This window comes from Haliotis cracherodii, unplaced genomic scaffold (genome assembly GCF_022045235.1).
Source record: "Haliotis cracherodii isolate W230 unplaced genomic scaffold, xgHalCrac1.p SCAF_10, whole genome shotgun sequence".
NCBI classification, from domain to species: Eukaryota; Metazoa; Mollusca; class Gastropoda; order Lepetellida; family Haliotidae; genus Haliotis; species Haliotis cracherodii.
Genome location: NW_027266265.1, coordinates 29,759,345 through 29,831,433, shown reverse-complemented (window position 1 = coordinate 29,831,433; position 72,089 = coordinate 29,759,345). Strand labels below are relative to the sequence as shown.

At 39.9% G+C, this 72,089-nt stretch overlaps 3 protein-coding genes and 2 pseudogenes across 3 annotated transcripts; 2 read left to right on the top strand and 3 right to left on the bottom strand.

Moving 5' to 3' along the window:
• Positions 1–6,295: 6,295 nt before the first annotated feature.
• Positions 6,296–13,937, bottom strand: LOC139448780 (fucolectin-7-like). Its single transcript, XM_071230318.1, has 4 exons — positions 13,862–13,937; positions 9,424–9,633; positions 8,907–9,125; positions 6,296–6,522 (listed from the first exon to the last, which is right to left on the bottom strand). Exons 1-4 carry the CDS (start codon positions 13,935–13,937, stop codon positions 6,296–6,298), a joined length of 732 nt encoding a protein of 243 aa, XP_071086419.1.
• A 15,916-nt stretch (positions 13,938–29,853) lies between these two features.
• Positions 29,854–33,426, bottom strand: LOC139453702 (fucolectin-1-like). The gene is made up of 4 exons (XM_071235177.1): positions 33,348–33,426; positions 31,730–31,939; positions 30,615–30,845; positions 29,854–30,080 (listed from the first exon to the last, which is right to left on the bottom strand). Exons 1-4 carry the CDS (start codon positions 33,424–33,426, stop codon positions 29,854–29,856), a joined length of 747 nt encoding a protein of 248 aa, XP_071091278.1.
• Positions 33,427–39,424: 5,998 nt separating this feature from the next.
• Positions 39,425–52,843, bottom strand: LOC139448770 (fucolectin-like). The gene is made up of 4 exons (XM_071230310.1): positions 52,783–52,843; positions 43,394–43,603; positions 39,974–40,204; positions 39,425–39,657 (listed from the first exon to the last, which is right to left on the bottom strand). The coding sequence occupies exons 1-4, from the start codon at positions 52,841–52,843 to the stop codon at positions 39,425–39,427; spliced, it is 735 nt and encodes a 244-aa protein (XP_071086411.1).
• LOC139444298 (uncharacterized) lies at positions 44,955–45,439 on the top strand (annotated as a pseudogene).
• LOC139444288 (uncharacterized) lies at positions 46,397–48,274 on the top strand (annotated as a pseudogene).
• Positions 52,844–72,089: the final 19,246 nt, after the last annotated feature.

Genomic DNA, 72,089 nt, shown 5'->3' with positions numbered 1-72,089 from the left:
GTCACTACCGCTGACAGACTTTTACAAAATAGCGTGTTCACTGACAACAGTACGCGGGATTCCAAGGGGAGGATTTTCGTTGATTGAGGGATCGTATATACATGAATGTGCCATGTAAGTAATCAGAAACTTTATGACAATCTGTGTACTGTTATTTGTTTTATGTTTTCCAATGTAATCAAGAGACTTAGTCAGAAATGCAGATAATGCCATCGTCGTTGTGCACTTACATATGATTGCAACATGTACAATAATGTACCTCTATACCAAACGACATTTTCTTTAACATAAAGCTTACCTTTTCTGCATGTTGTCAGGAATCTGTGAAAACGACGTTAAAAATCGATCTGATTTATTTAAGCGTGAAGGAATCTATAATATTGTACCAAAAGTCCAATTTATTGATGTGAAATTCCAATACTTCACATTGATTTCCAGTTTTCTATATTTATAATGTTTCTTTGCCTCTGTTTTAGCAGATAATCGAGGCTGATTTTTTTCTGACGTTGACGTTTTTAGAAATTTTACTTGAAATGGGTAGGCCTTTCAACGGTCTGACTGAAATGCCCGAGTTTCATCATCAGCATTAATCAGTTTTGCTGAGTGAACAACAAAAGCCGTGTTTGTGTCGAGATATTAAAACGCTCGCCCACTATGTGGCAAAACGAAATGATCATTTATGTTTTTCTTTACTTATAAGTAGAAGCTCTCCTGCACTTGTAGGCCGCAGCCGTAATTCAAAACTATCATATCGTTTTAGTTTCACCAATATCAGTAAATGCGCTATAGTGTCAATTGATTGTCTGCTTCGTCACTTGATTGTCTGGTCAAGACGCGATTGTTAACGGGTTGCCATCGTATGACAGGCGTATACTGTGTGGCGTCAGGCATCCAACAGACACCTACTCTTTAATAAGCGCGGCAACCAATGCGTACACTTTTCGCGAATACCTGGTGTCACCGCTTATTTCCAGTGACCCATTCATATCATTTTCACTGCGATTTGACTTTTTACGCCCAAATATTTTATGGTAGACATTAGGAGGATATTTCCATTATAGTGATTTGATCATCCTACATCAAAGGACAAACATATCTCTATATGTTAACAGCTAAATGGGACAATAAACAGGATAAGTGATTATTGTTTGATGAGTTCATAGTAGGCGGATGGGATGAAATAGCCTTTATCTCAACAGCCATCAATCAAGGGATCAAGGCTATTTCATCGAAACGTCGCTTTTCACAGTATTAAAGAAGTTGTTATCAATAAAATTGTGTCTATCTTGTCATCCGTCAACTTCCAAGTAATGCCTATCAAACAATCCATTGACTTGAAGGTGACATAATGTCCTGACCTCCATGTGCTGATGTTAGTCTCCGTGCGGGACAGAAGCTATTGTCACCGTTGGGACCACAATCATTGAATCCTGGTCATCAGAAAGAACGAAAAACAATGGATAAGCAAGCTTTAATTATATTATTATATGTTGCATCAGTTATTCCCCTTACTTAGAGTACATAAAACAATCCTGATAAACCAGGTTTTGTTTTACAGGAACCATCTAGTAGAACCAGAATGTTTGTACAAACTTAGGGGGCAGAAGTGAAGGCTCGCGCTTGTGGCCGTTATAATTTTCCTTTACAGTAATCTATGTTTATAACGAACACGCGTATAACGAGCTGACGGATATAACGTACTGTATTTTGGTCCCGGGCATTTGCTGTGTATCCTGTATGTATGCTTATAACGAACTACAGTTATAACGAACTAAAATTATTGGCCCCTTTGAGTTCGTTATAACCGTAGTTCGTTATAACCGTACTGTACTCGAAATGAGAATTTGAAGACAAAAACTGTTTGAGCATATACATGTACACGAATATTAATTTCAAGAATGTGCCTCTCTATTTGATATTTTATTATAACGACTACATGAACATGAAAAAAAACAAGTTACGAGTACCCAAGGCCAGTTGGAACACCAGAACATCAGTTGTTTTGAGGACAACCCTTATTATATTTTACGAGAATTGTCAGACTGAAAACTGAGATTGTGTAATCAACTCCTGTAAACACTAATTACTTGAAAAGACCCGTGAAGATCCGGGGTAGAATACTTATGACGTCAATCTCTGGATTGTCTGGTCCAGACTCGTGTATTTACAGACCGCCGTCATATACCTGGAATATTGCGGCGTTAAACAACAAACAAAACAAATCATCAGCCTCTCAGAAAGATTTTTACACAAGGTACATCTGAACAACCATCTGAGCCAGCATCTGAGCAAGATGTTGAGACAATTCACCTCAGTGAATATTGCTGAATGCGGCGTTAAACAACAAACCAAATAAAACAAAAAAGAACATAAACACCTTATGAGTCATAAACATCGTTATCATATGCAGCTACATTAACAACCTTAATATCTGAAAAATTGAAGTCACATAAGATAAACTCGTTCTTGTTCCCATAGCAAATTTAGAGTAGGAGCATCCTGAGCCTTAGGCTTTGTTTCCCCCGCCACGATATGTCTGAAATAATGCTAAAAGCGCGTGAACAAATCTTACATCAGATATAATGGAAGTTTTGATGCCACCGCCTACATTGAGCGATATCTCAAAATTAATATTAAGACGTGACTGGTTTTACACTACCTGTTACAAATGTCAGAGAGGAAGAGTATGCAAGACTGCTAAGGTCGGTTTATTAGTACGAGGACAGATTAAACTAGATCTCCGTCGATTAAATCGTGTGCTAACTAGTGATTTGGCCTCAAGGGAATTCTCTGTACAAACGTCTTATCTCAATTAGTCATATACGTTCAAATCGGATATGGAATTATAAGAATATATCAATGGCGAATATGGATTTTCTATTTAATTTTTTTTAATACTCCTCTGAAATGTCATTTCGTAAAGAGAACAGACAGTTAATGCGTCACATTTAGTGTGTGAAAATATACCCAGAGATGTTCTTGCACATTTAAGAGCTTCGGGGATAAATCCTTCACATTCAAACAAGGGCAGGGCGATTCGTGAACTTCAACGTAGAAGTATTTTTAAAACATCTTGCAACAACGCATTTTTTGTGCCAGACAATTTATCTTTTTCAAATGCCCGAAGCATAATGATATTTCTTAATGCATTTCCTGAGACAACACCTCCAACAACACAATTAACAATGTCGTGTGAGAACACTGTGTGCGTGAACACACACATTGATCGGTGACATTGAAGATATTTGATGATCCACCGACCTTGTATGTCCTAAGCTGTCAGGAAGATACATGCTCACACTGTGTGGGTACAAACAAGAAGTATCATGTTGGAAAAAGTGGCGCCTGGTGCTTGCAGAGCCAAGTTCTCATCACGACAATGCACGCCTGTAAAGTTGCCTAACATAAAAATATGGATTATAATTATTTCTACGCGATCTTGCCTAGAGAACTTTCTTGTCGTAAGAGGCGACTAACGGGATCGGGGGGTCAGACTTGGTGGATGCATGTCATCGATCTCAATTGGGTGGATTGATGCTCATAATATCTATCACTCTTTTGTTTGGTGCAGACTCGATTATCTACAGACCACCGTCATATAGCTGGAATATTGCTGTGTGCGGCGTTAAACAACAAACAAACTAACATTCCTACCAGTGGAATCTTGTGATGTATTCGGCCATGTCATTTGTGAGAGATAGGATAGTGGACGTGTATTTGTGTTAGACTGACTCTGTGCACAATGTGTCCTTGGCTAATCGAACTGTGATCGGAATACGTTTGTGACTAGGTTCGGATTTATGGAGTTTCGGTATCACGTTGAGTATTGTTAGTTTGCCAGATTGTATTCGTGGTTGTATAAGTATTGAATAATTGTAGGTTTCGGTAAGAATTAAACATTGTTTATAGTGAAACTGATTTGAGTCCTTCCTTTTGCCACCTGAGACACTTTGGCACTCGTAACACTGGCCTAAACTCTTTGTCTCTATCAATATCAATATCTCTACCGATGTCGCGCAAATGACGGTTTATAGCTGATGTCACATTTTTGAGCGATTTTTGTGGTACTCGGCAGCTTGATTGGGTGTCATTTTCCAGATCTTTAGGGAATGTTCTTTGTCCTGTACTTTAGCATTAAACTGCCTTAATTGCATGCATAGGTTTTCAGGCGTAATTTCTTTCATGTTGATGTGACCACCGCCAACTTCACCCGCCCAGTCTGGAAATAATACAAATTATATTTAAGCGTGTGAATTATGACTTGCTAAAACTATTTATTTGTGATATTTCGTCCGTAAACAAAACTGTACACAATTTACACAAACCTAACACGATGTCGTTTGAACTGGGCCATTGATCAGGTGAGTGAAAAATATCTTGGAGTTATCTCCCTTGGATCACAGAACGTTTCGTTGAATGTCATCGAATGAGAGCTAGGCCCAGCCGAAAAGGAGGTCTAGATAATGAGTTACATTTTCATATATCCTTTTGGTATACAAACGAACTAATTTTGAATTTGCAAGTTGACTTTTCCCTTTATATTAGCCACAGGGAAATTTAGCAAATTGACCAAGCGTTACCTTGGAACATTGTAACACCCTAATAGTGTTTTTTTGTTGCTGCATTGCCGACAGTCCTCTAAATCATTTTCTCGGATTGGGGTTGTAGTTTTGGTGGTTCATATTCGACTTCGAAGGCTCTGGTAAGCTTGAGGATTGCTTCTGTCCTAAATGTGCTAGACGCCTCGGCACCGACCAATGTCTTCACATAGAAATCTTGAAGAAACATCCATATTTCCTAAACTCACAATATCATTTAAGACATCGGAATTCATGTCGAAAACAGTCTCAATGTTTCCTAAATAAAAATCGCCGTACATGCTACTTGCATCGGCCGTTACTCAGCTGTAGCAGACGACAGACACTGTACTCGGTAAAATATGTTTAGTTGTGAAAAATGCAGTTAGCTCTTTTGTGTTTATTTTGTTTGTTTGTTGTTTAACGTCGCATTCAACAACATTCCAGCGATATGACGGTGGTCTGTAAATAATCGAGTCTGGACCAGACAGTCCAGTGAGTGACATCATGAACATTGATCTTCGCAATTGGAATTCGGTGACATGCATCAATAAAGTCAGCGAGCCTGATCACCCGATCCCGTTAGTCGCCTATATATATGCCTCTTACGACAACCTGGGATCTTCACCCCCTTCTGTGTAAATCATATATTAGACGATCGAATGATTATGCTTGTGATATAAACAAATAAGTAAAAAAATCAATTAAAGTTTTAATTCATCGATTTTAATTGTACTGGAGGCTATGCATATCACGGGATGAAGAACTGGGAATGAAGTCTTTGACCCAAGCTTTGGAGTTGGGGAAACACACAGACTAGTCACAGACTTGCTGATGCAATAACTCAATAACTTGACAGGAAAATGTTCTTTATTAACATGTCTTTTTCCCCTATATTTATTTTTCCTATTTCTAGTGAGTTAAAATGAGCCCTGTCGTCCTTTGAAAAAGATCTCGTTAGTCGCCTCTTACGGCAAGAATGGGTTGCCGAAGACCTACTGTACCCCGGATATTCAAACATTATGTAGGATACCAGCAATTCTATGTTATTATCTACACTGACTAAAGACAGATAGTGACAGTGTATTCGCTGTTGGTTCTTAACAAAATGTATATTAATACAATCCGGTTTTCTCAAGGGAATTAGCTCTTGGTTAGAATGAAAGACAACATTTAACACATAGCCTTTAAACACTACATCGGTAAATACATCAATCAGTGGAGTTCGCAGCAGATATGAAACATACAGTTCATCCAAGAGAGTTTGCTCCGTGCGGCACATCCTAACACAAAGAAATTGGAATACATGACTACATGAGTGAGTGAGTTTGATTTTACGCCGCTTTAAGCAATATCCAGCAATACCACGGCGGGGGACACCAGAAATGGGCTTCACACGTTGTACCCGTGTCGGGAATCGAACCCGGGTCTTCGGCGTGACGAGCGAACGCTTTAACCACTAGGCTACCCGACCACCCCCATGACTACATGAAGTTACATATGCTATACAGTTAAACTTAAAGAGGTAGACATGACAATTAGCTGGCACAGATAAAGAAGGATAATGGATGAGGTTTAAGAAGACAAATAGGGCGATTGACAAGAAAGTTTGAAGTTTAAAACTGACGACCTAAATTACAGAATACATAACACATAAATTAAACCAAGGGAATATCTAAACACAGACGTGAACGTGCTCTAACATGAAAGCTGTATTGTCATTCAGCCAAATGATAGTATTTCCAATTGTTATCAGTGACGGTATTCCCATTTTGACCAACGAGAAGTTGACACGTCACATTGGTTGCCGACGTCAGTGTTTGGAAGGCGTCGCAGTCAATTTCCTCTCGACAGTGTATTGCACACATGGTTGTAGAATCCACAACTAGCTGACGCAAGGCAGTGTCCAGTCTTCGGATGCCAAGGTTCAATGTAAACTGCAAACCTGGAAGAGAGCGAGTGAGCGAATTTGATTCAACAGTCTGTGCGTTCGATTATTTAACTTCAAGTGCCCTGAGTCAACCAGGTTACCACATTTCTGGTTAGCCATTTGTATTCAAGAATAAAACACATAACATGCAACCTTAGATATAAATACAAAGCCATGTGAATATCCATAACACACAACTAAACAAGTGTTTCTTGGTCTTACAAATCCTGATTGTCCCTTTTCTATTCAATGCATGTAAAACGACACGAAAGTTCATATTAACACAAAATCATCATTGAACTTGCATTATTGTTTCGAAAGTATTTAGATTTATCATAGAAAGCTTAATTTTCCTTACGCATAGCAGAATAGTATACACTCTTCAGAAACGCAGGTAGTATGTAGTTCATTGAACCTGACGCCCAAAGAAATCCGGTATATAAATTGGATATATGTTATTGGAAAATGTTGGTGGCCTTATACTGGACAAAAGGTGCGTCAAAACACAGCAATTGTCGATTTGCAATGTCTTAAACGGCATTGTTTTCACACTTGTTCAAAAATGTCATGGAGGAAAACAGTAAAGCAACATGCACTTGCAAGTTATGGCATTCGTAACTCGTGGTTGTGGCTATAAAAAGGCAAGCATAAGCCAATAATTTGTCATTCAATTGTCAAGTTAGAAAATGCTGAGCCTCAGCGCTGCCCATGGGAACATCGCCATAGGACGTATCCAAAGAGGATGCGTTGGTGCCACATCTTACAACCTTGGAATTTGAGAAAACTGGAGACGAGTGTGGTTTAGCGATGAATCACGATTTCTTCTTCACCGGCGAGATGGAAGACAACGTGTATATCGTCGTCGAAATGAACGTTTTGCCCCATATTGTGTACATCGACAAATTCGGTGGAGGTAGTGTCATGGTGTGGGGAGCCATATCCTACACCACGAGATCTGACTTGGTTGTGGTTCAGGGAAATTTGACCGCCAATCGCTACATGAATCAAATTCTTCAACCCCCAATCATTGACTGCCAGAGGGAGCTGTTTCAACAGGACAACGCTCCACCCCACACAGCTCGTGTCACGGTAGACTACCTTCATAATGCCAACACTAACGTCAACACAATGTCAACGTCAGAACACGCCACCGACACTCTCACAAATGGCCAACGCGTTACAAGCAGAATGGCGCAGAATTCCACAGGACAGAATTCGTACACTTATTCAGTCAGTGCCGAGGGAGATGCAGAGCCGAGATTGCTGCCGGGCGGTCACACTGAATTCAGCGCAACCTTGTGGCCTTATGCGACATGACAATGAACAGTTTTCAATGCCTTTGTACAACGACAACAAGTGACTATGAAGCTCCAATATTTCATATTTGTATCTAAGATATTAAATTCAATTTATCGACTTTATTAGGTATAATACGTTTTTTTAAAAACTACCTGTGCGTTTCTTTTTTTGAAGAGTGTATTCTCTCAATACGATCATTAAAATGATTTTATTCAGCATGGAATCAATAAAAGAAGAAAATTCCACTCTAACGAAGACGTCACTTCAAGTCTACTAACCTGACTAACCAAGAGTAGGTATGGGCATTTTAGGGTGGTTCAGGGTTTTTACATTCAACATAAAACTGCTTTGAACAGTATTTTAGTGAGCATTTCAGTTTGATGTGAGAGGAAAGCCCGAAATGATGCATGTCGTTGATGTCAACTACTTCAGTTAAAGTCAGGTCTGGTGTTAAGATATCAAGGATCATATTCAGGGTGGAGCTGGCACTCGAACATATCAGAGGATTCTAGTAGCACAACACCTAATGATTGCGGTGCATTGGGCAAGAATATCATCCGTCGTCTAGTGGATAGAGTGTCGGTGAGCGGAAGGTTCTTACTTCGACCTCTTGGCCACCCGATACCACGTGAAGTTAAAAGATGACACGTGTTGTTACCCTGCCTGGCGTTCGGCATTAATGTGATCATACTGGACTGGTTGTAGTCACTGTAATGTGTCTGGGTGTGGCATTGCATCTCAGTTGGCTAGCACTATAAAAGCAGCCAAAGTCCGGACTAGTACAATAAGCCATACACTCAAGGGCTAGCACTGTATATGAAGTAGCCACACACACACACACTCACGTGCCTGCACGTCGCTATGTATGAGCGATAATGTTAAACGCGTCGTTAAACCCCGTTTCAGCATGACGAGCGAACACTTCAACCAAATGGCTAACCCCCCACCCCCCCTCAACCCCCCAACCCCATCCCCCGATACCATCCTATTTAGAAGTGAAAGTAAATGACACTTTTCTTATTTTTTTAGGTTTAAATTCTTGGGAATATTTTGGTTATTAATTGAATTGATGTAATGAAAAAATAGATATACGTCCTAACCTCCACATGCAGGCAGGGCCTTGATGGAAACCTCACTGAAGTCAAGATGACCCTTCTTAGTGACCCTGACCTTTTGTGCGGTCAGCAGGTCATCACAAGCAATGACCTCAGTGACATACTTTCCAATGCTCCCTGGGTAGAAGTGACACAGTCGGGTGGTCGGGCTGGCCGACAGGTGGTCAGAAATTAGGTCAATTGTAAAGTTCCTAAGTCGAGTATCTGGAATGAATTGAAGACCAATGGTATTTTTGGTCTTTATTATCTTGAATGTATAAATTCTAGATGTTCAAACTCGTTTCCAACAAATTGTTATAAATCCCTAGATATATACAATGGCAAAATGAACTGTTATCATAAAAGTTAAAAATTGAATTTCATTGATGGTGTTGATGAGATTCACTGAAGAAAAGAGAGAATTTGAGTTACAAGTATGTGCTTCTGAGATCTACCAAGATGATAGCATGCAGTCACTTCTTGTGTTTGAAAGAGTCTGTTGTAGGGTTCCAAAGCTACTCACCACAGCATCCTCGGTTTGTGATACTGACGCTGACGATGTAGTAGGTGCGGAGGAGGTCCACCTCCCACCAACTGATAGGAGCCAATGGCCCACTGGGTAGATGGATGAACGTTGTGTTGTCCCCATCCACTGCTGCCGATGGTGGGTTTCCCTCTCGATATGCGTTCATTGACGCTGGCTTGCCTAAAGCTACGTTCTTGAAGCCATCTACTGTGAATGTAAACACAAGTTATGGTGGCTTGGTCTCCGTCTTGAAGGGGGTTGTATAACACCTTTGACGTCTGCCTATAAATGGTCACCCCCCACCCCAAAGTGTTGCATGGGATATGGTAACGGAGTTCGTCCGGTCGCTTCTCAATGGGGACACATTTTGGAGAAATGAAATTCTACACAATCTTGTTACTGGTCATGATCTCAAATTAGTTCGAAAGTTGGTGTCATAAATTCAATTTTTGACAGAGATCTGGTCCTTGCACCATGCTTTTCAACTCCGCGCACACTGCGTGACAATGGGACATGGTTTCTAAAAAAAATATTTGAAACTAAACTCCTGAGTAGACAACTGAAAACATCTTCTAATGTTGTTAGTTATAACATATAAGTCGACATAAGTTGTGGACACGGTAATCAAACGAATGAGCAGACAGAAAACGGCCCATAAGGGCATTAACAAATCAGAGGCGGTAGCAGTACGCCTGCCCGATTGTTGAAATTTTTAGCACGTCAAACACCGGGCACACGTTTGAACTCCGGTGTCATTTTTTATCGACTCCTGTGCGCTATTTTCGTTTTGGAATAAAATATCAAAATCCGTAAAAAGCTATGTTGAGTTTACGAAACGTATTCAACCGACTATGAAAGCGAACGGAGGGCATGCTGGTTGTGTGATCATGCGTGTGAGTTTGGGGGATATCTCATCCAACAGTGACTATATGTGGAGCCTCAATGTATAAAGTCTCCGCCTCGGCTGTATTTTCGTTTCAGTCTTTGAAATCGATAGGGAGGACTAAGGTGCAAATTAATGTAGCTCTCGATGTTTTAAAGGTATTTACAGAATCGATGTTACGATCTATCCAGTTCTGCAAAGTTGTATCTAAAACAAGAGACTTGAGCTTTAACCTCTAAGGTAAGATGACGGATGTATGGTATGCATGTGTGTGAGTGAGTGAGTTGGGTTTAACGCCGCTTATAATAGTACTACAGTTATATCGCGGCGTGTCAGCTTAATGTTGGAGGAAAGCCCGAAGCGATGCTTGTCTCAGACGTTTACCACTTCGGTGAAACCCACGAGCACGGGTATGGTGCTGACAAACCTAGAAACATTATAGGGGGGAATCCACATTCGAATCCACAATCATAGGTTTCTGGCGTGTCCAAGTGACGCAACTCTGCAAAGCGAATCGCGGCGCGTTAGACGACTGGGCCATCCGTGCCTCTGTACACACATGTACTGAATAGCATTAATATTAAACGCCAAACTAACGTATTGTTATGTTTCAGAGACACAATAAACAAAATAATGCGGTGTGGCATGTCGAAACAACTAACAATCAATCATCTGAAGGTAATGATGCTCCCCTAATAAGAAATAAATATGCATAGTTAAATAATGGAGACTTGATTTATGGATAAACTTTCTGAATCCTCTGCTCCCTGTAACAGATATTAGAAAGATGCATTGCCGCGTTACTCATCAGGGCTATCATGGCATTGTGAGCGCCTGATCGAACTATCGATGCCTTGTAGCTACTCATGGACCAATGGGCAATATATCTTTGATGTGCTCAATACCACTAATTGACGTCTGTACAACGCTAGACAATCAGTAGTCTCGATAGGTAAAATCAAATGGTAGAATACTGATAATCTCAACACCTCCACGAATCAATTTTTATATAATCATTGTGTGAAGAGACATATTGGCATCCACACAGAACAGTTTGTAACTTTATTTCACGCTATTATCGTAGCTAGTGGTGGTGGTTGTTGTCTTAGCTAGGCTGAGGGTAAGACCAGAGACATATTGGCATCCACACAGGACAGTTTGTATCTTCATTTCACGCTATTATCGTTGCTAGTGGTGGTGGTTGTTGTCTTGGTGCCACGGGGTACCTCGCCTAACCCTAGCTAGGCTGAGGATAAGGCCAGAGACATATTCGCATCCACACAGAACAGTTTGTAACTTCATTTCTCGCTATTATCGTAGCTAGAGGTAGTGGCTGTTGTCTTTGTGCCCCGGAGTACCTCTCCTAACCATAGCTAGGCTGAAGGTAAGACCTTCTCCTGTTTCGTCGCTGGACCAAGGCTTTGCTATCCAAGGTCATGTGACATCGATTAAGTCATAAATATATAGAACAATACATAATAAGTCACATAGTACACAGCTCGTTCAGGATGGCTGACAATCACTGTACAATACAATCGGGATTAATAATTGGGATTTACATCTTATAAGTAATGGCAATTAAGATTCTAGACATATATATTTTATAGCTACAGGGACGTTAACGCTTTTTCATTCAGACAAAGGTTGTCCCAAATCGGTCGCTATGACAGTAATGACACCACGTGGGATGTTAGGTATTGGCACAACGTTGAATGTTTGGTATTGACACCATGTTGAAGAAACTATATACAGTAAGAGTACACTTTTTTGCACATAGAGCTGTCGGTGGTATAGAACATTAAACTGAACGTGCAGTCAGAAAGATACATCAGCGTAAAAAGGAATAATACTTTCGAATTTATTACAAATTTATAATACAAACCACTGGTGACTCACGTTCAGTGGGCGAGTTCATATTAATATCAACGTCCTATAGTTAGTTTCGGATTCCACCTTAATGCTGCTACATTAGGAGCTCTTTATAAATTCAGGAAGTGTACAAAAGTATCTTGGGTCACGCAGATTTCCTTCACTCTTGAAGTTAAAATTAGTCATTTTGAGAATTAATTTTACTCACATTTTAGATGGTGGCCATCTTGTAAGCCGAAAACGTTTACTAGATGTTCATAATTTCGAAGTATCTAATAAGTGCCTTATCAATACTTCATCTTTCATTCACATAAAGAACATATGTCATACGTAAATCGCACCTTCTGTAATGAACCGCCTCCGTGGTCTAGTGGTAGAGGATCCGCCCGGAGAGCGGAAGGTCCGGGGTTCGATCCGCGGCCGCGTCATACCAAAAGACGTTTAAAGATAGTCTTGTTGTTACCCTGTCTGGCGCTCGGCATTAAGGGCTAAAGCAAGGACTGGTCGGCTCGGAGTCAGTGTACTGTGTCTGAGTGGGGTATTCATGTTAAACTGCGACATGGTATCTCAGTGGGCTAGCACTATAAATCGGCATCAGTCCAGACTAATACAAGCAGCCACACACACACACACACACACGTGCATGCACGTTGCTATATAAGTTCAATAATCTTGGACGCGACGGAAAACCCAATTTCACCTCAACTCCTGATGTTCGTTATTTCGAAGTTTCAAATATTTCCGTATCTAATAAGTGCCTTATCCACACTTCATCTTTCATTCCCATAAAGAACATATGTCATACGTAAAATGCACCTCCTGTAATGATAAGGACATACGTTTGGCAGAAACTTACGTTACATAATCATGATGGAACTATGTTACAACGTATTGCTGAGAATTACTACAACATGTCTTCAAACAGACATAGACTTCGTCTCCAAATATCTTCAAGTAATATTTGAAAGTTGAAGTGCCAATGAAGACAGAATTTGTCTCGCTTGATAAAAATACCATCATCTGTCAAGTCTGTATTGATATCTATCCTAAATTCGTATTAAAAGATTATTCCATGTAGGATGGAACGCTATATTATCGTGGTAGTTAATTTATAATGGATGTAATGGCGAATGTTTACTAACACATTAACTTTGTCATACGCAAAATGTTTCCTGATCTTTATTCAACTTTCATGATACAACAATTATGATTGATGGATGCTGATTTTCTTTACCGAGCTCGGTAAACAAATACCACTCATTTGCGACTCAAGGGCGGGCAACTCTATATTATCGCAGTGTGGCTATTTTGTGGTGCGATACGTGTCGATTACGTGGTTACGTCACTTCCTGTTTTGGAATATACATGATCAGTGTACATACGACTTAGGTTGGGTCAAGGGGCTTCGTCTAAATAAATATCTTTTTTTTCTAATCAGTATCGAATGGAGGTAGGGGTAATTCTAATTCAGAATCATTCCAGAAACTATCATAAAAAAGTTAACTAGTATACTTACGAGAAGCCGTGAAATACCGCAACGAGTCGTGTATTCGACCACGCAATCAAATATCGTGCTTAGATTTGCATATGTAAACAGTCGACAGGGGATTTGGATTACGCGATTTACCAATACCGCGATAATATTGAGTCATACTTTATATATGATATCGAACCTTCACTTACCAGTTCTTAGCATTCCTAGAAAAGTCATTACGAGAAAGACACATTTCCTCAGTGGCTCCATGTCCTGTGAACCCATTGCATTGGTGACGTCGGGTAGAGAGCAGGTCTTTAAGATATAAATACACTCGCTTAGCAGTGAATACTAAATGATGGTTTATAGTCTGTTTCAAAAGTGAAAATAAAATCATTATCGAACAGTAAATCTGCAGATAATACAAATAGAGTTAATATTTCCGTGGGGCTGTTCGCATGCTTAACATACTTGTTATGCCGTAAAACTACTAGCCATTGATAAGACTGCGAGTCTTTGAGTTAAGTGTTTTTGTTCACAACATTTACATGGGCTTCGAATCAAGATGTACAATTACGCACCGTCCATCCCAGAAATATATTTTTAAATTATATACGTAACTGTTTGAAATGTTTGTCATGTTTGAAAAAAAAAAGATTTTTAAAAATCCATCAGCAATTGGTTGTCTTGCTATTAGCAAGTTCGTGATTCAGCCAAGTTCCACGCCTCTCGTAAGAACTAGTCCAAATGGTTGCCAGGAATACTGAGTCAAGATTCGAGTATTTATAGACCACTTGCTAGATCAGGATATCTTGATAGGTTTCGATTGAATTTCAGCAAATACTGTTCTATCACTACACATATGAAATACCTGGTTGAAACGTCTTGGCCTTTTCATTCGTCTCTCTTAAGATACTATATTTGATATCAAACGGCTATCATAACCGCTGGGTATTTCATAAGGAAGCTCAATCAGGTTGTCTGCTAAATGTACTCAATGAGAAGCAAAGAAAAGCAAATCAATACCATAACGTCTGTCTTTGGTGTCATTGAAAATGTGGCCAACGATAGGAAACAAAGGAAATTTCTGACTTTCAACGTAGGGTATTATTGGTAACACCAAAGCGGCTTATTTACCACTGAAATATTCCATTTAAATCAAGTTGATGACAAATGAAAGTAACACGTCAACATGTTTTATTGCATTTAGTGTTGTTTTTACATTATATAGAGTACCAGCGAGGGTTTGATATACAACCAAAGGCATTCTGATTTATTGCCAATGCACTGCTAAGTGGTTTTAAGAACTATCTTGCCAAAGGGATTTTCAAGAATTGTACATGTAGAATAGATCAGTGTGAATATTCAAAGGACCAAGCTTTGATGGTCCCATCTCAATCCTAAACATTTACTCATGAAGAAGTTTTACTTTTCATCTCTTTACACTACATGTCCCAATGGAAATTTGAAATACATTCCACACTTACATGCACAAACTTCTTGTGAGTAATTTACATCCTTATCATAAAATTATACAGCTACATTAACAATCTTAATGTATCTCGTTCTTATTCCCATAGTAGGGTAGGAGCTTAGACTTTAGACCTTAGACTTAGTCTCCTGCCATGATATGTCTGAACTAATGCTTATAGCCCGTCAAACAAAACCTACTTCAGATATCAAAATAGATTATGACTAGCGTTGCAATCACAGCCTTTATTTACTGGGATATCTCAATATTGATTGAGATGTGACGTGGGTATTATGTGGCGTTTATTGCACAACCTGTAAAAGATGTCAGAAAGGACAAGTATGTGAGACTTCAAGGAGCGAATGATAAGTACCAAGAAACATTAAATTGGATCTCTGTCGATAAAGCTGTATGCTGAGTAAATAGCTGTCACATGTTTTGACAAGGGGCAGCTCTGTGCGAACATCTTGTCTCAAATTCTTTACAGAATGATAAAAAATAACGTGTTATTAAAAACGAGATCGATCACCAGAAAGAAGAACAAGCTATCATAAGACTTGATATAGATGCTATGAATAATAGAGTAGAAGACATAGAGAGTTATTTAGACGGTATCAGTGAATTGGAGTCTAGAGTCGAAAATCAAGAGAGACAAAGTAGAAGGAATAATATTATCCTCTACGACGTCCCCGAGAGTGGGGATGAGTCCTACAGTACTTGCAGAGTCAAAGCAGTAGATGTAATTAACAGGGCTAAAGCAAAGGACGAGAAAGCGCCACTACAACATAGAGACATTGAACGGGCCCACAGAATCTCTTCAAAAAGTGACCATAAACCACGCCCACTGATTGTAAAAATGTGTCATTGGGAGGACAAGATGCACACTATCCGATTAAGAGAAACCCTTAGAGACATGGGATATGGCGTAGCAAATGACTTGACATATAATCAAACTCAATAAGTTACGAACTGAAAATCCGACTAGGATTGCAACAAGGAGGCAAAATCGTAGAGGATATTAGACGCCAAAAAGGAAATGACAACACACAGCAGAGTCAAGGTAGAGACATAAGCATTAGACAAGGTGACAGGAGAGACACACGGACAACACAGGATGACTCTGGGAGCGGGGAGCAAAGGAGACGTTATCTTAGGTCAACCTCTCGCTCCCAGACCCCTGGTCGGAAGGCTGTGAGATAGGGGTGTGGCCAGGGCCATGACAATTTACGGGTGCTTCAAACAAGTGTACCCCACAGAACTATCAACAAGGATGTACAATTTTTATTTTGGAATGTATCAGGGCTTATGGCTAAATTACAGGATCGTGACTTTGTAAGCTTTATATGTAAATGCGACATCATTGGATTGACAGAATCCTGGTCCAAAGAGATTGACTTACTATCCATATTTCCAGATTTTAAGGTTATAACAAAACATGGAGAAAAAATATCTGACTTCGGCCGCCTTTCAGGTGGAATAGTACTTCTTATAAGAAAAAAGTTTGAGAATTTTGTGAAATGGACAAAAATCCGTAAAAGTGGAATATTTGTGTTATTAGACAAAACCATGTTTAATATAGATAAGGATGTAGTATACTCATGTGTGTATATTCACCCAGAATCGTTATCACCTGATTGTAGTAACGGTGTGCTATTGTTGCAGGAGGAGCTACTAGATGTTCTTTCTCACTGCGGCAACTATTATATTATGTTAGGTGGAGATTTCAATGCACGCACAGGTACTGAGCCGGATTTTGTTGAAGATGATATTCTTGAATATTTAGAAAATGATAATTCTTCCGTGTATAGTTTTCTACTCGACCATTTTAACATGGTACTAGCGTCAGCAGATAATGTGTTAAACAACTTTGGAAAAAGTTTGATAAATTTATGCAGTATCTTAAATATACATATCATGAATGGAAGATGTGGGTCAGACTCAGAAGTTGGAGACTATACGTTTACTGGCCATCAAGGTGCTAGCGTCATAGATTACATAATCTGTTCATCTGGGTTGTTTGACGTATGCTGTAATTTCACCATTGTATCACGCACGGAATCCTGTCATCTTCCTGTCATGGCGAGCTTATATACTTCTGTGCAGACTAAACCCGTGCAAGCTCATGGTAATAAGAAGGCTTCAAAATTCGTTTGGGTCAATGATAAAGCTGACCAATTTATGTATAACTTGTTGAGCAGTGAATGCTACTCTTTATTAGAAAAGGCTGTTGACGAAGTGTTACACAATATAGACGAAAGTGTTAGATACATGTCAGAGGCCTTGTGCACGGCAGCAAGCGACATGAAAAGAGTGTGTACTTCTAACACATCTAGTCAACAGTGGTTTGACCGTGAATGTGAGCTACTCAAAAAGGAAAGATGTAAATATTTAAACAATTTTAGGAGAAAAAGGATAATAACTCATTATATGAGTATAATTATATTAGAAACAATTATAATAGTGTATGCAGGGAAAAGAAAACGAATTTTTTCAAAGAGAAACAGGAAAAACTTGAACATTGTATGCGCGATTCTAAACAATTTTGGGCCACTCTTCAAGGGCTAAACACTAATCGTTATACACAAAACAATATTCCAATTGATGATTGGTTTATCTATTTCAGGGGTCTGTTTTCAACTTCTACAGAGAACGAGGAAAGATGTTTTGATATCGACGAATGGAATGTATTTGATAACTCTTTTTGTCAGTTAACTTCAGATATTCTTGATTCACCTATAACAAGAAATGAAATTTCAGAAAGCATCGCAAACTTAAAAAGCAATAAAGCAGCTGGTGAAGATAATTTGATTCCTGAATTTTTTAAATATTCGTCCGATATTCTCCTCCCCTACCTTGAAATTCTTTTTAACGTTATGCTTGAAAAGACTTATTTTCCAGAACAGTGGACTCTGGGGATAGTAATTCCTTTGCACAAACAGGGATCAACTAATGTCACCAATAACTATAGGGGTATAACTCTTTTGACTGTTTTCAGTAAGATTTTTACCAGTATTATACACAAACGTTTAGTATTTTGGACAGATTCCTTTAATAAGATAGATGAAGCACAAGCCGGTTTCAGGCATGGATACTCTACAATTGATAATGTATTTGTATTCCAGACACTTGTACAGAGATATTTAGCACGAAAAGGAGAAAAAATGTATGCTATATTTGTTGATTTTGCTAAGGCGTTTGACTCAATTAACAGAAACATGTTGTGGTCCCTTTGCAAATCTCAAGGTATCAATACTAAAATTTGTAAATTACTATGTTGTATATATCACAATGTGAAGGTCTGTGTTCGAAACAATAACACCTTATTTGATTCCTTCTACTGTAATATTGGGGTTAGACAAGGATGTATTCTAAGTCCATTCCTGATTTCATTTTTCATAAATGAACTTTCGATACAAATATCTGAAAATTGTAACGAGGGTATCCAACTCCATCCAGAAACTATTAAACTTTTCCTACTCCTTTTTGCTGATGATATAGTTATGTTCTCGAGCACAGTACCTGGACTTCAAAAGTTAATAAATGAACTTGAGTATTATTGTAACAAATGGAAATTGAAGGTCAATATCGATAAGACAAAGGTTGTAATTTTCAAAAATGGAGGGAAATTATCAAAACGAGAAAAATGGCTATACAAAGGTGAAAATCTTGAGGTTGTAAGAAGTTACAAATATTTGGGGGTACATTTTACAAATCGACTTACTTGGTCACTGCATTGCAACAAAGCCGCACTACAAGCCAAAAAGATTTTAATTGGCATTTTACAAAACCTAAAACCCCTTGGAAATATTAGCTTTGAAACATTCTCTAAGATTTTCGACACTAAGATCAGTCCTATTTTACTCTATGGTGCTGAAGTCTGGGGCCTAGAGAACTATGATACTATAGAGAAGGTATATCTATTTGCGTATAAAATATTTTTAGGAGTAAATTCCAACACTCCAAATGTTACAGTTTACGGGGAATGTGGGAGATACCCAATTTATATATTCAGTTACATAAAAGTAATAAAATATTGGATAAAATTGCTTAAAATGCCAAATACCAGATTCCCAAAGAAATGCTATAACATGATGATTCTTTACGACAGCAGAGGTAAAAATAACTGGGCCTCGGGTGTTAAAAAGATACTCCAATCTTGCGGGTATGAGTACATTTGGAGAGAGCAACATGTAACAGTACCAGATCGTTTCATATATAATTTAAGACAAAGGCTAAAAGATATGTATTTTCAAAAGTGGTACTCTCCACTAAACTTACATAATAAGTTAAAGCATTACACCTGTTTTAAATCATTCATTCTGACCGAAAAATATCTTTTGGATATAAATGTTAGGAAATTCCGAACAGCACTATCCCGTTTCAGATGTAGTTCTCATGACCTTCTAATAGAAAAAGGTAGACATTTAGCGATACCAAGGGAAAACAGATTGTGTAAATATTGTACTTGCCAAGAGATAGAAGATGAATACCATTTTTTGCTAGTCTGTCCATTGTATGCAAATATCAGAGAAGAATACATACATAAATAGTTTTATCTGAATCCTAGAATAGACAAATTTTATATCCTCATGTCATCCCAAAATGAAACAGTCACAAAATATCTTTCAATGTATATATATCATGCAATGAACATCAGATCCTCTTCATTATAGATGTGATATTTTGTTACGATATATGTAATTCCTATTGCACCCATTGCTACTGTATGTATATATGTACTATAGGCCTATGGCCTTTTCAGTACTTGAAATAAAGATTGATTGATATGATAAAAAATATATATCACTGCAGAATATGTGCTTTCCCTTTTTAATTATAGAAAAAACTCCTCTGAACATTTAGCGTGTGAAAATAAACCCAGAATGGAGATGTCCTTGCACTTTAAAGAGCCTCGGTGATTAATCCTTCACATTCAAACTACAGCCGGAACATTCATGTGGAACTTCAATGTGGCGTGTATGACGTTTACATTGTTTACCTGCAGTTCGAAACAAATTTAGGAACCGAGCATTGACATTAAATTAAAACTGTTAGCCCATTTATTTTGTGAAACATCTTGCAACAATATATTATGTTGAGCCAGACAAATTGTTTTCAAATGCCAGAAGCATAATTATAATTTTAAAGAATTACCTGGGACAGTTAATTTTTTCGAAAACCCCAACAACTGGGTTAACAATGTCAATATCATATGTGACATTCGTTATTTAACCTTAGATTCACTCGTGACATATTTTCTGTAAATATTCGTACCTCGATGGTTAGTTATTTAATATATGCAACGTCACGGATTCAAACGATACCTCCCCGTGAGTGCCCGGTGTAGAATGTGTCCTCAGCACCCCATTGTTTGTCTTAATAGGCGACAAAATTGGGCAAGCCGTTTGCCTTGGGTTGCGCCCATGTGTCGGTGGCGGTGGGGAGTATGGTACTTCAAGGCCCTGGGTCCTGGAACTGTGCTCCTTTGTCCAACACACTACTTTGACCGTAACTTCACCTACACGGTTGGTAGAATGGGCCCGGTTCTATCAATTGGCTGGTCATGTCAAGCCCTGGACTTGCAACATGTTTCTTTATTTTCCTTGGTGATATTCTTTTTAGGCTTTGAATGTTAAGATTATTTTGACGATGTTTGCCTAAAGTCTTAAGCCAATCTGGTGATTTCAATCGCTGAATTCTGTATGTCCCCAATTTCTTGTTATGGGCCGAGCCATCCTGACATTTTATTTGGTAGACAAATATAGCTTTTTATGTTGTATTTGCTGGAGTGTAACACCCCCGTAGCCCTGGTATTGCAGGTTGGATGGCTCGGCAACACCGTCCTTGTTGACACTCGATGGCGGGTGGGGATCAGGGGTGGCGAATTTAATTATCACGCCATGTCTCAAAATCAAGCTTCTGGTTCATTGAAAACGTCGTCATGTGGACTCTTTTGTCATCTGATGTTAATGTCTCTCCAGATGTTGCTAATTCTAGGCCAAGGTTCATAGTTATATCATCAACTGATAGAAACCCTCTCAAACTTAATCATTATGCTGTCTCCAAGGGCATTCAGAGTGAAAAATGTAACCCGTCTCCAAAATGGTTCACTATATATCGAATGTGCACGGAGACAACAATTTGTCAATCTGCTAAATCTCCAGAAGTTTGTTACCACTCAGGTTGTTGTTTCAATGCACAAATCGCAGAACCCCTGTAGAGGAATTGTTCAAAACCGAGAAAAGTGTCTGTCTGACATGACAGAAGAAGAAATTACAGCAGCATTAAAAACTTATGGAGTTACTTCTGTGAAACGTTTCAATAGAAAACAACACAACAATAGCATCAAAATATATACATACCTGTTTACCATTAGACTTTCTAATTTCCCCCAAATCAGTTAAAGCTGGCTACTTTAATATCGGCGTGGAATTATATATACCAAACCCACTTTGATGTTTTAAATGCCGCCAGTTTTGTCATGGTGGTAAGACCTTCACTCACGATAGTGTATGCATTCGTTGCAGTGGGGCTCATGAGAGGCCTGAGTGCACATGTGAGATCAAGTGTGCCAACTGTGATGGACAACATTTCCTGCCCAAAATTTGAACATCAATAAAAAATCCTCAAAATTAAAAACGCAAACACTATATCTTTTTCTGATCCAGAAAAATAGTCCCCATTCATTCTCAAAATCTTACTGTCACAAACTCTGCTGCAATTACTTCTGTTCCTCTTCATGTTCTCTTGGACCAACTGCTCTCAAGGGTTACAAAACAACCAATTTAATTTCAAACAGTCATATCTTGGGTAACAGATACACAGGTCACACTTGATGACACACATTTGCCACCACCTTGACAAGTTCATCAGCCTCCCGATCCAGGTTAGAATGGATCTTCAGCAACCCATGTTTGCCGTAAAAGGTGGCTATGCTTGTCGTAAACTAGAGGCGGCTAACAGGAACGTGTGGTCAGGCTCGCTGACCTGGTTGACGATGCATGTCATCGTATCCCAATCGCGTGGGTCGATGATCATGATGTCAATCACTGGATTGTCTGGTCCAGACTCGAGTATTTACAGACCGCCGTCATATAGAAGGAATATTGCGACGTTAAACAACAAACAAACAACCAAAATCATCAGAAGACAGAATTCTACACAAGGTTCATCTGAACCACCATCTGAGCCAGTATCTGAGCAAGAAGTTGAGACAGTTTACCTCACGAAAAAAAGGAAAAATAAACAGTGGAGAAAAAAGGCCAGGACACTCCAGCATTTGGATGGTCCTCCTTCTTTGGAAACTTCTGTAACGGTATACAATCCATTTGAACCACTTGATATGGACGTCACTCCATCTGACCCTGTACATTGGAGTGCATTCCACAGTTGAGCCTCTATGAGTGGCTCCCTAAATTTCATTCAGTGGAATTGCAGAAGACTCAGGAAAAATGTTCATGAGATACAATTGTTGTACCATATTTTAAACCACCAGCACTATGTCTCCAAGAGAAATATCTTATGTATACTGATAAATTTATTTTAAGGCAGTAGAACTGTCATCATTCCATTTCTCCACCAAGGGGTAAAACTTTTGGAGGATCTTCTATTTTTGTGAGGCAAGGCGTCATTCACAGCCCTGTTCCTCTTATACAAATCTGAATGCTGTTGCTGCTCATTTAACTTTGCACGTAGTATTTACTCTGTGCTCATTGTACATTTCTCCGTTCTCTTCACTTCGACAATCTAATCTTCAAAATCTATTTGATCAGCTCCCTAAACCATGCATAATCATGGGTGATCCGAATGGGCACAACCCTCTATGGAGAAGTGTGAACACCAACAATAAAGGAAAGGTACTTGAGGAATTCATTTCTGACAATAATTGATGAATTTACGATTTGAATTTAACCACCTATTTACATCCTGCCACTCGAACGTATTCATCACTTGATTTATCTCTCACAAACCTATTTGACGAAGTTGAATGGTCTGTCCATGATGACCTGTGGAAGCGATTAGGGCCAGCATAATAGAATGAATAATAGATTAGTTTGGTATCTGGGAACCAATAATCTAATTACATATATTCAATGTGGTTGCCGAAAAAATCGAAGTACTATCGGTCATTTAGTACGATTAGAATCCTTTGTTTATGCCATTGAAAACAAACAACATGTAAAGAAAGTATTTTTCGATCTTGAGAAAGTATATGATACTACTTGGAAGCATGGTATTCTAAATGTTTTACATGATTTTGGTTTAAGGGGCCGTTTGCCTAATTTTATATCACAGTTTTTATCAGACGGGCAATTTATAGTCCGAGTGAGTTCAACCCTGTCTGACCATTATAATCAGGTTCAGGGTATCCCACAAGGCAGTATTTTGTCTGTTACCCTATTTAGTACCAAGATATCAGTATCTCAAAGGTTTTGAATGATTCAGTTGATGGAGTTTGTGGACGATTTTAACTTTTCTTGTCGCAGTAAAAACATGCACACTATTGAGAGACAACTGGAATTGTGTCTCAATAAAATCCACAAATGGTTGCTTGCCAACGGCTTCAAATTTTCTAAAACAACAACTATACTATACACTTCTGCAGAAAATATAGACAGCACAAAGACCCAGAACTATTTCGATCTGACCCACCCATCAAAGTTGTTGAGGAGACCAAGTTCTAGGGGTTAGTTATCGGACGCCACCTGACACTCTTGCCACATATCAACTATCTCAACATCATCCGTTCGAAATTGGACTACGGTTCCAACATTTATGGTGGAGCCTGTAAAAGTAACTTACAGAAACTAGATTCCATTCATCATCAGGGCTTGAGGCTCTCCCTTGGAACTTTCGGGCCTCCCGTTGATATTCTGTATGTAGAGGCTGATAGGCCTCGGTCATTTAAAACTTGCATTACAATATATCACAACATTAAAATCAAACCAGTCAAATCCAGCATATGATTGCATTTTTAATCCTCCCTATTATTCCAAACTAAACCATAGCTGGTTCCACCTCTGCGTATTGAATAACAACCACATTTTACAGCAGCTTATCTTGACCTTGATATTTAATTGCACCCTACTGCTTACTATCTATGCATCCTTGTCAGTTAGTCAAACCAGAAATAGACTTGCTAATTTAAAAACAAATGTGAGACAAACCAGCTAGTCGTTTAGCAAGAATATGTCCAGTTACGCTCTAAATACAATTCTCACCGCTCAATCTTCACAGATGGTTCTAACGATGGAGGCAAATTTGCCAGTGCTACCATCATTGATTCAAAAACTATTTCTTCTAGATTACCGGATAACAGCTCAATATTTACTGCTGAAGTTGAGGCTATTCAAACAGCCTTGACATATATTCAGAAACAATCTGCTTGTTTTCACTTCATCCTTTTCTCCGACTCTTTATCATACCTGCAGGCATTTCAACTTGACAAGACTGACAACTTGAATCATCCGTTATTTCTTGATATGTTAGAACTTTACAATAATCTTTCTACTGGCTTATACGATATCGTTCTTTGTTGGTTGCCTAGTCATGTTCGTATCGCTGGTAACACACGAGTTGAAGCAGCTCTTGATAAATCAATGTCTCATCTTTCCATTCCCTACAATGAATTTTAACAATTCATCAAGGAATATATTCGTAGTTTGATGCTGAAAAGATGGGACACCCAAGTAGGTAAAAAACACTTCATAAATTTATACCCAAACTAGGTTACATCTCCTTGGGTTGCCAGTCCAGATATGAAGAAGTTCCTCTGTGACGATGTCGCATTTACCACAGTCGCGGGGCGGTCGGGTAGCCTAGTGGTTAAAGCGTTCGCTCGTCACGCTGAAGACCCGGGTTCGATTCCCGACATGGGTACAATGTGTGAAGCCCATTTCTGGTGTCCCCCGCCGTGATATTGCTGGAATATTGCTAAAAGCGGCGTAAAACCAAACTCACTCACTACCACAGTCGCTACACCCATGAATATTTATTGAAAAAGGATGATTCTCCGTTTTGTGTCCCTTGAGATGAGAGAATTACAATCAAGTATATTTTGCTTGACTGTATAGACTTTTCTCTCACAAGGGATACCCATTACGATCTTTCAACTTATTTAAAGGATCTTTTGTCAATGATAATTTAATTCTCGATTTTTTAAAAGAAATAGAATTATTTGATAAGTTTTGAATTTTGAAGCTTTTAAATTAGTGTGATGTTACCAAGAACTAAGATTATTGAAGGCTGTGCCACTCAGGGGGTTAAAGTAGTGTAAAATTATTGTCCCTCTGACAGTGGCTCTTGAGTTCATCTATATGGAATGTATAATATCAACTAGAGTTTTAATGTATTGATTGTGCTTCTATTTTTTTAACATTGGTTGGCATTACATACAACGTCTGTTGACCAAAGTGATGGTATAAATCCTTACCTTACTGTTTTACGGTCGGCAGGTCTTTCATAACTTTTAACTTACCCACTCACAGCTTTTCCACCCATGTCTCCGGGGAACGTAACCAAAACAAATGCCCATATGTTTATTGTCAATATATGGTGATCGTGAAATCAACTCAGTTTTTCCACTCTGGATGATTATGCATGAAAAGTCCGTTGTCATGTGCAACAAAATGCCAACAAGCAACACAAGACCAAGAATCAGTCCCATCACCAGTCAAAAATGAGAGTATCTGGCCAAATCTGAAACGTCAAAAATCGCGAAAACAAATTCATTGTCCAAAGAAACAGTATCGCATAAGTAATACGATCACAGCCTGGCGCTGTGCTCTCATGCTCCCAATACGTGTCTGGATGGTTGCCAAGGGAAGATTGTAAGAGCATTGCCGAGTTCCTGTAGAGTTGCCGTGAAGGACGGGGCGTCGTGAGAGGGAGATCTACAGCTTGTTCCACATGTTGTCGATAGGGTTGAGGTCAGGTGACCTGCTGGCCACTCCATGCAAACAATGGTCGCTCCATGCGGACAATGGTCTCCTGCTCTAATTAGACATCAACGACCCTGGCACAATGAAGTTGTGCGTAATCGTCCATGGAGATGAAGTCCGATCTGACTTCAGCAACATACGGCCTCACAATCACATCATGTGTGTCATCCCTGTATCGTACACCTGTCTTCGTGCCCCCTGTAGGACATTTAGACCGGCTCTTAAAGCTCTACTGATCCGAACCCAAATCATGATTGAGCTCCATCAAAAGCGGTCAGGTTCGGCTTCGTTGGATACCTGAAATGTTTGTCTACATCACACTGGGACACGGCGGTCTGTGAAGTCTAGACAGTATCTCGATTCATCAGTGAACAGTACTGGAGCCTCGTCCTGATCTGTCCAATTGACGTGATCTTCAGCCCAATCCAAACGTGCCTCCCTGTGATGTCGGCTCAGTGGGGTGCGAATGCATGCACTTCGTGGCTGGAGACCAGTCTCGCAGATGCTTTTCACCTCTTCAACTTGGGAGAGACTCCTCCTAGAGTAGAGTCAGCAGTAAGTTTTTATAGATAGGCGCGGACGTCATAGTGGACACTATCAAGGAATCTTTCATCCAAAGCGGCTATTAATTGTGTTTGCTAACAGACTTTAATCCGCTGCGTAGTGTTTAAACTAACATCAATAATAATATCACCATGATGTGGTGCCGAGTTTATATATACAATATAGGTGGTTATTTTGTTACCGCCTAAAAGATAACTAAAAGCCCAAGGGAATTAATCTTTTGGCATACATAATTCATAACAATACACTGGGATAGTCCCTCAACATCATTGTAAACGTCTAAGACCTGCATCACTTCAGGCTTTCCCCCCACAGCAAGTTAACACGCGACGATATCACTGAAATACTGTTCAAAGCCAAAATTCTCAGCTCAAAGTTTCCTTTTAGGAGTAGAGTGGCTTTGCATACAAATTTTCATCTCAGCCGACGGGTATGTGAGGCCGTCGATTACATAGATTAAGTACCTAAGTAATATTTTTGTGTCTTTCTTATTATTAACGCGATTTTTGCTTTCAGACCAGGACTGTATCTTGAAGTCTGGTCTACTTCATACGGAGCATACACACAACATACACCCAACATATGTGCATGGTATTAATTTTTGTTAGTTGAAGAAAGATACAAAAATGACAGGATATGATTTGAATGCTCTGTTGATTTGAAACAACTCTCGATTACGTGAGTCATAATATATTAGGTAACAATACGTTTTTGATCCGTGAAGATCTGGATCAGAATTGGTCTCAAGAAACCCATGCTTGTCGTAAGAGGCGACAACCGGGATCGGGTGGTCAGGGTCGCCCACTTGGTTGATGCATTTCATCGTATCCAAATTGCGTTGATGGAGGCTCATGATCTGAATCAATGCATTTTCTGGTCCAGACTCGAATTTTTTAAAGAACGCTGTCATCTAGCTGGCATATTGCTGTGTGTGGCGTGAAACAACAAACACATACAAACAAACAATACGTTTTCACAAGCAGATCAAAGAAAACGATGTCTTAAGTCACAAATTGTTTCTATTACGAATTGACAAATAAACATTACCTCCTACTAAATCAACAAGCACTGAAATAAGCCCCCACGACATGTCCAATAAATCGTTTTGGTAGTACTATTTGGATGGTAATCCTAGCCCAGACCATGACAACCGTTCTATGACTAATGGAGCAGGCGAGAGGATATTCTGTTTCTCATTACACAGGCAATATTGTACATCAATAAATATACTGAACGTTGAAGCTCATATTGATTAACTACCAATGAACAGTGTTAAAGGTTTTCTAATCATAACACATGCAGTATCATTACACTTACCATAAAGAAAGGAAAGTGTGAAATTACCATGCGCAGACGGACTGAAGTCCAACCTCTTTTGCTCTGGGGATATGAGGGGTATGTTTCAGAAAACTTGGCGCCTGTCATAAGAAACAAGATATCAATTGTAAACAGTCCAGGTTGCGACTTCGTCTTCACAAGTATACGAGGCAAAGGGAAATGTAACAGCGATCATAGTTTTGATAAGAAGTAAGAAGTAAACATAAACGCTCTTGTGTGAGACTTGGTCTTCACAAATATACACAGATGCAAATGTAACAGCGATGTGAAGTGTAAATGATCAAAACTTTCTGAAAATGAATAGAATGGACGAAACTGAAATCCTTTTCTTTGAGGCTGAAGACCCTTTATGTGACAACTTACACGATCAAACAACAAATTGAATGTTCAGCCATCAAATTTATATTTCAATCATTTTTACGTTCACCTGTCAATTCATTTCTTTGACCTATTTGTCTAGAAAAGATTTTTTTCCTTTGCAATCATCTGCCACGTTATTATATAACTGCTTGTTTAAAATACTGATCATAAACACTCCGGAGTTAGTTCCTGTTGGAAGACGAAGCGTGTACCCTCGACATGAAATGAAATATGTACATCAGCTTTTTCGATAAAACACGTTAGACTGTCATGGATAAAATCGAAAGTATTTTATTTGCATTGGGGTTCAATTGATAGAATATCACATATACGAACAATACACTTCTTGACAGGATAGCAAATAACACATGATCTACAATGTCCCAATACTAATTCAGATAACACTACAGATGTGAAAATATGTTTTAAACAGCGGCGATTAGGCCTTTCCATCATTATCTTGAATATCCATTGTACGATCCCGACTTCATTAATTATAAGCATTATGAATCATTATCAAATAGTGATGACAGCCGGTGTTCGTGAAAAGGTGAGTGTGATAGTGTCCGTCCCATCGGTGGCACCCATCACAAACACACAGGCAAGTAATTTGTTCATCTAAAAAAGGGGTAACATGTGGTACAAGTTAACATAGGGAATATGATCAAACAAACACACAGGCAAGTAATTTCTTCACCTAAGAAAGGTGTAACATGTGGTACAAGTTAACATAGGGAATATGATCAAACGGTATATTCTCTGATGCGTCAAATTTGGAAATGTCCTCCACATGCAAACCATAATTTGTTTTGAAAGCCTTGAATGTTTTAGCATTGATCAAACAACCTTTGAGCAAGAGCCTTAAGACGCTCTTCGTAGCTCGATTGTACCGCGAAATTCAAAAAGAAATTATTTTAATAAGCTGAGATGAAATAGGGTTTAGCTAGCATTCAAGACTGTTACACTTATTTATGCAGTGACGTGCATGCACTTGTCGCAAAAGGCCATTAACGGGATCGGGTGGTCAAGCTCGCTGACTTGGTTGAAGCACGTCATCGATCCCAATTGCTCGGATCGATGCTCATGATATCAACCACTGGATTGTCTGGTCCAGACTCTATTATTTACAGACCGCCGTTATATAGCTGGAATATTGCTGTGTGCGGCGTTAAACAACAAACCAACCAACAAACCAACGCGTGTGTGTGTGTTTGCTTGTATGCGACGTTTGTGTGTATATGTGTGTTCTTGGACTTATGCCGGCTTTAAAATGATAGCCCATCGAGATACCATGCCGCAGTTTAGAATGGATACCGTACTAATACACATTACACTGACTCTGATCCGACCAGTCCTTGTTTGATCCCCTTAGTACAGAATGCCAGACAGTGTAACAACAAGTACCATCATTTTACGGCTTTTGTTATTATACAAACAAAATTCATTTGGATCAAAGTAGACCAGTCAATGATATTATGTACCAACACGTATAACATCATTCAAGAGGGTTCACTAAGTGTTTTTATCCTCAAAAACTGTAATACTTCCAATTAGCATCACTGACAGTATCACCAGATCTACCATTAAACAGTTGACAGGTCACACTACTAGATGACGCCAGTGTCTGAAAGGCGTCACAATCTATATCTTCTCGGCAGCGTTGGGCACATCCCAGTGTGGATTCCACCTGGACCTGGTGTAGTGGGGCTTCCGAGCGTTTTGTGTCAGCATTCAATGTAAATTGCAGCCAGTGATCTATAGAAGGTGTAACAAAAGGAAATTCGGTTAACAAAAATGTTTGAAAAGCATAAAAGCAACATATGTGTGTTTTAAGGTGCAGCTGATATTTCATTTGTGGAGATTACAGTTCCCTTTAGGGCATTCATGGCGTTTTCTGTGAGGAGAAGTCCAACATTTTAATTATTTTGCCCACATCTTATTAGTTTTCAGAAACATTCAGCATTTTCGGTAGACCTCAGGTCATGTGATTTTTCAGACATTTTCGGCTAAAGACTTTTTTGAGGGAAAGCTTTCCGGGTTCCATAAGAATATAGAATGGTCAGTCCCTTACGATCACAGTGTAAATTATAACATTAGATTCTTTATGTTTGGAAGATTGGAAGTTGCTCTGAACAAGATACCACACTACCCACTTTCATCAAACAATATACTTGAAAACTTTTACAGCAAATGAACATGTTTCAAACTGCTTTATATGAAGCGTTTATTTGTTTTTTGCCTGGAAGCTGATGCATAATCGAGAGTATTTCGTAGTCGCTAGAGCCTTACTTCCACACACGTGAAGACCTTTGACCTTGACTTCGCTTATATCAAGAGGTCGCCCGTCAGATGAATCCGTAGTGACCTTGACCTTTCCTGCTGTAAATGTCTCATCACATGCTATGGTACGGGTGGCGAATTGAGTGAAACTCCCCGAGTAGTAGTGACAAAGTCGCGTGACTTGTGCTGAGGGCAGGTGATCAGATGTGAGGTCAATTCTAAAGTTTCGGAATCGGCCAGCTGGAGAAGAGATAATGATGAAAGTTGAAGTATCTTTTTGATTGTTGTTTTACATGGAGGTTGTTTTACCAGTGGTTGATATCACGAGCACCTTCCCACGCCGTGTGCGTACGATGACGCACAATCAGCCAAGTCTCCGAGTCAGTTTTGTCGATTTTGGTTGACTCTTGCGAGAAGTATAGGTATTTGGGAGCAATTTTTAAAATGGTACGTGTGTCCAAAACCTAACCGAGTAATGTATCGACACCTAATTGAGGCCTCATATTATTTGTAGGAAATTAATCTGTCCTTGAATAATAAATAACAGAAGGATACAAGACTAAACACTTGCTTCTTTGTATCATATTCATGTCAGCTGAAATTATGACCACAACGGTCTAATCATGCGAAACTGACTGCATCACATTTCCCATATTCTTACCAGAACAATCTATTCAGTTAATGTCGGCAGTGTCGCCATTATTCTGTGCGCACCACATGTGTATGCCAGAGAGATTGTAACAGCAGTTTATTCAGGAGAAACTATCACTATTTCGTGATGTCTACAGCATAAGTCTATTCATGTGAAACTACCACTCGTAGTATTTCGTGATACCTTTACCAATAGTGTCTTCAGGTGAAACTATCACTATTTTATGATACTTACAAAATCAGTCTATTCAGGTGAAACTATCACTCGTATTTCGTGATACCTACACCAATAGTCTATTCAGGTGAAACTGTCACTATTTCACGATGCCTACAATATCTGTCTGTTCAGATGAAATTATCACTGTTTACCATTTCTTGATGCCTACAGCATCCGTCTGTTCAGGTGAAACTATCACTATTTCGTGATACCAACAGCATCAGTCTATTCAAGGCAAAATATTCTACATACTTACCACAGCAGTCTCTACTGGTGATGGTGACACTGGGTATAGTGTAGGAGTTGAGGAGATCCACCTCCCACCAGTGATAGGGGACTGCCACCACCATGTCCGAGTGAATGAAAGTAGTATCATCTCCATCCACAGCTGCAGATGGTGGATTGGTTTCACGGAAGGAGTCCTGACTTGCTGGCTTGTGTAAAGCCACGTTCGAGAACGAGTTGACTGAAAACATAAATCAAGTAAATGAGTAAATTGGGTTTTCATACTATGACAGATTGTTTGTTGTTATATAACGTCGCACTATAAATAATCGCGTATGGACCAGACAACCAAGTGATTGTCATCATGAGCATCGTTTCACGCAATTGGGATGCTAGGACATTTTTACCAGGAATCCGAACGGCTTTAATGAACACCACTTGATGCTGGCAGATCAAAATATATTAATCGAAGCTTATATGGGGTAAGTGGATCCTGGCAGTGGCAAAGGGACGCAACTCCATACACTGAATTACGGCGTAATAGGCGAATATGAGATAACGTGGCTTTTGAGGTGAATATAGGACAATGTTGGTTGGTTGGTTTATTGTTTAATGCCGCACACAGCAATATTGCAGCTATATGACGGCGGTCTGTAAATAATCGAGTCTGGACCAGACAATCCAGTGATTAATATCATGAGCATCGATCCACGCAATTGGGATCGATGACATGTATCAACCATGTTAGCGAGCCTGACCACCCGATCCCTTTAGTCGCCTTTTACGACAAGCATAGTCGCCTTTTACGGCAAGCCTGTGTTGCTGATGACCTATTCTACCCCGGAATCTTCACGGGTCTATAGGACAATGAGGGTGAATATATCGTAGTGGAAAAGTAACTGTGTTTCATTTATAAATGGGTGTAATTGTTAAGATATTGTTAATAACAACATAATTTATAGTCATTCGTCTGATGTGTCAATGTGTTATCAAAACAACTGCATTGACAAGAGCCATGTCTGGTAATAGGAGCCAGAGCGAGACGCCCCAGAAGAGAAGGCTCGATTCTATCTCGAAATTATTTAAATGACCTAAGGTTTGTCAATGATGTTTTATACCAACATGTTTCCCCCCCAAGTGTTTTTATCTTTAAAAACTGTAATACTTCCGATTAGCATCACTGACAGTATAACCAGATCTATCAACAAACAATTGACACGTCACACTACTAGATGACGCCAGAGTCTTAAAAGCATCCCAATCTATCTCTTCTCGGCAGCGAAGGGCACATGAACAAACACGGTAACATATGGTACAAGTCAAAATAGGGAATTGCACCGGACATTTTTTTTTTGTCGTTTGACGCTCCCTGAAATTTTGGTAGAAAGTACATGCACTAAAGTTGTCTATCCAGTCTTGTGGAGACTGTTTTTACACTCTGAATTTTAATGCTTAGATCTAAATATTTAACATATGAGGCAGTCTCATTGGTCCCTTCAGTTCTAGTTTAGGTGGGAGGGAATTGGCTATGTGATTGATATGCCTGAAGTGTAAGTTAAACCTCTTGGCCATATTACCTTTTGACTTTGCGAATTCCGATTCACATGCCTAAAGAAACAGATCCGCAAGAAGGGGAGCACAATTGGTACCCATGGAGATGCCTTCTTCTTTCCTAAATGGCTTACCCTCACACTTTACGTAGTTGTTATCAATGAGGAAGTCCAGCATTTCACATAGTATTTCCCCAGTAAACTTCAGATGGCATTTGCTTTATATAAAGGGGGGCACGGGTGGCCCAGTCGTCTAAGGCGCCGCGATTCGCTGTGCAGAGTTGCGTCCCCTGGACACGCCAGAAACCTATGATTGTGGGTTCGAATCCCGGTTCACCCCGATTATGTTTCTAGGTCTGTCAGCACCATACCCGTGCTCGTGGGTTTCACCGAAGTGGTAAACGTCTGAGACCTGCATTACTTCGGGCTTTCCTCCCACATTAAGCTGACACGCCGCGATATAACGGGAATAATGTTAAAAGCGGCGTTAAACCCAACTCACTCACTCACTCACTCACTTTATATATAGATACGTAACTGTATCTGTCGTCAGCCCCATGGATCTAGGAATTAAGTTTTTCCTTAAGTTTGGCATGTGGGATAGTGGTGTACAAAGTTGAAAAATCAAATGTTGTGACAGAATGGAACTTGGTTCTTTTCCAAGATTGCAAATCCTTTGAGTTTTTGCGAATCCACATAGTATTTATTTCACATATCTCAAATACTTTCTGTGAATATAAAGACAGTCCTTCCTGATTGTATAAAGGATTATTGTTAATCTTTTTGCAATATGTATCTCTTTGTACGATTTTTTATGGAGCTTTGGAGTCAAGTTAAAAGTTGATTATACTGATGCATGGTTTTGTCGGATTTCTTCCTCATACTTGACATACTGGCCTTATATCATGAGCATCGATCCACGCAAATGGGGTACGATGACATGCATCAAATCAAGTCAACGAGCCTGACCAGGCTATGCCGTTAGTCGCCTCTTACGGCCGACGCTCATGATATCAATGATTGGATTGTCTGGTCAAGACTCGATTATTTACAGACCGCCGTCATATAGCTGGAATATTGCCGAGTGCGGTGTTGAACAACAAACAAACAAACATATAAGTAGAAAAAAAACATTGTTATTCCGTTATGAAGTACGAATCACGATTCAGCTAAACTCAAAATATTTGTGAACTTATTTCATATATATATTCTAATACCATGTTTGATTATTTGCATTGTTAAGACAAAAATAACTTACACCAATGGCAGATGGCGTCGTCTTGTTGTTGCTTTTATGTTAAGGCCCTTTAAGACTTATTGATACTGCACAAGATCAATTATACCTAGTGTGGTACCCGTTAGTGCTGAAGCGTGACTGATTGGTGTGAACTAAGCATTCACTGTGTAGGGTCGCTTCCAGACATAATTATATTTTATTTGAAAGGTGGAGACAGCTAATTTGTTGTTTTTTATCCACAATACGTTTTTTCCGTTGTTTTCTGAATACAAACGGTCTACCCCTATTAGTCCTGAGGATTGCAGGGTAAAATTAGAGTCACTTAAAGAAGTAAAGAAAATCTTACCGTTAATGACAAACACACTTCGTGGCTCATGTTTCGAGGGAACAAACGCTATTCATTCGCTTTAGTTAAAAGCATTACAGTCTCGTACTAACCTAAGAAAACTATGATATACTCTGCAAAAACACCCCGCAATGGTGATTTTAGATGTAATAATAATAAGAAGAAGTGCATTTATAATGTACCTGATTCCATTCACCAAGTGGATGCTCATAGCGCTTCACTATTATTACCCGGTCAATGGATCAGTGAACAATCGATTTTCATTCTCAGCTCCCTGTGGAGTATACAAACCGAGCTGCCTGTGAGGCGCTAGAAGGTTAACAGCCACATTACCATCTCATCCTACCGGGTACCCACTCACTGCTGGGTGAACAGAGGCACGTTTCCTAAGGAGACCCCACATGTGGTACATGCTTCAGTGTGGGGCAGGACCGAAGCTCTAGAAACTCTCAGGAGTCAAGCTGCTGAACGTGGTCACCAATCCAACTACTCTCCTAGACCGACGTTGCTTTACTTCACCTGATTTGTGATCTGTATACCACAGCTGTATGTAACCATGTGTGACTATGTTGCAGCTGTGTGTAACCATGTGTCTGTATGCTGCAGCTGTGTGTAACCATGTGTGGCTGTATGCTGCAGCTGTGTGTAACCATGTGTGGCTGTATGCTGCAGCTGTGTGTAACCATTTTTGTCGTTATGCTGCAGCTGTGTGTAACCATGTGTATATATGCTGCAGCTGTGTGTAACCATGTGTGTCTGTATACTACAGCTGTGTGCACAGGACTACGTGGCACCACCATTCATTTTCATGTATATTTTATATATCATATAAATAATCAACAGATGGTAATGGAATGTTCAAAATTGTCACACATCATTTTCATTGACCGAGGTTCCATATGGCACACATGGAACTGTAGATTTTCAAGGTGAATGTCATATGTCTTCATCTGGATGTTGGCAGGATCGGGATGTTGTGATTCCTGACAAAAAACTGTTGTCAATCTTGCCGTATGAGGTCGGGCGGTGTCTTGTTGGAAAATGAAGTTCGCTTGTTGCATAATAGGAAGGTCGGGCACCACGTACAGTGTATGTTCTACCAGTGTAGGGGATGTCCGCCCACATCATCACACTACCACCACCGGCAAATCTGTCCACATCCGAATGCAGTTTCGTACATAACGTTCCCCGAGACGCGTGTAAACACGACGCCCACCATCCGCACAGCGAAGCATAGAAACTCGTCACTAAAAGACTCATGAAGATCCAGGGTAGAATACAACCGGGATCGGGAGGTCAGGCTCGCTGACCAGACAAACCAGTGACTGATATCATGAGCTTCGATCCACACAATTGGAAGACAATGACATGCATCAACCAAGTCAGCGAGCCTGAAAATCCGATCCCATTAGTCGCCTCTTACGAAAAGCATAACCGCCTCTATAGTCTCGAATCTTCACGGGGCTTTGTGAGCACACTAAATGACTATGTTCACCTTAGGCAAACATGTGTAAATCTTTAAGTTCTAATGTTAAAGATTTTCAGGAAGTGTTTTTTTCTTCTTCAAATACTACTATTTGGACATACATCTTAGCAAGTAAACAGAACAGATTTTCTGAGGAGATTTAGATAAAAACCGTTCAACCACATAGTAGAAAACGTATTGGGTCACTGAGGCGCTCACACTTAGATTTTCTTATGAATTTTCAAAAATGGGTCTTTCTATTCATTTTAACCATACTTATGTGTTTTTATGTCAAAAGTCCAACATGTGCAAATGTGAGAACGAAAACAGGCTGGTTGTCAACCATTTGAACATGTCAAATTATTTTCATATCAACATGTCAAACATGTCCCTGACTTTAACAGTTGATATTTCAAGTGGCACAGAAGGACTCTTATCCAACCCCGTCCAAATAACCAAAGCGTTATTACTCTGTGTCCTACTCACCGTGTATCACATTGGTTGTACAGATGATCGCATGGAGAAACCATAAGATTACAGGCCCCATCTCTGTCTTCTTAACAGCAACCACGATCAACACTGATGAGCGAGTAGGAACGGAATATATGATCGATTTCGCTCATGGAAACGGATTGGACGACATTAAATATTTTATGTTCCATATGCGCAGAACAGACACAGTCAGTGTAATTAACAATTTTCTGACCCGTGAAGTTCTGGAGTAGAATAGGTCACAAGCAACCCATGCTTGCCGTAAAAGGCGACTATTCTTGTAATAACGGGATCGTGTGGTCAGGCTCGCTGACTTGTCAACGTATCCCAATTTCAGAGCTGAATGCTCGCAATAAGGTTAAAGCCACACATACTTAATCTGTACCCGTCCTTTCACATTCTGTTGGTTTTGTTGATTGGAATCATAGTATAGATTATTCTAGAAGTTAATTATTATTTTGATGTTGAAATAGCCATATGCTATAGGAAACATGCGAAAGTAAGTAGCTTCCATTTAAAATAGCCTGATATACAATTTAGTTTCCAAACAAAATGTTACATTTTATTGTTGATAATTACTGGTTTCATTAACTACATGGTCCATGTGATGACATACCTTGTCAGACAATCCGCCATATAGCATTTATTTTGTTACATTCACAGGTCTTCTCACCAGCTTATAAACATGGTACACATCTGCCATATCACGTTCACGTTGTTCCTACGAAAATTATTAAAATTATTAAATACTTACCATAAATAAGGAATATGTACAATTACCATGCGCAGACCTACTGAAGGCCAACCTTTTTTGCTCTGGGGATATGAGGGGTATGTTTCAGAAAACTTGGTGCCTGTCATGAGAAACAAGATATCAGTTGTAAACAGTCCAGGGGCCACGGGTGGCCCAGTCGCCTAAGGCGTCGCGATTCGCTGTGCAGAGTTGCGTCCCTTGGGCACGTCAGAAACCTATGATTGTGGGTTCTAATCCCGGTTCGCCCCGATTATGTTTCTAGGTTTGTCAGCACCATACCCGTGCTCGTGGGTTTCACCGAAGTGGTAAACGTCTGAGACCTGCATCACTTCGGGCTTTCCTCCCACATTAAGCTGACACGCCGCTATATAAATGAATATTGTTAAAAGCGGCGTTAAACCCAAGTCACTCACTCACTGTAAACAGTCCAAGTTACGACTTCGTCTTCACAAGTATACGAGGCAAAGGGAAGTGTAACAGCGATCATGGTTTTGATAAGAAGTAAGAAGTAAACGTAAACGCTCTCGTGTGAGACTTGGTCTTCACAAATACACACAGATGCAAATGTAACAGCGATAAGAAGTGTAAATGATAAAACATTTCTGAAAATGAATAGAATGGACGAAACTGAAATCCTTTTCTTTGAGGCTGAAGACCCTTTATGTGACAACTTACACGATCAAACAACAAATTGAATGTTCAGCTATCAAATATAAATTTGCATCAAACTATCTATTTGACCTATTGGTCTAGATAAGGATTTTATATTTTGCAATCATCTGCCACGTTAATATATAACTGCTTGTTTACGAAACACTTCTCACTCACCATAAAAAGAGTTCTTTCCTACTTGAAGGCAAAGCGTATACCCTCGACATGAAAAAATATGCCCATCAGCTCTTTCGATAAAACACGTTAGTCTATGTCATGGTTCAAATCGAAAGTATTTTATTTGCATTGGGGTTCAATTGATAGAATATCACATATACGAACAATACACTTTTTGTCAGGGTAGCAAATAACACATGATCTACAATTTCCCATAATTATTCAGATAACACTACAGATGTGAAAATATGGTATAAAACAGCAGCGACAAGGACCGTTGCATCATCATAAGGAATATCCATTGTACGATTTCGATTCTACCATAAGCATGTGTTTATGAACCTTAACCAAATAGTGATGACACCCGGTGTTCGTGAAACGGTGAGTGTAATAGTGTCCGTCCCATCGGTGGCACCCGTCCCAAAAACACAGGCAAGTGATTTGTTCATCTAAAAACAGGGTAACATGTGGTACAAGTTAACATAGGGAATGTCTTCAAACAGTACATTCACTGATGCGTCAAATTTGGAAATGTCCTCGACATGCATACCATAATTTGTTTTGAAAGCCTTGAATGTTGTAACATTGATCAAACAGCCTTTGAGCAAGAGTCGTATGACGCTCTTCGGAGCTCGATTGTACCTCGAAGAAATTATCTAAATAAATTGAGGTGAAATGGGGTTTAGCGTAGCATTTAAGACTGTTGCACTTATTTATGCAGTGCACGCACATGTGTGTGTGTGCTTGTACTATGCGACGTGTGTGTGTATGTGTGTGCTCTTGGACTTATGCCAGCTTTAAAATGCTAGCCCACCGAGATACCATGCCGCAGTTTAGAATGGATACCGTACTAATACACATTACACTGACTCTGATCCGACCAGTCCTTGTTTGATCCCCTTAGTACAGAATGCCAGACAGTGTAACAACAAGTACCATCATTTTACGGCTTTTGTTATTATACAAACAAAATTCATTTGGATCAAAGTAGACCAGTCAATGATATTATGTGCCAACACGTATAACATCATTCAAGAGGGTTCACTAAGTGTTTTTATCCTGAAAAACTGTAATACTTCCAATTAGCATCACTGACAGTATCACCAGATCTACCAACAAACAGTTGACAGGTCACACTACTAGATGACGCCAGTGTCTGAAAGGCGTCACAATCTATATCTTCTCGGCAGCGTTGGGCACATCCCAGTGTGGATTCCACCTGGACCTGGTGTAGTGGGGCTTCCGAGCGTTTTTTGTCAGCATTCAATGTAAATTGCAGCCAGTGATCTATAGACGTTGTCAAAAAGAAATTCGGTTAACAAAACACAAAAGCATAAAAGCAACATCTTGGTAAACTTGGCAAACACAATTATATTATAGATAGACCATTTAATAATTTGAGTGGGGTAGGCTTGGTGCGCGCGCAAATGAGTGAGTGAGTGAGTGTGTGTGTGTGTGTGTGTGTGTGTGTGTGTGTGTGTGTGTGTGTGTGTGTGTGTGCTAGAAAACTTTTATAGCAAATGAATATGTTTCAGCGTTTGTTTTGTTTTGGGCTGGAAACTGATGCATAATCGAGAGTATTTTGTAATCGCTAGAGCCTTACTTCCACACACGTGAAGACCTTTGACCGTGACCTCGCTTATATCAAAAGGTCGCTCGTCAGATGAATCCGTAGTGACCTTGACCTTTCGTGCTGTAAATGTCTCATCACATGCTATGGTATGGGTGGCGAATTGGGCGAAACTCCCCGGGTAGTAGTGACAAAGTCGCGTAACTTGTGATGAGGGCAGGACTTCAGACGTGAGGTCAATTGTAAAGTTTCGGAATCGGCCAGCTGGAGAAGAGATAATGATGAAAGTTGAAGTATTTGTTTTGATTATTGTTTTACATGGAGGTTGTTTTACTTGTGTTTGATATCATGAGCAACTTCCCACCCCATAGGAGTACGATGACACACAATTAGCCAAGTCTCCCAGCCAGTTTAATCGATTTGGTTTGATTCTTACGAGATGTGTAGGTATTTTGGAGCAATTTAAATATTGTAGGTGTGTCCAAAACCTAACCGAGTTATGGATCGACATCTTATGGAGGCCTCATTTCATTTGTAGAAAATTAATCTGTCCTTGAATAATAAACAACAGAAGGATACAAAATTAAACACTTGCATCTTTGTATCATATTCATGTCAGCTGAAATGACAACAACAGTCTAATCATGCGAAACTAACTGCATCACATTTCCCATATATACTCTTCCAAAAAAGAAACGCAGTACGGATATGTTTGGCCCAATTAGCGGACCAAGAGGTGCAAAATGAAGCGGTTTAATGTGTTATAGTGTCAGTGACAAATTTCCCGGAGTAAAATGATCACAATAAGGACATGCAAACCATTAGTCGGAAAACACGTACGATTCGGAAAAACGCACCCAGTGCATTAACAAAAGGGCTATGGAGCTGCACGCAGTGCACGTGCAGAAGCACCATGAACGATATTAAAGTGCAGGGTTTTTGATTGCCTGGCATCTGCATCAATCGAACAGTGACAGTTCAACAACATGCCAAGATTAACGGAAGTGCAAAGAAACAACGTCATAGGCCGCTCGCAGCCAGGGGAATCCCGATCAGCTGTAGCCAGGGTTTTCAATGTAGCACCCAGCACCATCACAAGGCAATTGGATTGGTTTCAACAGCATGGGTCAACACGTGATCGGCCAAGGTCGGGACGACCAAGAGTAACCACCCACGTCCAAGATCGCTACATCCGACTGCGCCACCTACGCACGTGAATGGACGAACACATCCACCTCAACCGCATCCAAAATACCCGGACTGCGCAGAATCTCCGACCAAACCGTACGAAACCGATTAAGAGCAGCAGGTCTACGAGCAAGACGTCCTGTTTTACGCGTCATATTGAGTCGACAACATCGTCAACAACGACTGCATTGGTGTCGTCAACACAAGGAATGGCCCCAACTGCGACGAATCAACATTTCTCCTCCGTCGAGGGGATGGAAGAGCACAGGTCTACATACGTCGGGGAGAACGTTACGCCGGAAACTGCGGACAGGAAGTGGACAGGTTTGGTGGGGGTAGTGTTGATGTGGGCGGCTATCTCTCATCATGGAAGGACAGGTTTCGTCCATACATGTATATAGGCCAATCTTACGGCTCAATGAATCAACGAAATTCTACAACCACACGTCCTTCCAATTGAAGCCAACGGCAACGGTGTATTCCAGCAGGACAACGCTCGACCGCATACAGTCTACACAACAACAATGAATTGGATAGACGGCTACGCCGACGTCAACCACAACCCCACACGTTGCAGTAGTTAGCTTTTGCTGCAGAAAAGCATGCAAAAGTTGACTTTTATGCAAGCCCCATGCATTTCACTACCCAAGAATGGGTATAAAAACATGTGCGTTAACGGGATTCCATATGCATTGTTTAACATCGTGCTGACAACAACCACTCCGAAAAACAACAAAATTACACAATTGTTCAACATTACGAAATGCCACGCCTTTCCGAAAATGAGCGTCCGAGAGCCATTGGTATGCTTGAAGCAGGATCGAATCAACGTGATGTTGCAAGACAATTTCATGTCCACAGAAACACCATTTGGTGTTTATGGCAACAGATGAATGCAGTCAGAGACCATCCTCGGAGTGGCAGGCCACGCGAAACCAATAATCGACAAGACAACTGGATTCGAACAACACAACCAACGAAATCGATTCCAGCCAGAAACAGTGACTGCAAGAAGCATCCCTGGCCTTCGACGAATATCTTCACAAACCGTACGTCGACGCCGTTTTCACCTCAGCCACAGCGATGGACGGATTCGAGTGTACCGACGTCGAGGTGAACGTTACGTCAATCATTGTGTCATGGAAGAAGATCGGTTCGGGGGTGGCAGCGTTATGGTATGGGGTGGGATTACAGCAAGACAGACGACCCTTTTGATAGTGGTAGAGGGAAATCTCAATGGACAGCGATACCGCGACGAGATCATCGGCCCTGTTGTTCTACCGTTTTTGCCTCGTCATGGCCCAGGCATTACCTTTCAACATGCCAACTCCCGGCCTCATATTGCTCGACTTGTTCAGGATTCCCTTCAACAAAACAACGTGAATGTCATACGCTGGTCGGCTCGCTCCCCTGATCTCTCCCCAACCGAGCACATGTGGGATGAGATGGATCGGCGCCTTCGACGTCAACCACGTGTTCCACAGACACTCCAGGAACTTCAAAACATGCTCCAGCAGATATGGACAGATATCCCACAGGCCTTTGTGTGACGCCTGGTCCATTTCATTAGACGAAGATGTGTTGCTTGCATCGCAACAAGATGTGGACACACACGCTATTGATTTGTAAATTGACAATTTGGCACATTTTATGAAATCACACATTTTCTGAATCAGTATGGCAAATTAAACCATTTGAACACTTACACTTTTATTTGTTGCAAACCGAAATTGTTACAGATTTGGTAAAAAACATTACTTTGCATTAAATCTTATTCAATGTCACAGGAACTTTTGTTGTTCAGTATATTTTCCTACCTCGCACAAATCTGGCTTTGCGTTTACTTTTTTGAAGAGTATACTTACCACAATCTTTCTTGATGCCTACAACATCAGTCTATTCAGGTGAAACTATCCCTCGTATTTCGCGATACCTACACCAATAGTGTCTTCAGGTGAAACTATCACTATTCCTTGATGCCTACAACATCAGTCTATTCAGGTGAAACTATCCCTCGTATTTCGCGATACCTACACCAATAGTGTCTTCAGGTGAAACTATCACTATTTCTTGATGCCTACAACATCAGTCTATTCAGGTGAAACTATCACTCGTATTTCGCGATACCTACACCAATAGTGTCTTCAGGTGAAACTATCACTATTTCTTGATTCCTACAACATTAGTCTATTCAGGTGAAACTATCACTACCACGTTTTCGGGATACCAATAGTCCATTCTCGTGAAGGTATTCTGCATACTTACGACAACAATCTCTGCTGGTGATGGTGACACTGGGTATGGTGTAGGAGTTAAGGAGATCCACTTCCCACCAATGATAGGGGACTGCCACCACTGTGCCTGAGTGAAGAAATGTACTATTGTCTCCATCCACTGCAAGAGATGGTGGGTAGAACTCCCGGTAGGAGTCCTGACTGGCTGGCTTGTGAAGAGCCACGTTCGAGTAGGTGTAGACTGAAAACAGATAAATGAAGTGAATGAGTCAATTTGGTTTGACGCTTTGAAATGGCGCAGATCGTTCCCGTAAGGTGCTGGTGAAATACGTGATTGTAAAACTCTGCATTAAGCAATATTGCAGATATCAATCAATTTTGCCACAGGCCTATAGTACATATGACAGAGGTGTTGTGCACACTTTTAACTATTATTTACAAATGTGCTTCTATATAACAGTGCGTGGTATATGTACATGACTGTTTAACAATTGTCTGAATTTCACAATATTTGGATCAGTAATGTAGTATGCAGGAACGCATATTTTCTCACATAAGAGAACACCTCCTCCGTGGTCTTGAGGTAGAGCGTCCGCCCGGAGAGCGGAAGTTCCGGGGTTCGATTTCCGGCCGCGTCATACCGAAAGTCGTTAAAATATGGTACTTGTTGTTACCCTGGCACTCGGCAGTAAGGGGCTAAAACAAGGACTGGTCGGCTCGGAGTCAGTATACTGTGTATGAGTGGAGTATTCATGTTAAACTGCGGCATGGTATCTCAGTAGGCTAGCACTATAAATCGGCATCCGTCCGGACTAGTACAAGCAGCCACACACACACACACGCACGCACGCACGCACGCACGCACGCACGCACGCACGCACGTCGCTATATAAGTGCAATAATCTTGGACGCGATGTTAAACCCTATTTCACCTCACCTCACCTCACATAGGAGAATAATGGAGATACAAGTAAAAATGTTTATTTATTCTCTATATCTTGGCGATTACACATTTTACATAATCGTTCTGACCTTTGAGTGTTTGTATATCGCCCACTCTCGATGCACAATGTCACACCATCTCCGCAATAACATGCAACTGTAAAATCAGTTTTGGACAGTCTTTTATTGCATGCTTATAATACAGTTGAATCGGAAAATGACTTGCACATAGTAAAGAAGAAGTAACGTGTGGGAAACTGAATAGAATGTTATTGTTATTCTTTTTTAAAAAAGTGTTTATTGCATTGTTATATTACGTCAGCACCAGAGAATCACCGAAGCGGATTACATGTGGCAAAATAGTGGTAAAACTAAATTCATGGATCACTAAAAATCAGTGATGAAAACTGGTATTCACGAATCTAATTTGAGAAAACCAGTATGTGGGAGGTTAGTCACCCTACCACAGTTCAGTGGATTTGCCTCCCTTCCACCAGTGTGTGGGTAATCTTAAACCGATCACGTGACGCACGTGACTGCATCAAACCTCTTTCGCGTACACCAGCGAGCAGCCAAACGCATATCTCAAAGGCAACATATTATGTATGATCTTAGGGTATTTCTTCTTCGTACGTTCGGTAAGAAGGACGATGTCAATGGGCCAATTGGAAATGTCACGCCAGTCGAAGGACATTCAGTCAGTCGAAGAGTGGACAACAGCCTTTATCATATATGTCGGCATATACCGGGAGAAATTCTCCAAAAGCTGGAGCAAATGCATAAATATTTGCAGACAATTTGATTGTCCGCCAGCAGAAACCAGGTTTGGCAAAATAATGAAAAGCAGTTTAGGTTGGGTAGATCCACGGACAAGGCATGGGGCACAATCAACGTGGAATTGTGAATGCTGTACATGAATGTCACTCCTCAACCTGTGAACCGCACTTTCACTCCTTTCAAGCAGCCTGCACAATCTCTTAAAAGTTGTTTTTTTTGCTTGGATTTCAATGACCCTGGTAAATTGAAACATTGCTGCTTTCTTCATGTTTGTTAACAGTGTGGTGGGGGGGCACCCATTCCCAAAGTGCCTATTAAACCAACCAGTTACAGGAAATCAACCAACCCCAGATGTTAATACATTTCAGTATCGCAACAGAAACTTCCCCAAACGTGCAAGCATTGGGCCACACACCTATCAAAGTAGATAAGCTATTAGCATACCTGGAGTCCTACCCATTCTTAACTGACGCCAATATTCTTCGTTGTGGTTTCACGGAAGGATTTCTTTTACATTACACAGGTCCCAGAGAGGCCAGTTTCGTTTGTAATAACCTAAAATCAGCTCAGGATCCCAACTTGGAACAAACTGTACTTGAGAATCAATGAATCAATTAGGCCGAATGGCCGGTTCATATCATAACCTGTGGATCTCTCCTATAGGAATCATTCCAAAGAAAGAAGTAGATGGGTACCACCTCATCCACCACTTATAGTATCCAGACAGTATGTCGGTGAATGATTTCGTCAGCCCCAGCCTTTGTTCAGTAACCTATTCATTCATTGACGATGCAGTTTTGATGATTCAGCAGCTTGGACCGGGGCCTCAACTTAGCAAAGGCCGACATCAAAGCGCTTTCCGGTTATGCATGGCGCCCCCTCATGATTTTCCTTTATTAGAAATCTTGAAAACCTTCATCCAGTGGATAGTTCAAACAAAGTGAAATTCTCAAGATGAGTTAATGCATTACTTGGACGATTACCTATGCCGAGGTTCTAGAAGAGATAAGTCTGAATGTCAGTTAGTCCTGTCAACAATATGAGGAACTTGCGACCAACTCGGAATCCCAATAGCCAGTCACAAAACAGTATCACAACCACATTAATCAGCTTCCATGGATTTCAGCAAGACACAGTCAGGATGGAGTTAACTAGCAGACAAAATACAGGATGCTAAAGATAAACTCAAACAGAACAACCAAACAGCAAGTCGACTGATTCGATTTGTGGTATTAAGATGCCTCATCATATAGTTAGGATTACTAGGAATATGGAGGCGATTTTCAGATTTGGCTTTAATCCCTGGACAATCATAATGGAACGTCATTATTCCTGGATCAATGCTGGATTACCAATGATGCATTACATCTCTACACAGACAGTGCATCAGGAGAGTCATGTGGGTACTTTCATGGACGCTGGACGAACGGTTCATGGCCAGAACATTGGAGTATTTTAGGCCTAACACGAAACATCACACTGCTGGAATTCTTCCCAGTCAATGTTGCGGTTAACATTTGGGCTGATGCCCTCAGGGGCAAAAAGTTAATATTAAACAGTGATAACCAAGCAGTTGTTTCCATACTGAACAAGCAGTCAACTAAATGTAAGAATACTTTTCAGTTTGTAAGGCAGTTTGTCCTTCATTGTCTCAACATAAATTTATTAGTCAAAGGTTAGTATTTACCAAGTTTTGAAAAACAACATTGCAGATTCCTTATCTCGGTTTGATCTTCAAAAGTTTCGTCAGCTGAAACCAGAAGCCAGAACCAAACCGACACCAGTACCCAAGAATCTGTGGCTTATCTAAAATCGGAGGCCTTTGTTTTTAATTAAAGCATCAGTCTTAAGCAATACTCAACACAACTATGCAGCTGCACTAAGGTCATTTGACAAAACACCTCTGATTTGGCCACCGCCGCTAGAGGATATTTTATGTTACATAGCCAGTATGTCCTGAAAGGCCTTTGCAAGCTCAATTATAGCTCAGCATCTCTCAGCTCTTGGCAGACATCACAAAATTAGTAGCTGGTCTGATCCTACTGAAAAGGTTTTAGTTCGAAAATGCATGCAGGTATACAGAAATACAGCAGCTCTGGTGTCGACACCTGACGCAAGACACCCAATCACAATTGACATGTTGAAGAGGCTGCCCAGTGCCCTCCAGGCTATTTGTGCATCAGGTTATGACTCTTGTTTATTTGCTGCCATGTTTAACTTGGCAATTTTTGCATTCCTAAGGATCGGTGAGATAGCGATTGTGTCCAAGATGAATAAGGACTCAGGCGGTGCACGTTACGATTCGCTTTTCGAAGAATGATCATCATGGCAAAGTCAAACTCTGATAATCCCAGCTAAGTCTGATCCTACAATTTGCCCAATCAGGTCATTAACCGCATATCTGTCTTTACGCTCAGCCCAACAAGGCCAGTTCTTCATCTATTTGAAAGGTAAAGCTGTCAGCAGATATCAGTTCTCCACAGTACTCCGGAAAGCTTTACAGTTCCTCAACATTCACTCAAATACTACGGCACACACTCATTCAGGAGTGGAGCCACTACATATGCAGCAACACAGGGAATACCACATAGACAGATCGAAATCTGCTGCAAACGCTAAGTACATTCACATCGATATGTTGTAACAACTCATTTTTGACAGAAATATGCATGGCTGGTCGGCTGCAGTCGTATCAACTGGGGTCACCGGAGAGCAGTTGCAAAGCCAGTAGGATTGGTCCTACATAAGTATAGACTACGCTTAACATGGTTCGGGAGAAGAGGAATGAAGTGGAAATCATTGTTGCAATTTCTACAACAAAAACTAAGGCGCTCTCCTCCACCAGCATGGCTCCTTCTTCGTTTGGTAGGGATCGGGATCTTCATCACATGATACCCTACACACAAGTCATATGGTCAGATGTTCTGCAGACAGTCACGTGGCGGGGTATACCAGACGGCAGAGTGATGGAGCACAAGAGGAATAGATTTAATAGATTTGGTAGGAAAGGTGTACTAGACCTTGGCAGCCGTGTTCTCGGGCACAATGAAATTAACATAGCAGACAGGGATTTGTTCATACAGGATGGCATCCATCTGTCGGACATTGGCAAAGACATTTTCGTGAACTCATTGCAGGGGGTCTTGAGTTATTTGCTGGTTTGTTCGCGTCCGGGCGCTCATTTCAAAACTAGTGTCGCTTGTATTCAGGTCTCGTGCTTAATCCCCAGGGGAATGAGCTTTCTGAGCACAAAGCTCAGGTGGTCAGGCACGCTGACGTGGTTGATGCATGTCACCGTATCCCAATTGCGTGGATCGATGCTCATGATGTCAATCACTGAATTGTCTGCTCCAGCCTCGATTATTTATAGACCGCCGTCATATAGCTGAGTGCGGCGTTAAACAACAAACAATCAAACAAACAAACCAATGAAATAGTAGCACAACTAAAGGAAGACATTCACAAAGCGAATAACATTCTTCGCCATGCATATGTTTTCATCTATTGTACCAATGTCGGGGTACAAGCTATTAATAATCGCCTATCACTTATTGGAAAGAGATAATTGTTTAGATTGATAGTCCTCTATTGATATAGGTGAAAAGATCCAACATGATTCACATTTGTCTGTGGAATAATATACTGTGTTGTGTTTGTAGCTACGATGCAGACTGGATATAGAATGGATCATGAATTCAGTTCTAAGTATGTATCATGTCCCTGCTCAATTAAAAATACTGTAGTTTGTACTGTTTTCATTTACATGTATGTATTCTGATGCCAAGTAAGATTATTTGCTTTGTGCAGATACAAACAAACACGGGTGGCAGAGGACGTCGTCTGCATGTTGTCTTTACGACTTATCGATTCTATACAAGATCAATGAAATCGTACCAGTTTGTACTGTTGATTTCTTAGAGGCTATTGTTATGTCCTTATATTTCAGGGTGACTCACTGGTGGAAAATAAGCATTCTCTATGTTGAGTGGCTTCAAGACATACATAATTCCTCTGAAAGGTTAAGACGAACAATTTGCTTTCAACCACGACACATCCAGCATACTCAGTGAATAACGTCTTAGTTTGGACCACTTATTAGTTCTCGGGAACAGCCACGATTCCCAGCCTCCACCCTCAAACTACGAACTGGTCTTTCCCCGTAAAACATGACGACTGCAGGGTGAAAATAAAAATCACTTTTAAAAATAAATAACATCAGTGGCGAGATTTATTACTGAATTGTGGGTAGTCACCTTCTATAATCGTTTATGGTTTTGGGCAACAACCAATTAAAGCCCCTTAGTAACCGATGCAAAGTATTATATGTATATGAAATGCTTCTATGATACTGTCACACAAATACTTTTACGTGTGTACGTTTACAATATGTACATACAGGTTAACATAATCTATAAGCATAAAGAATTACTAGTTAAAAATTCAATCACTAAAGTCATACCTTGTGGCCTTGCAAAGTTGGCGCACTGACGCCACACACTGAAAGTACTAAAAGATAATTAACTGTCACAGATTGGCCTGTCTGTACTTTGTGACGGTGTCTGTGATTTGTAGTTAAGGATTGCTGATTGACGCCCCAGGCGACATGCCACCTGTCATGCATGTTAAGTCACAGCTTCTTTATAGATAAATAAGCATAAAATGTAATGCCAATAAGTTAAAGTCAATTTATTCATGTCCATTCAAAGGAAATTGAAGTTGTGGAGCTCGATGGTCACATGTTGTCATTGTACAAAAGCACTGGAAACTTTTCATTGTCATGTCACATAAGGCCACAAGGTTGCGCTGAACTCAGTATCTCGTGTGACTGTGCAGCAATCACGGCTCTGCATCTCCTCGGCACTGATTGGATAAGTGTACGAATTCTGTCACCAAATTCTGCACCATTCTGCTTGTAACGCGTTGGCCAGTTGTACGTTGACGTACACGTCGATCGAATTCATCCCAGAGGTGTTCGATTGGGTTGAGATCTGGAGATCTCGACTGGCAGGGCAAGTCGTTGATGTTGGTATCATGGAGGCAGTCTACCGTGACACGAGCTGTATGGGGCGGAGCGTTGTACTGTTGAAACAGCTCCCTCTGGCGGTCAATAATTGAAAGAAGGTGAGGTTGAAGAATTTGATTCATGTAGCGATTTGCTGTCAAATTTTCCTGAACCACAACCAAGTCAGATCTCGTGGTGTAGGATATGGCCCCCAAACCATGGCACCGAATTTGTCAATTTCACGTACACAATGTTGGGCAAAACGCTCATTTCGACCACGATAAACACATTGTCCTCCATCTCACTGGTGAAGAAGAAATCGTGAATCATCGCTAAACGACACTTGTCTCCAGTTTCTCAAATTCCTGCAGGTTTCTGTAAGGTATGGCACCAACGCAAGCGTCGCTGTCGATGGATCTGTAGCAAAACAGGGACGATAACTGGTCTTCTGGGTCGGATTCCAGCCTTGCAAAGATGGTTCCTGACAATCTGGTCCGATACCCTCCTCAAACCAGAGATGCGTCCTACAGTCTCCGTAGCTGTGCAATTGCGATGACGTAGGTGGAACAGCCGAATGTAGCGATCATGTGCAGGGGTGGAAACTCTTGGTCGGCCGGTTCTCTGACGGTCTGCAGTGAAATTGAACTGTGTGTATCCGGTCACAAAGGCGACAAATGATGATGTGGTGGGCGTTAAAGTGGCGTGCAACAGAAGACTGCGGTTCCCCTCTTCGGATACGTCCTATGGCGATGTTCCGATCGGCAGCGCTGAGTCTCAGCATTTTCGAATTTGAAAAATGTTGACAAATTATTGGCTTATGCTTGCCTTTTTATAGCCACTACCACGAGTTACGAATGCCATAACTTGCACGTGCATTTTGCTTTACTGTTTTTCTCCATGACATTTTTTAACAAGTGTGAAAACAATGCCGTTTAAGACATTGCAAATCGATAATGGGTCTGTTTTAACGCACCGTTTGTCGAATATCAGGCCACCAACATTTTCCAACAACATATATCCAATTAATATATCCGATTTTGTGTAGTCAGGTTTAATGAACTACATACTAACTGCGCGAGTGTATGTCTCATATGCGATCCCCTGTCGCAAGTTAGAAGGTGATTGTTACTCACATAATAGTTCAGTATGACGATCCCCTAACGATCAATTAGGTGGTGACTGTGACGCACCAACACGTAACAATCACCTTTTTAACATTTGGTGGAGAGTCCTGATATCCTGGCATCTTTTGGTTAAATTCCACATTCGTTTTCATGTAACCATGTTCTTCACATTTTCAAAATATTCGTGAAGGTTATATTGATGGATCATTGAATATCAGTGATGACACCGTGTGTTCGTGAACAGACATCAACGGAATGGCGAAAGGCAAAATGGGAGGAGTTAAGTTTTTAAGAAAAGAAATCTCACTTTTTCATTCAAAAACATATGTTGTCTGCCGAATAATGAGATTGTTGTTTTTAAATTTCAAACGTAGCTTTAGGGCTTCCATGACGCATTTAGGTTTGGGTCTAATTAATGTGTTGACGCATTAATTTCTTGTTTGGCAAGACCGTCTTCATTGCTCATGTAGGAACAAGGACGGTAGAAAGATTTGCTCTTTCAATAGCACAATTACTTTATATACTACAATAACCATATGTTCACTTATATCACATCACAATCATAACAAACTTTTTATGTTCAGTAATATGGTAACAATCATTTACGGTTCTGTGAAGTCACAGCACAATCACATAATGGTCAAAGATATCATAAAACAATCATTTACTCGTCAATGACATCATAACAATCCCATTTTGTTCAATAACATCATAACACAATAATGTTTATTTTTAATGTGTATCCCTTTGACCATGACGCACATGAACACGACAATAGTATTGATGAAAACGGCAAAGGTTTGAAAATGTCCCTCTCCAAATCATAAGGAAAGCTTTTAGACGTGTTCATGTGAATGAGAACTAGATGTCGTTCACGTCAACAATTGCATGTTTTTGACATGTGACTACACTAAATGAATTGGTACTAAAAACGAATACCGTATTCGACTTAATAAGCGTTCTGCTCTTATAAGCTCTCATGGCGATATTTGCTAAGATATTGGCTGGTGAACAATCCCAATTAGCACCCCTCCGATTGATTAATGTACACAAGACTTATTTATTCATGTATAATACGCACTTGTGTGTTATATGAACCCTTAATTATGGGCAATTATATTCTGGAAAAATATATCTGTCGGAAAAACATTTCAGGCTGTCAGCATAAACCACGAATCTTTCAACTCCAAAATAATATTCTAATAAGAGCCCCCTATTTCAAATTTTGAGAGCTCCCCGGACGCTTATTACGTCGAATACGGTAAGCCTTAAACGTTTGAACTTGTATCATTACAGGTTTTCAAGAAGCGTTTTCCTGATATTTGAACATAAGCAAATGTTTGACAGAAGCTGATTTTCTTAGGAGATGTAGAAAAAAAGATGTAAAAAATCGGTATTTTTATTCATTTTAGCCACACTGATGTGTTTTCATGTCATAAGTCTCAAAATTGTAATTGTGAGAACGAAAAAGGGGTAGTTCTCAGTTATTAAAACATGTCTTAAAACATTCATATCGAAATCTTAAAGATTTCAAGTTAAAATTACCAAAGCGTTATTACTCTGTGTCCTACTCACCGTGTATCACATTGGTTGTACAGATGATCGCTCGGAGAAACCAAAAGATCACAGGCTCCATCTCTGTCTTCTTAACAGCAACCACGATCAACACTGTCGGGAAGATGGGCAAGATGTAATGGAACATTTGATCGATTTCGCAAATTGGAACGGAAATCTGACATTTAGATTGTGTATTCCATATGCACTTAATGTCATAAACGATTTTCTCAAAGTACTTTAGTGTGTTTCATGATATGTAAGTTCTCTTTGTAAGAAGAAAGCCAATAATATCAGCCGACTCATACAAATACATTTGTTTTACTTTAATCACATCCCGTGAAGATTCCGAGTTAGAATTGGTCTTCAGCAACCGGTGCTTGACGTAAGAGGCGACTAAGGGTACAAAGTTGATGCATGTCATCGTATTCAAATTGCCTAGATCGATGCTCATGATGTTAATAACTGGATTGTCTAAGAAAAAAACCCAAACGTTAAGCACAAACAACGTTCACATCCCTTTCCAAAAAGGTTTTAAGTATCAATACTAAAAACCGATTTGAAAGTATTTTTTTTCAGGTGACAGCCTACCTTATTGATAGCAAGTTATATTCAAATTTGAGAAAAGAACTACACATACTCAGTAATCGTCACAAATTACGTCACATTATTGAGTTGTTAGCGCCACACTGTACACTGGAAACAGTCCGTGTTTCCAATATCGGAACACATGGCAGGTAGTTTGCATATCTCGGATAAGTATCGTTGAGTTGAACTGAACCGTCGTTGATCCGAATGCATTGGACGAAGAGAAATAACCCCGTTCGTTTGGGTCGTACGCTACAAGTTTTGCTTACTCAGTAAAACTGAGGACATATATCCCGGACCCGTTTAAATGAATGTCGGTAAGATAAATTCGTTGTCAACCGATCCTTGACTGCTCGGGGTACACAGGCTCACACACAGGTTGCATCACATCACAGGCCCCTCGATATCGGTTGACAATGTATCCCGCTTATAATGTACCCCGGGTGATACTGCTACAACGAATTCATCTTACTGACATATGTTATTCTACATTGTAAAAGAATGAAAACAATTTCAATTATGATAGAAATCAGTTGTTCGATTGGTCTGAGGTTAACGCGTGCGGCTGTTTTGCTTTGAAGCGGGGTATATGGGATTTAGTCTTCCGCTCAGAAATCCACGTGCAGTGTGTCCTTTTCGTGGCGGGGTATAATGGATTTATTCTCCATCTGAGAAATTAATTTCCCACCTAAGAGGATGGGGGTTTGGGGTTGGGGGGATACATAGTATTTCATCAAGACCACGTGCATTAATCAGATCTCATCATTCTGACGATAGGTATTATAACATTATTTATAACTAAAATAACCACAGACAGAGCAGGAGAGTGAGAGCGAGTACGCAACTGTGTTCAGCGATTTTGGTTATATTGATATACATATATGAATGGCATTCTCACATAAAAAGGATATGTGAATCGTGAATATCATGTCGTTTGGTACCAAATGAATAATATCATTTTTGAAACCATCGAACTGCAGTAACGGGCGCAACAATAAAGAAAGGTAATACCTCATTAGAACCACGGAATGGATGCTTGTGCATGCTCTACATGGTATATGCCATACATGGCCTGTAAGCGTTGTGGATTATCGGGTTGCCTGCACGCTGTCTGTTACCAACTGTTCAGACCAACGAAGTCATGGAACGAAAAACTGAATCAGAAGCAGAACGGAACAACGTCGCCGGCGACTGGAGGCAAGATATTCACAGTCGGCAGTAGCCAGGGTGTTCACTGTGTCGCAGAGCACCATCTCAAGAATGTTTAAACATACTCAGTGAAAGTTCGTGGCAGATTAACGGCCCAACGCTATTATTCTAACAACCTGCAGCTGCACGATGGCGTCCCATAATGAACCTGAGCGATATAAATACAACTCTAAACAGTACGAGCGACCACAACCGCATTGGCCTCAAAATCGCCCGATTTTGGGACGAGTTGGGCCATACCACTGGCACTGAAACAGATTACACTAACATATCGAGAGGGCAAGCGTTTCCCATGTGTCATTTTCCGTGTAATGTCTTCATATTGGACACGTGTCGTTTTTGCAAGATGCCATTACCAATCGTCAAGTGTTCCGATTTTCAGGAAAATCTTGTTATGCCTTTTTTTTAAATATATTTAATGCATCAGGCCAGAACGGATATATACCCTATTGTTATTGTTATGTTGTTTATGAAATTGTTGACTCTGCAGCCTTCTGCGTTATCCAGATTGTCAGAATGGCTGTATTCCTGATAGAAAACCAGGGTACCGCTCCCAATTGCAGTCAACAGATTGGGAGGTACCAAACATAAGGCATCGAGAACAATGGGGAGTCGGTGTCGTACTTGGGATGCAAGCGTGACATTTCGAAACCGAGGTCTGCATATTTGCATTTTTTTCCTGAATCTTGTCAATCATATTACTGTCAAAAGGGACAGAAAATCCCATAAAATAAATGAGTTCGTTAAATTATCAAAAAGGACAAGATCAGGCTTGTTGGCCTGGATAGGTCTGAGGTTGTATACGGGCCTATTCCAAAGAATATTGTATGTATCATTTTCCATGATGCCCTCTACATATTCTGGGCCGTACCATGGATGGACCTCTGTGTCAAAACCACAAACATGGCGAAGACGGTTATAAAAGAAGGATCGAGGATCTGTGTTTGTACAAAAACTGGACATCCGCTGACCATGTGTTGGATAGTCTCATTAAATTCATTGCATAATCTACATTTCATATTTACATTTTGATACAAAATCACACATTGACGGTTTCGAGGGGGGAGTGACTGGTCCTGACCACCAAACAGCTGATCTTCTCAACACATCATTTTTCCAGGTGGAAAATGTGAAGTTTAATATGTCTCAAGGAAATATCCCATCCTTTTAATCATAACCTAATACATTGATTGAAATATAATTTTGTTTCTCAAACTTTGAATTCCTTGCGATGCAGTGTACAATTTCTGATAAACCTTCTGATTGTTAATCTCAGCTATATTCTCCCGATGCGCCGGTTAAACTTGTCAACTTGTATACTGTAGAATCTCTCAGACAGAGGTCAGTGACAGGATTCAGACTCTCATACTCTCGATGCGCATAGCTCACAAACCAGTTTTCCTATAAGTAAGCATTTGTGTTTGTGATGACATTAGAAATTTCAAATCTAGCTGGTGGAGTGATGTTGCTTGAGTCCAGGCATTAAGGTTTTGGTTCTGCATTCTTGTTTTTTTTTCTTTTTAAGGTCTGCTTACGGTTGGGTCGGTTCAAGGTTTTCCGTTTTGAAAAAGGTTGACGACAGCTTTCACAGGAAATACGCTAATTTCCATGAACTGTTCATACGTGTCCCAATATGCCTTGTACAAGGCATATTGAGACACGTACATGTATGAACAGTTCATGGAGATTAGTCCGGTAATTAAAGGTTTATTTTTCATGAAGGTTCAACAAAATTGACGGAAAAGGTTTCTTAACGCATTTCACTGCCTTGATAGGCCTACTTTAAAAAAAAAATAGTTTACCGAAATTTGACTTGGGGAAACACACAAAATAGGTCAAATCCAAGATGGCCGCTATCAATACAAACGAAAATCGAAAAAGTAAAAAAAAGGAATCAATTTAAATCTAAACATGGATGATAACTCTATTTATAATCAACTTCATAGGATCAAGACAGGCGAATATATATTTAACAATTTTGAAGTGTAATCTTACACAGAAATAAATTACGGATGCCCGAAGAGTGAAAAAAATGCAATTGTTCCATATCGGACTACAAAATACTTAACACAGGCTTATAAATAGGGAATAACCCTGCAATACTACAGTTTACGAGTCAAACTTACTATCAATTTAAATGTCTAAAGTTCAAGACAGTCTTTATATTCACACTCATATACTAGACATGAAGAGAGGATTATTAAGTAATGTCAGAAAAGACATGACTTGGTCCATTTGAACATGTCATCCCTTTGCATTGTCCACATGCTGAGGTACATTGTAGACAAAAACATTCTGCATGAGCATGTGTTTTCATCACACCTTCCAGTGCAATTGTATCTGATTATTTTTAACAGAAATTTAGGACTTCATAATGTGATGCAAATTGTCCAAAGGAATCGTTTCATCATCATTCTCTTCCAAGTAATCAATGGCAATCTCAAATGCTGTCATCTAGGACATACACTTCAGTCGACCAAGTCTCCAATTCTTTGGTGGAGCCTCCTCATGTTCAATATAAGCTGCAGGTATACCTGTCCCACTCCGAAAATTCTTATCACAAGCATGGTGACGGATAGCTTCTTCAGCTGGTAGGTCGTATATGGGCACGATACTTGACTGTACCATCTTGGCCCAATCATTTGCCTGTTGACACAATATGTTACAGACATATGTTGAGTAACTCAAGAGCCATCGCACGGCTGAAGTACACCTCTACATGGATGTTTGAACATCCTGGTCAATACAAGTACCACATAGAAAACAGTGAGTTTTAAAATTTAAGGCTTCAACATATGATCAAAGAGTTTTCAGCTACTTTGATTGCCTTTGGATTTATATGCATACTTCGACACTGTCTGTGTAGCAACAGGCTACAGTTGTATATGATGTCAGGTGCATCTAATTTGTGCAGTCTGTTTGCGTTATTAATGCTACAGCAGCATTTTGCTGTCAACTTCACATAATCCTGGGGTTTGTCCAGGTTAACTGGTTCCATACATAGCAAACAAGTAGCCATCTATGATCTACATAGGACACCTTCAGTTTAGAATATTCACCTGCGAATAGTAACAGTTGATAGAAATATGCTTGACATGTGTACAGATACAAATGTTGCTTTTCCGATTATCACAAATGATTTTTGTGCTAAATGTCTTGATTATATATCCAGAATCAACTTTTAATCAAAGTTTCTGAGAAGCTAATACCATTTGAGAAAAATAACTGCTTCCCGGAGTTTGGATTATCTCCCTTGATTTCCCTTGAAACAAATGTTGATGTTAATGGCTCTGTTACAAATTGTATATCTATATTTGTTCATATTTTCATCAGTTATTCCTCTCTAGAGCCACTCAACTATATATTATACAAGTTTTCATTTTAGTTATTAAAGAAAAATAGCTTATACATACCTTTATGTTCTTGAGGTCTATCTTTAAAACATTGTTTGCTCGGCCGCCATTTTGAAGAAGGGGATACTTTGTTTTTTCTATTATATTTGTTTCTAACTTGATTATTTATGTGAAGATAATAAACTGTATAATTTTACATGTAAAAAGGCAACATTATAATAAATCGGTTCATGTGCTGCAGAATTACTGATATTAACAAATTCATGTACTTTTTCGTCTTTTTGAAGCATTATTTTAATTGTTAAATATACATTCCTTTGCATTTATCCTGGCAAGCTTATATAGATAGACTCACCATAAATGTTTTTATTGTTATTGGTTCCACGTTTATGACTATTATTACTTTGTTGGCGGCCATCTTGGATTTGACCTATTTTCGGATGGTTCCCCATGTCCAATTTGGTAAACTATTTTTTATTTTAATGCATATGTGTCAAGGCACCAAAATCATGCAATAAACCTTTTCCGTCAATTTTGTTGAACCTGGACCTTTTAATTACTGGACTATTGCTGGCCCGTGAAAATCCGGACTAGAATTAGCAACCCATGATTATCTTATAAGGCGACTATGCTTGTCGTAAGAGGCGACTATCGAGATCGGGTGGTTAGGATCTCAGACTTGGTTGATGCACGTCATCGTATGCCAAATGCGTAGATCGATGCTCATGATGTCAATCACTGGATTGTTTGGCCAGACTCGATTATTTACAGATCACCGTCATATAGCTTGATTATTGCTGAGTGCGGCGTTTGACAACAAACACACGAACAAACACATCTCAGCCTCCGGGTATATGAGTCTCAAAATCGATTCAATAAACTAATCATCCCAAGACAATATATAGGATGACAACTGGTTGCATTAAGGCACACTGACGAAGAACAAACAAGATTAAGGATTTATTAACACGAAGCAATAAACCAAGCTAAATGATTAATGCGTCAAGTAAGCAGACACAAGATGCGTGAGATGCGTGAGATCTATTTCTCAACGAACTTTATTACGCAGTCACGGATTAGCGTGAATAATAATAAGTAGGTAAGGATAAGATATATGGATGAACAACTTCTTTATTACAATTAGGAGTGACGTTTCGGTGTAGGATCTAACACCGTTATCAAGCATTACTTGATAAATGCCTCTCAAAGAAGTTATGAATAATAATACCATATTCATAATCAGAGTGTGCACCTTAGGGGTATCTGCTATATATACTGAACCGCAAAAGTAACGTCACCCTTAGTAACATTGCATGAAAAGTTGTCATTTAAATATCTGGGTTGTTTTTTAGGGAGGCTTAGACTGGTGAAGTAGGTGTCACAATTGGCTTGCTGTTTGAGGAGGCGGGTGGTGATGTGGGAGGCTTTTCCTATGAATGGGAGGTGGATGCGGAAGGGCACTGATTCAGGTTTAGAGGACGCAGATCTAGATCTGGATGTGGGATGGAGTACAGGGGAGATGGCTTTGTCGACGAGTTTGGGTGGATAATTGTCGTGATCTCTTACAAAACAATAGTTTAAGATACTGAAAACCAGTGTCTAACTGGGACGTAGCTCACGTATGTTTCAATTCTTGGCAACGTTTGAGCGAAACCATTTACAGCGAGGACACTAAGCCCAGCGTTTAGGGGCCTTTCCCCAAATTGAAAGAGCTGGTTTGGGCCAAAATATGTCCGTATTGTTATCTTGTTCCCTTTCAGCTGCTGTGTGTACATATGACTGCACTGATCATATTATATTATAAGAGGAGCCGGAAATCTTTCTCTTAAAACTTCATTTGACCTCAAGCCTCATCCTCACCAAAGAAGTACAAGAGGGTGGCGTCTGCGGGCAAAGTCTTGGCTTCGGTCGAGATCGAATACGATGATTGTCGAAGTTAAACTATTTCTGGGCAATATTGCAAGTACTGTGAAGACTGAAGATAGAATAGGTTATGAATTCAGTTCATCACGATCCAGCTCAATTAAAACTACTGTAGTTTGTACTGTTTTCATTTATTTATTTCAACACCAAGGAGGATTAGTGTTGATTTCTTATTAGGGGCTATTGATATGTCTTTATATTTGAGCGTGACTCATTGATGGAAACTAAACATATTGTGTTGATTTGCTTCAAGACATACATGTTTTCTCTGAAAAGCTTGAGACGAACAATTTGTTTGTTAAACCAAAGGCATTATTTTTTCAACACGCAGCATGCTCAGTGAATGACGTTTATATTGGTTGGGACAAATTATTACTTTTCGAGAAGTGATTTATTTATATTCTTTTAATTTCAGCCACGACCCCCAGCCCCAACCTTCAAAACGAAATCGCCTGCCTCTATATACCTGACTGCAGGGTTAAAATAAAAATCACTTCTTAAAAGTAAATCAATGGCGAGATTTATTACTGAATTGTGGGCAATTACCATCGATTATCGTTTTGTTTTTGGAGAACAAACACTTTTCTTTGGCTTTTTGGGCTTAAACAATTAAAGCACCGCACCAACCTTTGAAAACTACAATGCATGTTTATGTCAAGATATTCCACGAAATGCTTCTATAATATTCTGGCATCTTTTGGTTGAATTCCGCACTCTTTTCCCCATGTAATCATGCTAATCTAAAACATTTCATCAAATTTCATAGCAGCTCGGTACTTCGATCAAGTCTTGAGACCGCACACCATACCTCATTTGGCACGTCGCCGCAACCACGAGTTTCAGCATGCTAACGCCCGTGCCCACACTGCGAGAGCAACAAGAGACTTCCTCCAGCAGAATGGCAACAGAACCATGCAGTGGCCTTCCCTCAGTCCCGATTTAATTCCCACTGAGCACTTGTGGGACGAGATTCAAAGACGGCTGAATGACGTCCGACCAAGGCCGACAACTGCAGCTGAACTGCGTCAGGCGTTCCTCAGAGTGTGGGCGCAAGTGTCCATGGCCTTCATCAACCGCCTCATCCATTCCATGTATCGACGTTGCACGGCAGGCATCAATGCACATGGTGGACACACAAGATACTGACTTGTGATGCCATTTTCTCAGAGACTAGTGTTTCACTTTAAGAACATTTGACACTTTAATTTCAACCTTGATGATCAGTTGTGCCAAGTTTCATCTTTTTGATATGTCTCAAAGTATGTTTACAGTGTTTTGACAAATAAGGTTTCTCATATATCTATCATTGGTGACGTTTCTTTTGCGGTTCAGTATATAATGTTCAAGAAAGAATAATCCTGTCACTGGAACATATTCGGCCTTTCATCTGTCCCTCACAGATTCAGAAGTTTACAAAGAATTTGAATGGTCTGTGCATAGCGACCTTTGTGGAAGTGATCATTTCCTTACTGTGCTAAAAACTGAAAAAGCCAGAGGAGAACCCACCTTCATCGCAGTGGAATTTTACCTAGGGCAGTTGGACCTTGTATGAAATATTATGTTATGAAAAATTGAACCTGACATTTTTAGACATGTACCAGATCCCATCCAGTTGTTTTCGGCTCAACTAAATAATATTGCTGACCAAACAATTCCTAAGTCCTCTGCAAATCCTCATACTTAGGTCCAAACAACAAACACACAATGCAAAGAAGCAAGAAAATGTAGAAAGTAAGCGGAAAAAATGTTTCCGCAAACATCCTACTGTTCATAACTTAAATAGTATCAAAATTACCAGTACCAAGGCACGGCGTGCTTTATAAACAAAATAAGCGCCAAATTTGGAGGAACTATGTCTCCAAAATTAATTCATGCACACCAATGTCCAAGGTGTGGAACATGGGTAAATAAATAAAAGGCAAAAGCTTCCTAAACCATCTTAAAGATGGTGACACATTAATAACTGAAGAAAATAACATTGCAAATAAACTTGGCAAAACACTCGCCAAAAAGTCTTTATCATCAAATCATATTCCTAAGTGTCAGGGATATCAGAAAAAAAAAAATAATGGTGAAGATTACAATGAAGTATTTTCATTGCATGAGCTACACACCGCTCTTGAGCAAGCTCATGATACTGCAGCAGGGGTTGGTAATATAGACTATCAATTAATTGCCTGAATCATGTCCTGAGACACTTTTCAATATTTTTGTCCAAATATGGACTTAAGGGAATTTTCCTCCTTCGTGGCATAATGCCATTGTAATCCCCATACCAAAACCTGACTGGGATCATACAGGTCCCTCAAATTATCTACCTATATCTTTAACCTGTTGCGTTTGCAAAATCATGGAACGAATGGTGAATAATAGAAAAGTTTGGTATTTGCAAACCAATAATCTTCTCACAAATATTCAATGTGGTTTTACTTAATTACTGTTGATCACTTGGTACCATTAGAATTATTTGTTCAATGTATCAATGTTCTTTGATCTTGAGAAAGCATTGCATTCCCTGGAAGCATTGCATTTTGAAGGATTTTGACTTGAGAGGTTGTTTACCTCATTTCATATCACAGTTTTTAACAGACAGGCAATTTCTAGTCTGAATGGGTACAACCAGGCTGTGTTTTTTTTCTGTCTCTTTATTTAGTATTAAAATAAATAGTCTTTGAAAGGTTTTAAGTGACTCAAAAGATGGATCACTTTTCGTGGATGATTTTAATATTTCTTGTCGTGGTAAAAATATGCATTCCACAGAGCGGCAGTTTCAAATCTGTCTCAAAACAATTTACAGATGACTTCTTGAAAGGGGATTAGATTTAAGTTGTATCTAATTCAAAGTGTGGAGGAGATTGGAAAACCCTCTATTCAGATCGCTAATACGTCCAAAACCTGATTACGGCTCCATCTTCTATGGTGGAGCATGTAAAAGTGATTTACAAAAACTAGATATTATCCATCATCAGGGCCTGAGGCTTTGCCTTGGAGCCTTTCGAACTTAGTCTGTATGTGGAGCCATCCCTTAAACAACGCCGTCTGAAAGTGTCTTAAAATACATCACCAAACTCTTGAATTATTTAATGCTCTTGCTGCTGGCCAATATAAACACCATCTTTTGTAGGTTCCCCAGCCATTTTGGTATCATTGGTAACACAATGGCCGATGCTGCTGTAAAAATAGCACTCAACAAATCTGTGACACCACTTCTTATTCAAGACAGTTTTTATACACCAGTAATTAGATTTTACAGCCGAAATCTCACGCAAAAGAAGTGGGACACCCAAGTAGGTTTTAAATAATTGCATGGAAATTAAACCAAATATCGGTTACAACTACTTGGGCTGTCAGTCCTGATTTAAAGAGGCCATTATGCGACGATGTTGTATTGGCCACAGCAGATATACTCATGAATATGTATTAAAAGGTGAGGATCCTCCGTTTTGTATCTCTTGTGATGAGAGAATCACAGTCAAGCATGTCCTGCTTGACTGTATTGATTTTTCCATCACAAGGAATAAATATTTCAGTGTAAAAACAGTCAAGGACCTTTTCAGTATTGTAAATTCTCAATTAAGATTGTGCTTTTTAGTTCATAAATTTTAATGTATATGGTATGTTATTTAAGACAATGTATATTGGTAGTGCGAATTAGTAACCTAAATTGTTAGTGGCTGTACCCTGGAAGAAGCGTAAAACTACCACTTCGAAGTATCTTTATGCAAGCCAGACTTTTAAACGTTGTATATTCGTCATTTTAATCTTTGGTTTAACTGGTAAAATATCTCATGTGACTGAAGGGATGAAAGCAAAGGTACTGTAAGTCCCAATCGCCCCGTGTGTGATGATCTCCCTTTAGTTACTGGCGACATGTAGCCAATTTGTAAATTGTATTGTTGACTATACTTTCTTCCTTTAAATGTTCTCAACTAGGTTTAAATCAAATCTGTGATGCATCTAGTTATTGTACTGTCCATCGATGGCAGTTTCTATTTTGTCTAAATGTATGTATTATTAATGTATGGCTTCTCGTCACGATATGGCTGAAACATTCACTCACTCTGTCAATGATATAACATCACAATCATAACAATCTTTTTATGCTGAATGACATCATAACACGATAATTTTCTGGTCAATGACATCACAGCACAATCATTTATGGTCAATCACATCCTACGATCCCATTATGTTCAATGACATCGCATCACAATAATGTTACGTTTAAGCCGTATCCCTTTGATCAGGACACACATGAAAACGACAGAATGTATGAAAGAGTCCCTTTTTGACTTAAGGAATATGTAAAATTTAGGTATCGAGGAAAACAAATAATTTTTTAGACGTGAATGCGAATCAGATGTCGTTCTTTTCAACAATTGTATGTTTTCGACTTGTGACAACACAAAATGAATAGGTACATGCAAGGCTAAAATGTGTCAATTATTAACTTCTAATGTAAGTGGTTTTCAGGGGGCGTTTTTCTAATATTTGAACATAAGCAAGTTTTTGACCGAAGCTGTTTTTCTTAGGAAATGTAGAAAAAAAAACAGTTCATGGAAGTAGAAAACGCCTTATATAATTACAGAGGCACTCAAACATCGATTTTCAAGCTTTGAAACATCGGTCTTTTTATTCATTTTAGGCACACTGAAGGATTAGTTCTGTCATTTCAACATTCATGTCAATATTTTAAAGACTTACGTCACTTTAACATTTCATATTTCAAATTATTACCTCGTCCAAATTAACTAGGCGTTATTGTGTGTGCCCTACTCACCGTGTGTCACACAGGTTGTACAGATGATCGCATGGAAGAACCAAAATACCACAGTCTCCTTCTCAGTCTTCCTAACAGCAACCACTATCAACACTGTCGGAATGATGAAGGGAATGTATTGGAAAATAGGATCGATTTGGCCAATTGGAATTGAGCAGCTGACATTTTCTTATAACACAATGGGGAAAGCTCAAGTCACCACACTCGTATTTCGCCAAGAGGGAAAACGTCTGGGACACGCATCAGTTCAAGCTTTCCTCCCACATTAATCTGACATGTAGTTATATGACTCAGTCTGAAATACTGTTCAAAGCAGCGTTAAACCACACCCACCCATTCAGTACAAAACAGTACACAACGAGAAACGATAGTGGTAATGGGGTGACAGCATTATTTACAACTAAAATAGTCACAGACCCGCAGAACAAGAGGTGAGGTAAAATGGTGTTTAACGTCGCATCCAAGACTATTACACTTATATAGCGACGTGCATGCTATATATATATATATATATATATATATATATATATATATATATATATATATATATATATAGCGTGCACGTATATATATATGTGTGTGTGTGTGTGTGTGTGTGATTATTTCAGCCATAGCGTGACTTGAACAAATTGTACAATATCTGTAATAACTCTTGACGAAGGACAGTGTACTAACTAGCAATATATCACAGTTTGGCTTAAAACTTGTTGCAGAACATTAAAAAATCATTAATGGGCAACGATGCGATATGAAAATGGGGCTATAGGTCGCCAGCAACAGAGGTAAGGTCACCATACTAGGGACCAAGGGAACTTAGGGTACCTCTGCTACCTGTATGGTGCCCCAGCAGCATTTACACCTTTCCCTCAGTTACTTGCGATTGTTTCAAGTCTAATTGCAACTGCTTGCAGATTTGTGTTAAGTGGAACAGGAATATGAACAACGCCCCGCCGCACCAAAATAGAAGTACTTCCAGTAGCTTTATCGCCCGGAGAGAAGGAATGATATAAACTATAGTACTTTGAATCAAATGTATCTGTATTAATATTTTAAGATACAAATTGCTGATGGATTTAAATCTGTTGTTAATATCTGCAGTTCATTAAAATTGTGTTCAAGTCGTCTGCAATTCCATTGCATTTAATTGGACAGTTGCGTCATGGTGGCTCAATTGGATATCGCTCGTGAATGTCCTCCTCCGCCTGTCATGTGATGGACAGAGTAACCTCCATGTCCAGAGGCCCAAAGGATTTCTGTAAAGGAACGTCTGAAGGTGAAGGGACGATACGCAGTTGTTTTCTATTCAATTTCGTTTTTTCTTTTCTTGTCAAATTACCAAAGGACTGGTTCTTTGACTGGCGTTTGAGATTGTTTTTCAGACTGATTCTGAACTTGATAGACTGATGGCAGGAAGAGTCTGAATGGTTGGAACAGTATTAACAGGTTGATCTGACTTGACCCATGGTAAGTCAGTCTGACACGCAATAGATGATGTTGTAACAGAGCGGGAGACTGCAGCGGAGTAGGAAATGGTTGATGGTGTATTGGTCTGATTTTTTAATATGTTTTTGGCATCCAAGAAGGATATGCTTCTTTCGCATTTCAGTTTCATTAATTTTTATTCCATTTGCCACACAGGGCATGATTTGGAGGTAGCAACATGTGGGCCAGCACAGTTAACGCACTTTAAATATTTCTCACAGTCAGTGCTGTCATGGCTGTCCCAACAACGAAGACATGCCACACAACCATGACCAAAAGGTTGTCATTTGTAGCATCGGAGCGGATTGGGGACATACACATCCATTCCGATATTGAAATAATCTTCTTAAATTGACCGTGGAAGGGATGTACGGGCAAACGTCAAGAGATACGTATTCGTATTTGTCATAACACCGTCCTTCTTGAACGTGAAACGTTTAACTGCAGTAACAGCCTGGTCTTCCAAATCTGTAGCGATTTCTTTTTCAGACATGTCAGACAGAAAATGAGCCCTATCACGAACAATGCCTCGACAGGAACTTAATGTTCTGTGCACAGACACAGCAACCTCAATGAAAATGTAGAGATAGATAAAAGATTGAGAGATTGCTGTCTCCGTGCATCAGAAGCGAACCGCTACGGAGACGGGTGACGTTCTTGACCTCACCACAAATCCCAGAAACAGTGACGGTAGTCTGTCTTAGAAATAGCAAAAGGATTTGGTTTGATTGGGAGGTTATCAGCAGCGTCGATCACCAGGGATTTGACCCAGGAAACAGTATTTTGAGAAATATTTCCAGTTGATTTATCAATTTCCTCTAGACGTCTATTTTTTTCATTTCGAGATGAACCAGATTGTTGTGGAGCCATGATGAAAGAAAAGGATTCGGCGCCCCTGCTCCCCACCCGCCTTGGAGTGTCAACAGGGACAGTGTTATATTGCACCGGATTTATCTACCAACTCAGTGCCAGACTGGTTCGGCCAATGACAAGAAATTGGAAACATACATTATCCGGAGGTCAACATCACCAGAGTTGCCCATGAGCCACCGCCTTCTGGCATAAGACTCTAGGCAATTCATTTCATCAATAACTTGTAGTTAGACATTAATCAAAAATACATGTTGATAATTCATACGTGTGCACACGCAATATCATGCACAGGGCTTGGCATGACCAGCCGATTGATAGGATGGTACGATTGAATGATAATCGTACCATCATGATGTGGTGCAGAGTTTGCACTTTAGAACATATGTTCTAATTAAACATTTAACATACATAAGCCAAATACACGGAGACGCTCCCTCAATATGATCCTGTGGATTTTACAAAAGACCATATCACTTAGGGCGTTCCTCCCACACCAAGCTAACATGCCACGATATAAATGAAACATTGTTCAAAGCAGATTTTAAAGCAGAACTTATTCGTAAGATGGTTTTCATCTCAGCCAACGGGGATATGAGGCATTAAAATCGAATCAATAAACTAATTACGCCATGTACCTAATTGATATTTTGGTAGGAAAATAATTTGAATATCGGTCTTTCTTCTTATTAATGCCATTATTGATCTGGCTAGGTATGTATCCTTGACTTTGGTCTGCATACGGAGCATACACACAACATATATACATGGTATTTATCTTTAATAATTAAAGAAAAACAAAAACAGTACTACATGCTTTCACACGATGAACAAAGAAAAAGAAAGTCAGACATGGTTTCTTTTATGAACAGACGAGTAAACCTATAGTAACCTCCTACTAAATCAACAAACTCTGAAATAAGCCCCCACAGCATGTCTACCTAAATCGTTCTGGTAGTACTAATTGGATGGTAATCCTACCCAAGACCATGACAGCCGTTCTATGACTACTGGAGCAGGCAAGAGGTAATTCGGTTACATACAACACAGAAAGTATTCAACATCAACAACTAATCAGACAGTCAAAAAACACTTGATCTTACTTTTAGATCATACGAATTTAAAAACTTCGAAAGATAGATGCATGATGTAAAATGTATTGAAAACATCAAAATCTCAATAAAAATAAACAGTTAAAATGACAGTCATGTAGCATCCGATATTGGCACGGCAGTTGTCCGAATTGAGGTAGGGTAGCAAAAACAAGCTTTCAATGTAAATGGACAAAGGGCACACCGTCTAAAATCGTTCAGTTTCAATGACACGTCATACTAATATCGTGTACAAGACAGGCAAAAGCTCTCCGGCAGACATAAAAGCCAGTCGATTGATGACGTCACGTGGGTAACATCGCCATTCTTCTTGGATGGCCTGGGATCGATGACTTCTTGTTGGTTGGCTGGAGGATGTTGTCGCTGTCGAACACGGCGATCCATGACATTCCAGAGGTGTTCTATGGGGTGTTCTGGGGAGCGTGCATGCAACGGCAAAACGTTGACGTTGTTGGCTGCAAAGGACGCTCAGTACGATTCGGGCTGTATGGGGTCTGGCGATGTCATGCTGATAATGGACACCAAGCGGCAGCTGTAGCTGAAATGGTTGAACAATCGGACGAAGAATTTCATCCATGTAACGCAGAGCCGTTAAATTCCGTTAACGATGACCAGTGGTGTACTCCCCTTCCCACAAATTCCTTCCCACGCATGTTGCACGACCTCCCGAAAGACCAGCCGCCACTCGTACACCCCTTCGGCGGTAAACATGGCTGTCTTCCATCAACTGAGTTACGATAGAAGCGACAGTCATCAGTGAAGGCCATTCACGTCGCTGTAACCGACGTACAATCTCTGACGACGATGTTGCGCTGTCAATAACTGTCCTCTGTAATATCTGTAATCCCTAATTCCCTGATTCCCGAGTCCCCTGGCCAATGGGTGTCTACTAACCATATGCACTAAGACATTCGTCCCTGATGACGTCACTGTCAGAAATCGATTCGGCAGATGCAAAGTACACAAGTACTGCTCTTCATTGTGCGTAGTTACCCTGGGTCTGCCTGTTCTTGGCCTGTCTGATGTCTGCCTGATCTGACACAGCAACAAGCAACCAAAAGTTCTAGCAATGTAGACATGGGTGGCTTCCATCTTTATCATAACCATGGCCAGCTCGAGTTGTTAGGGTATCTGCCGTGCGTTTCTGTGGTGTGTTTTTTTTATCAGTGTTAGTGTCCGTATTATTTATATACTCTTATTGCACGTGTAGTTTAGGCTGCCCAAGCGGGCGCGTGTTTTTCACTTTTGTCGTTTACGGGTATCACTTTCTGCATTAAGTAATGTTGTGTTTTGGCGATGCATTTTACATTGATATTGCTTGAACTTCAGTTTTTAAATCTTTGTAATTTCATTTTTAATGTGGTAAAGTTTCTTTTGGTCGTCAGTTTGTATAGAACGTTGACGCTCATAACTGCCCATCAACAAAGTTATTTTTTCCCAATCATAACACATACTTTATTTGAACACTTTCCATAAAGAAAGGAATGTGTACAGTTTTACCATTCTCAGAGATACTGGATTCAAACATTTTTTGCCCTGGGGATACGAGGGGTATGTATTTGTTTTAGAAAACTTCACAAGTACACACAAAGGTATCATAGTTTTGATAAGCAGTGTACATGATCAATAATTTCTGAAAATGAACAGAATAGGCAACTAACGGGACCGGATGGTCAGGCTCGCTGACTTGGCTGATGCATGTCATCCATCCCAATTGCGTGGATTGATGCTCATGATATCAATCACGGGATTGTCTGGTCCAGACTCGATTATTTACAGACCGCCGTCATATAGCTGGAATATTGCTGAGGGCGGCGTTAAACAACAAACCAACCAACCAACTATGAGGTTCGGACACATGACCTTGGTTTGTCAGGGTATAGCTGACGACGCACGGTCTTTATGGGGCAGGGCAGGACTAGGATAGATAGGGGCGGAGGCGTCAGTAGTAGTTTTTGTATTCTCTCATATAGAATGGTCGTCTCTGCCCTAGGAATTCGAGTTTTAACTTGGCATATGACGTCTTAGATCGACAACATCCGTCTGTTCAGGTGAAACTATCACTATTTACTATTTCTTGATGCCTTCAACATCCGTCTGTTCAGGTGAAACTATCACTATTTACTATTTCTTGATGCCTACAACATCCATCTGTTCAGGTGAAACTATCACTATTTCGTCGTCTCTGCCCTATGTATTAGAGTTTTAACTTGGCATATGACGTCTTGCCAGATCGATAATGCTAATATTCTCTGATGCATTTCCTCAATTAGGCGCACGTGCGTTGTGTCACAGATGTTAACGATGAATATACATAAGTGGCATAGTCCTATGACCCGGGGTAGAATAGGGATTCAGCAGCCCATGCTTTCCGTAAAAGGCGACTATACTTTTCGTGAGAGGCGACTAACGAGATCAGGTGGTCAGGCTTGCTGACGTGGTTGATGCATGGTATCGTATCCCGATTGCGTGGATCAATGATCATGATGTCAATCACTGGATTGCCTGGTCCAGACTCGATTATTTTACAGACCGCCATCATATAGCTGGAATATTGCCGAATTCGGTGTTAAACAACAAACAAACACAACTACTTTGGGAGAAGACATACGTTGAGTGTCTGCGACAGGATGTTCCACACCTCTTTGAACAGAATCCTAGTCATACCACAGCGCTTTGGCTTGATGTGGTTCACCATTTTGGTGAAATTCACGAGGACGGGTATGGGGCTGACACACCTAGAAACATAATCAGAGCGAAAGTAGGATTAAAGTCCACGATAATAAACTCTGGTGTCCGTAAGGAATGCAACACAGCACAGCAATTTGCGTCGCATTGAATTGTGGTTGCGTTGTGTTAGTCAACGGCATCAATAGCATTGTATCAAACACTTGTGTCAAACACTTTTTGTACTCGAACACGCTATGTTTAAATCATAAACAGTCAACGTATGTCTGACTAATCAATATCTACTTTTTAATACATCTTTTGTGCATCTAGTTAATATGATAACGTTGTGGTATTAAGTTGCTTGGCGCAGTATTAATTCTGTACGGTTCGATACACGGACCTCTCATCCGAGGATTTAATCATCTATTAAGATTGGTGTTTCTGAAAGAATGTTTGCACTCATTGTTCATGTGCTGTTTGTCATGTAAATCTTAATTTGGACCATTAATTGATTCATTATATTTTGTAGCTTTGTGTGAGAAGAAATCCAACACGGTTGAGTTTGTTTATGTAAACTTATCACTGTTGTGAAACGCAAGAGCACGGGTTACTGAAGACCAATTTTAACCCGGGACTTCACGGGTCAAAACCACACGAACCCCTCTTGATACTGCTACAAGGTATACTTATCAGATAGCACTATATATGTGCGGAATACAAATCTGTGAAAATATGTTATAAAACAAATTGTACAAAACCCTTTCCATAATCATGAGAAATATCTGCTGAAAGGAGTGTACATTAGACGATCTAACTTTATCACAAGCATGTATTCTGAGCTAAATTGTTTGGATATCTGTTCTCAAACAGAAGAGACCATCAGTGGGTCCACAACACTTTATTATGCCTCTGTCGTGTTACGTTACGTCGTCAATCTGCATTATCCTCCACCGTGTTCACAATGTTCAGCTTCAGTGGCCAGCCAGCCACACACTAACGTTAATGATAGGCAGCTGACATGACTATGTGCTCACGTCCATGGTAGTCAACCGAGCTCTGCTATCTAAGTGGTTTAAAGCACTGTGATTATGTATGTATATAAACACACAATGCCATTTAGAAAGTGGTCAAATGCAACAAATGTTATATTTGGGATAACACTTTCTGAGTAAAGTACAGATTCTCGTACTTTTTTGGGTCTCATCCGGGATGTATGTATATGTGTTCACCTTTTTAACTCAGGGAATACATAAAACTTTACATAAACTCCTGTCAAACACCACCTCTTACCAAAGTGCTATGCTACATTTATTATGAATCACTATCAAATAGTGATGATAC

Coding starts and splice junctions, on each gene's coding strand:
- LOC139448770 (XM_071230310.1), bottom strand. CDS start 52,843: ATGGAGCCTGTGATCTTTTGGTTTCTCCGAGCGATCATCTGTACAACC. Junction 43,604..52,782: donor TACAACCAATGTGATACACG/GTGAGTAGGACA, acceptor ATCTGTTTTCAG/TCTACACCTACTCGAACGTG. Junction 40,205..43,393: donor CACCAGCAGAGATTGTTGTC/GTAAGTATGCAG, acceptor TCTCTTCTCCAG/CTGGCCGATTCCGAAACTTT.
- LOC139448780 (XM_071230318.1), bottom strand. CDS start 13,937: ATGGGTTCACAGGACATGGAGCCACTGAGGAAATGTGTCTTTCTCGTA. Junction 9,634..13,861: donor TCTAGGAATGCTAAGAACTG/GTAAGTGAAGGT, acceptor TTACATTCACAG/TAGATGGCTTCAAGAACGTA. Junction 9,126..9,423: donor CACAAACCGAGGATGCTGTG/GTGAGTAGCTTT, acceptor AATTCATTCCAG/ATACTCGACTTAGGAACTTT.
- LOC139453702 (XM_071235177.1), bottom strand. CDS start 33,426: ATGCTGGACTTCCTCATTGATAACAACTACGTAAAGTGTGAGGGTAAG. Junction 30,846..31,729: donor CACCAGTAGAGACTGCTGTG/GTAAGTATGTAG, acceptor TCTCTTCTCCAG/CTGGCCGATTCCGAAACTTT. Junction 30,081..30,614: donor AGGTCTTCACGTGTGTGGAA/GTAAGGCTCTAG, acceptor CACCTTCTATAG/ATCACTGGCTGCAATTTACA.